Below are 72089 nucleotides of genomic sequence, written 5' to 3'. Positions count from 1 at the left end.
CAGCCATAGACTACGGTCATTTGTGTGTGAGTTGTGTTTGTATGATAGTGTGTATGTATGTTGTCTAATTCTGATGAAGGCCTTTTTGGCTGAAAGCTTACTTGTTTGACAGTCTTTTTGTTGCGCCTATTGGTGACTTAGTGTTTTGTTCTTCACATGCAAACTAAATAAATGAAAAGAAAATAAGAAAAAACTACTTAAATTCAGGTTTTTGTCTATGCTCTCATTGTTGGTCAGGCTAATTCCTTTATTGTCCATCATAATTATCACCCACCACTTCTAATTGTGAAGTGAGTGATTATCCACCTATAATTTCACTGGTGCCACTTTTCATGTATGTTCACAAATAATTCCTCCATCTTGATTTTTAAAATATTTGTGGGAACACCAACACAAATAATGTCTCTGACCAGAGAACACGTGTAGCTGAATGCAATATCTGGGCAGTCTCCAGAGGTGTTAGTTTGGTTTAGAACCTTGTACTGTGTGGATGTTTTGTATGTCAGCTTATGAACAATGAAACAGTTGTGTCATATTAATGTGTCATCTCCAATATTGGTATCATCCCTGCATATAATAGGGAAAGTTTCCACATTGGTGACCTGCAACAACGTTTCCTTCCATATCGAGATAATAAACAGTAACAGTGCAGCCATCATGCACGGGTTGTGTGCCATCACCAGCTCCTAGAGCCCATGCCCCAAGGATTATGGGGAGTGATACGTATCATCAGTACAAAACAATGCTCAGATACAAACTAAATATTACTATGTGTGCTGCTTCTCAGAATGATGCATGTTCCGGCACCCCACAATAATGGCTGCCACTGAACGATCTACTGTTGGATTTTTTACAAGATTTAGCATCAAGTGCATCAGTTCATAATTCAGTAGGACTGGTCAGACTAAATATGAAAAGTAACATGACTCCTGTGCCAAACATGTCAGCAAAGTCATGAATGCTATTAGAAAATATGAGCACCGTGTATGATGGAGTGCAGCAGGTCATTGCAGTACTCAGACATGGTTACTGATCTGCAACCACACTGCAAATGCTCAATGATACTTTGTCAGTTACACTTTTGGAATGACAACATCAGTGCAACCACAGCTCAGTCATATTTCAGCACAGTGCTGAGCCTCCTTCTCATCTCAACGATTTTTTATGTGTGGGCCTTTAGAAAAAGAAGGGACAACAGTAGGCAGTGTCAGGTGTCTCCTTCCTCCTGTCTCAAGACAGACTCCTGTGGATTCTCAGTCAGGTAACAGCAGCACTAATAGAATGAAAAAGCAAGAGGAAGGCATCTCTTTCTCTCATCAAAATATAAGGGGCCTCTTAAACAAAACAGATCAACCTCTTATTAACACTAATGACAAGGACAGTATAAATAATGCTCAGATTTTGTGCTTAACTGAGCACCATGTTAATGATAAATGCGTCTTGGCATCTATAGTAAGTGATAGTTTAGTAACATACTACTGTAGGGAAAGTAAAGACAAAGATGGAGTAGCAATTTATGTTAAGGATAGTGTAGCATACAAAGCTATAGATATTAAGAAATATTGTGTCGAACAGCAATTTGAGGCATGTGCAACATAAATAACAACTAAATTCTACACAAAAATAGTGTTGGCTGTCTACAGGGCTCCGTCAGGTGACATAAAAGCTTTTCTACATTTAATAGAACTCCTTCTGTCAGGGTTACTTTCAAAAGCAAAGGATATTGTAGTTTTAAGTGATTTTAAAAGAAGCTTTATGACAGAAAATAAGAATAAAATTGATTTTGAGATTGTGATGACCTGATATCAGTAATAAACTTCCCAACAAGAGTTACATCCGAGTCCCCAAATGATAGACAACATTTTTTTAGATGTAAGTAGACATCAGAATCATAGTGTCAGGCAGGTAATAAGTGGGCTCTCAGATCATGATGGGCAAATTCTCACTCTTTATGATGTTAATCTATTCAAAAAACAATTTCCTCAATGGAAATTCATAAGAGTAATGAATGAAGAGGCAAAGGAAGCTTTCAACCATAGGTTGCAGCAAATGGATTGGTCTTTAGTTTATAGCCATGATAATGTTGATACTAAATTTAACTGTTTTATAAATGAATTCTGTGCTCTTTTTGAAGAAATATTTCCCAAGAAATGGGTCAGAAACAGTGCTTCACATTCTGTAAGTAAGCCTTGGATTACAAAAGGTATAAAACAGTCATGTAAAACCAAAAGGGAAACTTATGCTGCAATAAGATTATGTAAAGGTGTAGAAAAATGGGAACACTATAGACTATACTGTAAAATTTTAAAGAAACTAATGGAGAAATCAAAGCCCTTTATTATGAGAAGAAAATTGATAATTCTAATAATAAAAGAAAAACAATTTGGATCATTGCAAAAAAAGAAACAGGAAGAGATACAACAAGCAAAGAAGATGTAAATAACATCAGATATGAAGGTACCCTAGTAGATAACCCCAAAAGTGTGGCTGAGATTTTTAATAAACACTTCTTATGAGTAACTCAACAGATTGGTTCCAAGCCCAATGTTGGTGAAGTGTAACTCTTTGTCAAGCAGTATATTCTAACACAATTCCAGAAATGCACCTTAATCGTGTCACTGTAGAAGAAATTCAAAAAATCATCATGTATCTAAAAAGTAAGAGCTCTGCAGGGGTAGATAATATATCTAGTAATTTATTGAAATTTTCTTATGTGTGGATAAGGGACATTTTCTGTCATATTTTCAATGCTTCCCTTCAGAAAGGTGTTGTTCCCAGTAGACATTAAGTATGCCATTGTGAAGCCCCTGTACAAAAGGGGTGATAAAACTGAACCAACTAACTATCAACCTATCTCTTTGCTGACAGCTTTCTCCAAAATTCTAGAAAAGCTAATATACACAAGATTTACTGATCATCTCATGAAGAATGGAGTTCTTAGCCAGAGCCAATTTGGCTTTCAAAAGGGCCATTCAACAGAAGACGCAGTCTATGCACTTGCAAATGAAGTCCTAGAAACACTTAATGAAAAAATGATAGTGCTTGGTGTCTTCTGTGATTTATTCAAAGTGTTTGACTGTGTTGATCACCAGATCCTCTAGCAAAAAGCAAAATTAGTAGGAATGAATGGTGTTGCAGACAATTGGCTACAGTCGTACCTCCAAGGCAGAAAACAAAAAGTTGTCTTGAATAGTTCAGGTGGAGTATGTGACGTTTCCTCACATTCTGAATGGAGTTCCATTACATGTGGAGTGCCTCAGGGCACAATTCTTGGGCCACTATTATTCCTGATTTTTGTAAATGATCTACAATCATGTACAAGCCTGCCATGTAAATTTACATTATTTGCTGATGATACCACAAGTTTTATGAGCAGTAGAACAGATAGTAATCTTGAGGAACTCATTAATCACATACGCTCGGATGTGGTTAATTGGTACAAGGTGAATGGTTTCTCATTAAATTCCAGTAAGACCAGCTTTATTCAGTTCTGTACAGAGACAGAAAGAGAGAGAGAGAGATAAGTGTGACATGTGGTAGTCAGCCAATAGAAAGAATGGAAACAACAAAATTTCTTGGAGTGCACATTGACATGAAAATGAACTGGTCTTCACATATTATAGATCTCTGTAAGAAGCTTAGCTCTGCTACATATGCTTTACAGGTTGTCACTACATGTGTTGAACCTAGCAATGGAAAAGTGGCATACTATGGCTATTTTCACTCACTCGTTGAATACGGCATTATTTTTTGGGGCAACCAGCCATTAGGAAGGAAAGTGTTCACTGCACAGAAGTGGGTATTAAGAATTATATGTGGATTGAGCCCAAGAGACTTGTGTAGAAATAGCTTTCGGAAACTTAAAATATACACAACTACATGCCAATATATTTTTTCTCTCATGTGTTTTATTTGTAAAAATATAGTGATATTTCAACCAAACAGTAATTATCATGAGCATAACACATGGAGGAAGAATGACATACACAGCGAGCATAGAAATTTGAGCTTGGCGCAAAAGGGTGTCCACTAAACTGGAACAAAACTCTTCAATGCTCTTCCTCCTGAAATAAAGACAGAGATTCATAAAAAGAGTAAGTTTAGGAAAGCACTAAAAATATTACTGCTAGAAAAAGCTTTTTACAGTCTAGATGAATTTTTAACTAAATAAACTGTAAAATTTTAATATTATATAATACAAGTTGACATAATGCCACTAAGAATGTTAGTTAACTTGTGCTCTGTATCTATGTGTGTTCTGTATCTGTTTTCTGTAGTACTTTAATGGTTCTAAGAAAATATGTATTTTATTTTTTCTGTATTGCTGCTCAAAGAATTTACTTTATAAATTTTTATATAATTATGTACTCAAATGTCTGTATATGCTATAAGATTATCATATTGTATTTGTAAAAAACTGACTTGTTCCACGTCCTCGTGAACCCAACAGAGTTGGACCTATGGAACACGAAATAAAATGAAATCAAATTAATCAAATCAAATCACATAGACTCAGCACACAACCCAAGCTGCTACCATTCCAGGTAAAACAATAGGCACTTTGGCTTGCAGTAGTAAAATGTATGTTTACTTCATTAGGAATTTTGAATGAAAACTGTCGATTTGTGACATTAATTTTCCACTTAGCAGAGAAAGCTGACATTATCAACGATGTCATAATCCTGCTGCTTGAGTGAAACAAGTATAAAGTGGCAAAATTTGCCTTGCTCCAGTGCTTGTCATACACCCCAGAACGGGAGAAAACAGGCAAAATGTCACCCCAGATGTGATTGTGGCTATGGTACTACTAGACATGAATACCATGCCAGATGCTGCATTATGGAATCTGTGGATTATTGAGCTTCCACCGCTGCTACAACTCCCCATGACTGCTCATGGGGCAGAGCCTCTAGAGAAGAAGACATACCTTATTTCACTGTGCTACAGCATAGACAGTGCATCAATGCTGCGTACAATAACATGCCACACAGTGCTAGATCTTAGTTGAATGCCCTCCCCCCCCCCCCCCCCCCCCCACACACACACATGCACACATGTATCACTCTCCTAGCAGCAATGTGTGCCAAGCACTGCCACCACCCCATGCCCAGTTTGGTGACACCACACCTAACTGCCGGCCTCCCTGCAGCTACCCAAACTCCAAACAAAGGCTGCAGTTGGCACACCAGCTGGTGCCAACATATCAAGCTGCCAACACCCACAATGAAAGGACAAACATACTCTGTGTCACTTCCACTGTTGCGTGAAAGGCTCTATGAGTTTAACTGGAGCAAGCTTAAATACTTCCTTTTCAATTCAGGGCCAGACATTGGTATGGTACTGAAGGCCACAAATGCAATATCATCTGGAACAAAATCCTTATAATTCCATGCCACAAATGACTTACTTATCACTGTACACAGAATCACTAACTGTAACTTGGGTACCAGTGCTCTTCACCTCAATGCCTTCCTGCCCATCGGAAACTATCTTATGCGCCACTGGGCATTAGCATGATGATGATGCATGCTCTAACACACTAGAGGAGTGTGTTACAATGATGGAGAAGCTAATGATGACACACAAGCTTTATGTGAACACCGGCAAAGCATCAGGTACACTCCACGCTGAGCACTTAGTGCTACATCAATGCATACAGGATGTGTCTGCTGCACTTGCACACATGCACGAGCATTGTCAGATCCTTTCACTCAAGCATCACACAGCAACACTGGCACTACCTCTGCCACACCCACAATGGTAGTTCACATCTCACTAGCACTAACACCCACAGCTACACAGTCAATGACCCCATGCACACCACATTGAGCACAAGCCAGTACATGTTACGTGAACGCATGGTGTCTGTTCTTTCAGACATATCTGAAATAACAGTCACCACACACTCATATAATTGAGTTGCCTCAATGAGCTATGAATCCATCACCTTCATTGTAAATGCATAATTACATTCAACTTCCTGTGGGAAAATCAAAGCAGGCATGGAGGATGTGGACAGGGACTGCGGATAGGTGGCACTAGGTGAGAATGTGGGTCAGCTGAGGGGCATACAGAGATAGACCGTGCAGCTGTGATAAACACTTTGTGTATATGGTGCAGTACTTAATGCAGCTCCCTAGTAAGGGAGGTCCTTCGTTCAAATCCTGGTCTGGCACACATTTTCACTCAGTGTTGCTGACTCTGCATAAAATACCAATGCAGTTGACATCAAGAGTTCCTTCCTTTTCCTTTCCTTTCCTTTCTCCCATCTCCACCTTCAGTGTACATAACAGAGCAGTAGGGCACACTCTGCCTCATCTCTCAGTGCACTGAATGACTGTACCATACCCCCACCCAACCAGGCATGAGTGAAAGTTAAACAATGTCCCATCCTTCATGGTATGATGCACTGAATTCCCAAGTCTGACAGTCTGCCACAAAACACACTGGATGGCACCATCACACTTATGAGCTACAAAATCAGTGGTTGTTGAAATATTACAGTCAGGGACAGTCCACCCTTTGAACAGCCTGTGGGATTCCTCAATAAAACTTGTACCCAAAAATTATGGTTCCATAAGACTCTGCAGTGATTACATAGCTCTCAATGCTCGAATGATAAATGATAGTTATCTAATTCCAAATATTCCAGACTTAACACAATCTCCAGCACCATTGGTTACAGGAATGCTTACCTCCAAATACCTATGAGCACTGACAATATTATGAAAAGGAAAGTTGATACTCACCATAGAGCAGAGATGTTGAATTGCAGATAGGCACAACAAAAAGACTGTCACAGTATAATCTTTCGGCCAACAAGGCCTTTGCTGAAGAAAGATGACACACACACACACACACACACACACACACACACACACACACACACACACACACATGCACAAATGCAACTCACACAGACATGAGTGCAGCCTCTGGCAGCTGAAGCCACAATGCGAGCGACAGCAGCAGTGCATGATGGGAGTGGCAACTGGGTGAGGCCCCATTGTGGCTGGTTACTGTGCCCCCACTGAGAGAATCCTTGCTCTCATAGACCAACACTTTCAGCCATTACTTGGAACCTAACCTCCTATCTAAAAGTTACCAAACATCTCCTCCACCGACCCTCAACAGTTCCTGTCCCTTGACCACATGGTGCCCTACTGTCACTATTCACGCCACCCCCCTTTACACTAACATCCCTAATGACCAGGGCTTTACTGTGGTTGAACACTACCTTTCCCAGTGTCCGATGGATTCCAAACCAACAACCTCCTTCCTAGTCACCAAGACCAACTATATCGTCATGCACAATTACTTCTCTTTTGAAGGCATTACCTACAACCAAATCTGGGGTGCAGCTATGGTCACCCATATGACACCATCCTATGTCAACCTATTAATGGGCCATCTAAAGGAATCCTTCCTAAGCACCCAGAAACCTAAACCTCTCATCTCGTTCAGTTTCATTGATACCATCTTTGTGATCTGGATTGAGGGTGAGGGCACCCTACCCACATTATGACAAGCTAGCACAAGAGTAGACCCATGATGTGGCCATTATGGACTTACTTAATAATGATTCCATCAACCTCCACATAAAATCCTGGTGAAACCCTGTTGTTAATGTCCAAATACTATGTGATGTGTCTCAGAACAATAGTCAAGGAAAACCTACATGAATCACTAGCAGAAATATTGTACAAAAAATCACTCTCACTTCTGGCAGAGTTCATTGTACTCACTCTGTCCCTAGATCCAGCAGAGTTCCCAGCAGTGATCCAGTCGGTGAAGAGCCATATCAACCATATGAGGATGTCACCAACTTTCGAACTGCGAATTCATATGCTACAGAATGGTATTTTCACTCTGCAGTGGAGTGTGCGCTGATATGAAACTTCCTGGCAGATTAAAACTGTGTGCTGGACCGAGACTCGAACTCGAGACCTTTGCCTTTCGCGGGAAAGTGCTCTACCAACTGAGCTACCCAAGCACGACTCACGCCCCGTTCTCACAGCTTTACTTCTGCCAGTAACTCGTCTCCTACTTTCCAAACTTTACAGAGGCTCTCCTGCGAACCTTGCAGAACTAGCACTCGTGAAAGAAAGGATATTGCGGAGACATGGCTTAGCCACAGCCTGGGGAATGTTTCCAGAATAAGATTTTCACTCTGCAGGGGAGTGTGCGCTGATATGAAACTTCCTGGCAGATTAAAACTGTGTGCTGCACACAGTTTTAATCTGCCAGGAAGTTTTGTATGCTACAGGATGACGTGATCTGGCCAGCTTTACAGCCATTGTGCAATTTGTGCACCTCAACTAGCTGGATAAACCACTGGGTCAACCATTGTATCCTTTACATAATTATTATGCTCTCCGCCACCGCTTTTCAGTTGTAATGGAGCGTTACTGTTGGCTATTGAAGAACAGGCACCCAGTGTTATGATCTCGTTGGCATTATGCTGGAAGTTCATTGACCTTCTCTATCTGGACCAGTGTGCTGTTTCTTGTATGAAATTGCTGGCCCATCACCACATGGTTAGATCAAATGTGTTCTGTCAGCCTGCTCACAGTGTGCCACCCAATAAGCGGCACCTGGGTTCTCTCTTTTCCCGTGGCACCCCCCTTCCTTCCCAACCATTGCCTGTGGGAGTGTATTCAAGCTGATTTTGCAGGTCCCCTCCTTAACTCCTTTTGGTTTGTTGTAGTTGATGCATTCTCAAAATTTTGTTATGTGGTTCATTGCCTGTCCACATCCACAGTGGCTATGGTCACAGCCCTCGCAAAGACTCTTTCCTTGGAAGGATTACCACATATGTTTGTGATGGACAACAGCCTACAATTGGGATTTAGGATTTTGAAGACTTTTGTACAAAGAGAAGCATATTTTGGCCCCTCCATTTCATCCCCAGCCAAATGGTGAGGCAGAGCGGCTGATATGTACTTTCAAAAGTCAGACAAAAAATACATAATGTAATCTTCTCCCAATTAAGCCTTCAATAGTTCTTGAACACATATAGCATCCTGCAGTTGGCAACCACAGCCCGGTGGAACTGCTTCCAGGCTACCAGCCACATATGCTGCTTCATCTGATCCAGCTGTCATCCGGCCACCCACCTCACAGCAGTTCCATCTGGGCTCTGCCACCTGGGCCTGCAGCTTTGGCCGGCACCCTAAGTGAATAACATCAGTTGTTGATCTTTTCTGAGAGCTGCAGCCTTTGTGCTGTGCGCACCTCAAATGGCTTGGTTTCATAACACTACAACAAGTCCTGCCCACACTTGACTGACCATGCGGAGACCCCACCACCCCCACAGCCACCTCCATCATCTGCACCATGGTCCACATGCCCTTTGGCTCCTGCACTGTTTTTGTTCTGGGTGCTGCTGCCATGAGGTCGAATGGTTAGTAATGGACTGCCTCCATCTCCACAGCCCATGTTGCTACTGCTGCTGTGTTTGTCTTCTCTGCGGCCTCTGTCACTGAGTGCCTGCCCAGATGTGATATGGATATGGCATATCCATCACTGGTGCTGCCTTATGGTCTCTTGCATGGGCATGGGTGCCACACCTGCCCATCCTGAGCCATTTCAGAGTGTATTCTGCTGTGACAGCATGACACCTGCTCCAGCAGTCATCCTCTTCTGATGATGACATGGACATCTCCCCTGTGAACAGTCTTCTCCAAGGGGATAGGAGTGTTGTAACCCTATACAGTGAGTGTGAATAATTAAACAGTGCATGCCTCCATGGCTGGCCTAAAGAGGCCACCTCACATCACTGCCAATGGTGCAGCAAGTGCTGCCCTCAGCCACTCTAAAATTTATGTGACTAATGTATGCTTCATTGTAAGACTGTGCCATGATGTAGTCTATGATTTCATTCATTTATTTATTTATTTACACATCAAGTTCCATAGGAACAAATTGAGGAGCAAATCTACAAGGTCATGGAACGTGTCAGTACATGAAATTACAACATAAAAGTAATAATAGGTAAAAATAAATGTTTATGAACTTGAAGAAAGTCAGTCCATAAGTTTAAGTAAACACAATCAACAATATAACAAGAATCAGCTAAATTTTTCAAGGAACTCCTCGACATAATAGGAGGAGTGACCCATGAGGAAACTCTTCAGTTTCGATTTGAAAGCGTGTGGATTACTGGTAAGATTTTTGAATTTGAGTGGTAGCTTATTGAAAATGGATGCAGCAGTATACTGCACACCATTCTGCACAAGAGTTAAGAAAGTCTGATCCAAATGCAGGTTTGATTTCTGCCAAGTATTAACTGAGTGAAAGCTGCTTATTCTTGGGAATAAGCTAATATTGTTAATTAGAAATGACAGTAAGGAATATATATATTGAGAGGCCAATGTCAAACTTCCCAGACTCATGAACAAGGGTTGACAAGAGGTTCGTGAACTTACACCACTTATTGCCCGAACTGCCTGTTTCTGAGCCAAAAATATCCTTTTAGAATGGGAAGAGCTACCCCAAAATATAATACCATATGACGTAAGCAAATGAAAATAAGCAAAGTAGACTAATTTTCATGTTGAATGATCACTCACTTCAGATCCTGTTCAAATAGTAAAAATGGGTGCATTAAGTCTTTGAACAAGATCCTAAACGTGGGCTTTCCACGACAGCTTACTATCTATTTGAACACCTAGAAATTTGAACTGTTCAGTTTTACTAATCATATGCTCATTCTGAGAAATTAAAATGTCAGGATTTGTTGAATTGTGTGTTATAAACCACAAAAACTGAGTCTTATTGTGATTTACCATTAGTTTATTTTCTACAATCTATGAACTTAGGTCATGAACTGCAGTATTTGAGACCAAGCCAATGTTGCACACAACATCGTTTGCTACCAAGCTAGTGTCATCAGCAAACCGAAATATTTTAGACTTACCAATAACACTAGAGGGCGTATCATTTATATAAATCATGAACAGGAGTGGCCCCAACACTGCTCCCTGGGTCACTCCCCACTTGACTGTACCCCACTCAGACCCCACATCACAGCCATTCTCAACATTGTGAATAATGACCTTTTGCTGTCTGTCGCTAAAGTAAGAGGTGAACCAGTTGTGAGCGACTCCCGTATTCTGTAAGGGTCCAACGTCTAGAGCAATACTTTGTGACCAACACAATCAAATGCCTTAGTTAAATAAAAAAAAAAATATGCCTCGCATTCAAAACCTTTTGTTTAACCCATCCTGTACCTCACAGAGAAAAGAGAACATAGCATTTAAATTGTTAAACAACTTCTAAATCTGAACTGTACATTTTATAGCGAATCGTGTGATATAAAATGATCAATTATCCTTACATACAAAGCCTTTTCAATAACTTTTGCAAACACTGATGGCATAGAAATAGATCTAAAATTATCTACATTACCCCTTTCTCCCTTTTTATAAAGTGGCTTTACTACTGAGTATTTTACTGACCATTCCTAAAGGAAAAATTACAAATATGGCCAAATATAGGGCTAACATGTGCAGCACAGAACTTTAATATTCTGCTAGGCACTTCATCATTACCGTGAGAGTCCTTAGTCTTCAATGATTTAATTATTGACTTAATCTCCCTCTTATCTGTATCACAGAGGAATGCTTCAGACGTCAATCTCAGAAAGGCTTTTTGCCAAGGAAGTTATATGATTCACTGTAGAAACTAAATTTTTATTTAATTCACGAGCAATGCTCAGAAAATGATTGTTAAATACTGTACATGTATCTGGTTTATCAGAAATATTTTTACTGTGAACTGACTTTATATTGTTGATCTTGTGCTGCTGACCAGACACTTCTTTCACTACTGACCATACGGTTTTAATTTTATCCTATGAATTAGCTATTCTATTTGCATACCACTTACTCTTTGCCTTCCTAGTAACATTTTTAAGCACCTTACAATACTGTTTGTAATGGGATACTGTAGTTTGATTGTGACTACTTCTAACATTTTGATATAATTCTCGCTGTGTTCTACAAGATATCCTTATCCCACTAATCGGCCACCCGGGTTGCCTATTCTACATCTACATGTACATCCATACTCCGCAAGCCACCTGATGGTGTGTGGCGGAGGGTACCCTGAGTACCTCTATCGGTTCTCCCTTCTATTCCAGTCTCGTATTGTTCGTGGAAAGAAGGATTGTCGGTATGCTTCTGTATGGGCTCTAATCTCTCTGATTTTATCCTCATGGTCTCTTCGTGAGATATACGTAGAAGGGAGCAATATACTGCTTGACTCTTCGGTGAAGGTATGTTCTCGAAACTTTAACAAAAGCCCGTACCGAGCTACTGAGCGTCTCTCCTGCAGAGTCTTCCACTGGAGTTTATCTATCATCTCCATAACACTTTTGCAATTACTAAATGATCCTGTAACGAAGCGCGCTGCTCTACGTTGGATCTTCTCTATCTCTTCTATCAACCCTATCTAGTACAGATCCCACACTGCTGCAGAGTATTCAAGCAGTGGGCGAACAAGCATACTGTAACCTACTTCCTTTGTTTTCAGATTGCATTTCCTTAGGATTCTTCCAATGAATCTCAGTCTGGCATCTGCTTTACTGACGATCAACTTTATATGATCATTCCATTTTAAATCACTCCTAATGCGTACTCCCAGATAATTTATGGAATTAACTGCTTCCAGTTGCTGACCTGCTATTTTGTAGCTAAATGATAAGGGATCTATCTTTCTATGTATTCGCAGCACGTTACACTTGTCTACATTAAGATTCAATTGCCATTCCCTGCACCATGCATCAATTCGCTGCAGATCCTCCTGCATTTCAGTACATTCTAATGGAAAGCATCTCTCAAAGAGCATGAGAAATGTGTTAAGGAAAGCATTATATTTACCATCTATGTTATCGGCACTATAAACATTGTGCCATTCTTGTTCATTGATAAGGTTTAAAAAACTCTCTATTGCTGTTGGATTAACTTTCCTACATAGTTTGTAATTAAATATGACATTTGTTGGAGTACTAAAGCCCTTTAGTGTTAAAATTTGTGCATCTCGGTCTGAAAGGCCATTCACCATTTTACTAACAGAATGCCCACTTAGTAACGAAGAATGAATAAAAATATTGTCTATGGTGGTGCTATTGTTCCCCTGCACCCTAGTTGAGAGAGGAAAAAAAAAGAAGAACAGTCTGCATCAGATCATATGAATTCATGAGATCTACCAACATCCTTTTTCTTGCACCCTCATATACAAAATTTATACTGAAGTCACCACATATATCTAATTTCTGGTACTTCCTACAAAGTGAATCAAGAACCCTCTCTAGCTTGAGCAGAAATGCTCTGAAGTCAGAGTCAGGGGGCCTATAAACAACAACAATTAGAAGTTTAGTTTCACTAAATTCAACTACCACTGCACAACATTCAAATATTTGTTCAGTGCAGTGCTGTGATACATGTATGGACTCAAATGGAATACTGTTTTTTATGTACATAGCCACTTCCCCACCCCGCAAGGAGCTCATTGAAAAACAACCAGCTGATCTGTACCCTGGTAAAGAAAGCCTCTTAATTGTCAAATTATTTGAATGGTGGTCCGATATACCAATAATTTCAGAGTCAACATAGTAAGCAGTTCACTAACTTTATCTCTAATACCTCTTATATTTTGATGAAATATGCTAATGCCTTTTCTACTTGGAAACATTACATCCTCAGAAGGTGAGCCCTTAGTTAGAGGGACTTCCTTTAAGCACGTGTACCTATCCGCTGACTTCAATCTAAAAAAGATGCAGCTTAAACACTAACTACTACAGGAATTTTTCCATGAGTGAGCCCACCACCATCCGCTACACTGTCACCTATCAGTTTTGCCAGCCTCCCCTTCCCATACCTATTGAGGTGCAGGCCATGCTTAGTGAATCTACTGCTAGACCCAACTGGCACCACTCAGATGCGACCCATGCCCTCTGCCATCAGTGCTCTCCTCAGCCCCATGTTAGTGCACCTAAAAGCCACATTAAGATGAGGCTGATCATGATGCTGAAACGGTTGCACAAAATGCACATTAGTGCCACCAGTTTGAGTAGCTCTCTTTACCAGGTCACCACCTACATCATATTACCTGTCCCTATCAAGACTGTTAACTGCTTCACCCACTATCACTACCTGATCGTCCTTCATAAAATTCCTACATAACTCCCCTATGCTGTCAGTCATTGAGCCAACCTTGCACTAGGCTTCACAATGCTGGTGACCTGGTACTCACTCCCAAACACTTCCTGCAACTGCTAGCCTACACCTCTACTGTGCAAACTACCTAGCAGCAGAACCTTCTTCTTTCTGTTAGACTTTGCAACTGACCTCGGCTTCCTAACTGCTGAGGACTGCTGCATGTTCCCTACATCTACAGCTACATGAGGCTCCTCTCCACTCATGTCTGACAGTTGGTCAAATCTATTGCATATATGCAAAGTAAAACTGTCTGAATACCTCCTCTTCTTAGCTGCCTTCTTGCCAGCTGCCAGTTCCCATTCCCCACTACCATTCACCCTCCTCAACCTACCTACTTCCTCCTTTGCACATTGTAACTGCACAGATATTATACTTCTGCTTCTCTATCAACTTATTTCTATTACAGATTCTGCATTCCCAGGAGAGGATCTCGCTAAAATGCCCACTGGCTTCCCCACTGCATTCTCTCCAAAAAAAACACTTTGAACAGATTCCACACAGTAACACACTACTCACAAACCTACAACAGGGCCCACACTTCTCACTCATGGTAAAATTTCACAGTTACTGAAAAAAACTATACATCTACATTACCGAAGTTCAGTTACACCAGTAGAACTATTCATAGAACTAACAATAGCAGTCTCGAAATTATCTGTCTACTAAGAAAGTAACTACTTGTATTAATACTACTACACCACAGCTAATACCAATACCAACAAAACTTCACAAAATTATTAGCTAAAACAAAAAATTCAAATGACCACAGGAACACTCAATGAAGTTCAAGCACTGAATGAAAATTTTACTGAAATATTTCACGAGAAACAATAAAAAAATGTCAGCTGAAAACTAATGCACAGGAAACTCTGAAAAACACAGTGAATGAATGTTTACAAAAGTTTATTAAATCGTTATTTTGCCACAAACAGCACGAAACACCACTGAAAACTATTAAATTTAATAACTGTATAACAGTACACAAATAAGTTTGTCAGCACTTAGCTTTATAACCGCTACAGCTGCAGTGCACACCGCCAAATGTAAAAACACTACTGAGGCATGAGGCTTAGACGAATGATGTAAGCACACTCGAGTCAATAACACAGGAAGAAAGACTGAGATTAATGAATATCCACTAATAAGTTACTTTTACAGCAAATATTAACACAAATAAACTTTAAAATGAGTAACTGAAGACTAAAACTCTATAAAATATTGACGAGCAATTGCAACAGCTGTCCAGCACACATGATGTCATTCAACTGGGAACTAGTTACATGTGGGGTTACAAAAACTTCCATCTTATGAATATTGATGACCTTTAATCTGTATCATTAACACCTAGTTTGTTTTATTTACAGATGAAGCAAACATTGAAATGCACAGCAAATCAGTTATAGTGTTGGAAATATTAGTTAATGGAATTTTCATGGACATTAATAAATAATTCCTAACCAATTCTTTGTCACCAAACTTCAGTACAAACATGTGTTTGTACTGACTGCTATGTCATTCAGTTTCTAAGTATTTTCCCTTATGTGAAAGCAAATTAAAAGTTGGTTGGTAGGAATTCTGACATTGTGTTTGTGCAATGTTAGAATTCATTTCATAACTGTTACTGAAAAGATGGGTACTAGCAGGTTCAGTAGATGCTACCATGAAGTGTTTCAGATCAGTCATTGCAAATAACTTCAGTAATATGAATATAACCCTCACGGCACCAGTGGATGTAATATCCACAATAAAATTTCTAAAATCAAATAATTCTAGTAGTCATGTTAAAAATATCAACAAAGTTAATTACAGAGTGTGATTCTCAGTTTAGTAACTCATTAAGATATCTGTGTAACCAGTCATTTATCAGTGGAACTTTTCCCGAGTGGCTGAAATATGCTGAAGACCTTTTTTTAAAAAACAAGATAAAGAAATACTGTAAAATTTCCATACAGTTGCACTTTTGTCAGCATTCTCAAAAATTTTAGTAAGGTAATACACAGTCAGCCTCTTAACCATCTGACAGCAAATAATATATGGTCAGAGTCACAGTTTGGTTTTCTAAAGGAGTCTGATACTGAGAAAATATCTACACACACACTGAGAATGTACTTTATTTATTAGACAGTTAATTGCAGGGTACTAGTATATATTGTAATCTGTCAAATGTATTTGACTGTGTAAATCACAATATCCTTTTAGGTAGGTTAGAATAGTATTGTGTAACAGTAAATGCTGAAAACTGGTTCAAATCTTATATCTCTAACAGGAAATAAAGTATTTTGTTAGGGAAGAAACAAGTATTAAGCTATCGGGCATCATCTAACTGGGAACTAATTACATGTGGGATTACACAAACTTCCATCTTATGAACATCAATGACCTTTAATCTGTGTCATTAACACCTAGTTTGTTTTATTTACAGATGCAACAAACATTGAAACACATAGCAAATCAGTTATAGTGTTGTAAAGATTAGTTAATGGAATTTTCATGGACATTAATAAATAGTTCCTAACCAATTCTTTGTCACTAAACTACAGAACTTGTAAGAGGTTTCCCATTAGTGTGTGCCTAAAACATGATAACAAACAGGTATAAGAAGTTGGCAGTGTTAAATTCTTGGGATTACAGAGCTTGATAATAAATTCAGCTTGGGGGAGCACATCATAGAACTGCTGAAGAACATAAACAAACATCCATTTGTAATGTGAATGTTGTCAGGTATAGTTGATATGAAAATAAAAAGGCTGGCATACTATAATTACTTTCATTCTATATCACAGGGATTACTTTTCAGGATGACTTTTAAAATTAGTCTAAAGTTTTCTGGATCCAAAACTGTGTAGTCAGAATTATGTGTAGTGTGAAGTCAAGAACATCCTACAGAGTCCTATTTAGGAAACCAGGGATATTAACTACTGCTTTTCAGTATATTTACTCCTTGATGAGGTTTGTCATTAAAATATATATCTCTTTCTCAAACCAATGGCTCAGTTCATGGAATAAATACTATAAATAAGAATAATCTTCACAATGATTTAAAGTCACTTACGTTGGTCTGTGGCAGTTCGATACGTCAATCCATGTGATCTCTCTTTATGATGATCTTTGAACTGACTTGGTGTCTAGTTTTGTTCTGTGTTGGTATGGTTGGTGATCACGAAGTGAATAAAGTATACCGTTGTGATAAACTGGTGTTAAATGTTATTATTTTGCCGCAATATCAATACTCACCTATTGCTAGCAGATGACACACATAAAATCTTCAGACGTCGACAACTCACCGAACCGCAGAGTTCTTCACTGACAGTTGGCAATACTGCACACATCCCAGCACGTACTTTCACGCGAGACCGCACAAGGTCACTCCAGTCACCAACCTCAGTCAAAGTGCTACCTGATAGCCGTAGCAGTAAACCGCCACCCCCTCCATGCCTCCTCACCCATGTCCTCCTCCACTTAAACCAATTTCGGCGCTGCAACTACAGATGTCACACACAGTCTGCAGCCACACCCCTTATATATGCTGTGTTCGTACCATGCCCATCATGGAGATGTGGCTCAGAAGTGCCACCCACTGTGTGCCCTGCACCCAAACTTCTGTCGTGAGATGAGTTAAGTGCATCATCTCACAGGTATTTGACAGTGCACCTGCAGCAACACAAATCTTCAAACAACTACCTCCGAGCAGACTGTACGTATGTGACCTCATCAGCGACACGTTCTTCCTGGTTTACACCGATGCAGATACCAGCGTCATACCTCCAGTGTTGTCAGTTCACCACCAACACTTCCGCCATGACCTGCAACCAGCAAACAATTTGTCTGTCACCGTCTATGGCTCCACACACCTTTGCCTCAAACTTAAACTGAAATTTTGTTTTGAATGGACATTCAATGTGGCTGACATTGATGAGCCAGTGTTGGGTACTGATTTTCTACGACACTATGGCCTCTTTCCAGATTTATCATTGGGAACGCTGCCCCATCACTCTTCTGACACAAGCATCGAGGGCTCCTTCATCACAGCACCCACACATTCACGAGCAACAATGGCTGCCCCTTTGCGCCTGTCATCTGAACTCACACGCCTCACTTCAGACCTGGTGGATTCACTGTGCAAGCGACTCAACCAACGACATGACATTGCAGCTCTACATGCAGCCATCACATCGCTGCAGGCACTGATCAACAACACTTCCGTGGACCTGGCATGTGCATGAACGACCATTGCAGCACTTTCGGTAGCTACCACCACTACAATGCCAGACACTGCTCCAGTCTTGCTCTCTACGGACATTGTACGATGCGAACTGTCTTCTTTCTCCCACGGTGGCAGTCCGCCTCCTCTGTGTTGGCATACTACACTCACTCTACAGCTGTCAAACCAATGAGCTACGCAGCCACTACCATCGATGCCATCGCGCATGCTCTTCTCAAGCCCAGACACCCCGTGCCACCTCACCCACTGCCAACGCAGATGCCCCTCTAGCTGTGCTGACACCACACACAGCAGCTGGCTCAGACTCCACACCTGCAGCTGCTGACGCAGTACCTAATGGCAGAGAATCTCCACCACCTATTGTACAGGTCAGTTCTCAGTTTCACAGTGCTGTGTGTGATGTCATTCCCTGCCGTGGAATGCCTTCTGCTTGTGTAGGCCCACTGAGGTTCTCCTTTAAAGTTATTATGAATGGTACATGTCATAGGCTACATACTATGGAAGGACCCACTGTCCACACAAAGCCACTCCGTCAATCGGGTATGAAACTTCGCACTGCAAAGGAATGCATTCAGGAACTTTTATGACTAGTAATTGTACGTCCTTCTGATAGTAACTGGTCATCACCTATTCATCTTGTCCTGTAAAAGGACTCTACCTTCGGACTTTGTGGATACTACTGTAGACTCAATACCCACACCATTTTAGACAATTACCCCATCCTCCACATTCAAGATTATGTGTTGCTACTACATGGCACTCAGCAATTTAGTGTCATTGATTATCATAAGGCATATCATCAGATTCCGATGCACAAAGATGACATTCCTAAGACAGCTGTTATAAACCCCTTTGGCTTGAATATTGCTACAGTCCTTACAGACTTAAAAATATAGCTCAGACGTGGCAATTCTCAAGTACTCCATGTGCTCTCAGATAATGGCGTGGAGATAAACAAAGACAAGCACCAGCTAGAAGTTATACTCCTGGGCCACATAGTGAACTGTGAAGGCATACGCCCCACATCCAAACATGTCAGTCACATTATGATCTTATCACCATCTATCACTTTTTGTGACCTATGTTGCTTCTTGGGCATGATAAATTTTTTCAGGTGCCACATCCATCATGCTGCCTCCCTGCAGTCATGTCTAACTGATGCTTTGCAAGAGAAACATACTTCAGGTGATTACAAGGTTATGCGGACCAGAACATGACTTGCACATTCAGTGACATAAGAACAGCCCTAGCTAATGCAGTGACACTAGTCCATCACAGGGCCAATGTACCTATCTCAATCACTATAGACGCTAGTGACACTGCGATCAGTGCTGCGTTGCAGCAACACATTCTCAAAGACTCTCAACCACTACATTTCTTTTCAAAAAACTATCCTCCCTCTCAACATAAATGATCAGCATTTGACAGGGCTCCACAGGCCATTTATGATGCCATACGCTATTTCTGAGAGGATATTGAGGCACGTGGCGTCACCGTTTACATGGATCATCATCCCCTGGTTGACGCACTGAATAACCCTGCTATGATCTCTCTCCAAATCACTTCAGGCATGTGGATTTCATCAGCTAATATACAATGGACATACGTTTTATCAGAGGCACAGATAAAATTGTAGCAGTCTACATGTCACACATTGAGACTATTACAAGTCTGTTTGATCCCACAGAGCTTCCACAGCTACAAACTACTGACTACAGTCAGTAGCTACTAACAACTCCACCTCTCTCCAGATTCAACCATGCCCTTTCCCTGGCATCACACAACTGCCTCTTTGTGATACTTTGACTAACATACCACGACCACCCGTACCCCATCCCCTTTGACAGGACATTTTCTCTTCACTGCTTGGTCTAGCTCATCCGAGCATCAGAGTGATGGTACACCTAATAACTGAACATTTTATTTGGCCACACATCAAGGAAGACTGACAGGAGTAGGCACAAGCCTGCATATCTTGCCTACATGCCAAAGTTGGTCGACATGCACATCCCCCTGGCGGACACTTTGAAATACTGAAGGGATGCTTCAAACACGTTCATATGGACCTTGTTGGCCTCCTACCCCCTTCTAACTGCCACTGTTACATTTTGTCAATCATTGACCATGTGACACGGTAGGTAGAGGCGGTTTCTCTAAACAATATCTCGGCGGATACTGTGGCTCCAGCATTCATTACCTGCTGGCTCTCCAGTTTCAGCTGCCCTGCATCCATCACCACAGATCAGGGCAGGAAATTTGGGTCTCTACTCTTCAAATGATTGTGTGTCCTATGTGGTACCAAGCATTTCCATACAACAGTCTACCATCCACAGAGTAATGAGTTAGTGGAGTGTTGGCACTGCGCACTAAAGGCAGCATTAAAGTGCCATTCTGATTTTTGGTCAGATGCACTTTCATGGGTACTGCTACACATTTGCATGGCATATAAATATGATTTAAAGGGCTCTCCGACAGAGATCCTTTATAAGAAACCCTTGGTGCTCTCAGCAGAATTTGTCAAGGACGCTACTTCTCTTCATGAAGAGAGACTACCCTCCTTAGTCGAGCAAGTTCAGTCATATCTTGTGTATGTGGATACGACAGCCACGAGGACATACTCACCCACCAGTCTTTTTATACAAGGAACTTGCAGACTGCAACTTTATTATGTTGCAAGATGACACCGTTCATCCAGCTCTTACTGCACCCTATTCAGAACCTCAGCAGGTTCCCAACCATGCTGCAAACACTATGACCATCCTGATAAATGGTATACCACAGACGGTGTCTCTACATAAGAGTTTAGCTGCAGTCCTCAATGAATATGTCTCAAACGATGAGGCCTCAGAGCTTCCTCCAACTGCCAACACAACAAATGAACCAGTTTCCAGTGAGTGTTCAGCAGGCACTTCCCTCCCACCCTCCTTTACATCTTGTGAAGCCAGTGTTAGTGATCGTGTCTCCCTCAGTAACAGTGATGTGTGTGACAAACTTCCTGTACCCTTCTTCTCACTGCCAACACCATGCTCAACTATGACCACATTTACTGTTGACATTTCCAGTGGATGACATCTCAGTGCAATGTCACAACGACTATTTGTTTGTTTTTTGTGCACCTTCTCACATATGTAAACATAAGGATGTTAACCTCATGCTCATCCGAGCTATTTTCTTACCTGAAGATTATGTCAACGGCTCCCTTCAAGCTTTTATTGATGAGGATGGCATACTGTCAATTGTCATTATATGTGACCGTCCACAGCCCCTTCCTTCTCCTCCTATTGAGATTCTGCTCTCCTGCAAAGGTTGTCCCCTACATCAACCAACGTGGTTGATATTTTGTGTTGTGTCTTCCCTGATGGCCTCCCCAATAATTCCTTTCTCCTTTTGCTCCTGCACCGCGCTCTGCACATCCTGAAGGGGGGGGGGAGGGGGGGGGGGGGTTCTGTAGTGGTTCAATATGTTCATCCGTGTGTTCTCCCTTTATGATGATCTTTGAACTCACTTGATGTCCATTTTTGCTCTGTGTTGTAATGTTTTGTGATCAAAAAGTGAATAAAGTATATAATTACAATAAAGTGGTATTAAATGTTATTATTTTGCCTTAATATCATCACTCACCACAGTCCAAAAACATGTTCATTATTGAGCAACACACATTTTCAATAAGTTACCAGCAGCTGTAAATATGTTATATACAAGTAAAATTCAGTTTAAGAAGAGCCTGAAGGATTTATGAGTATTAGCACAATATTACTTCTGTACAAATTCATTGCAGTAATGCGATCATTGTAAATAAATGCAGATACTCTTCTCTGGTTTGGCATAAGATCATATTGTGCAAATCCCAGCATATTTCATCAGCATGGCTTTTCAATATCTTCAAGTTACAATAGCTATTGGTGTCACTGCTACATGGGTCAACTGATGATAGGTGGTCAGACCAAGAGCTGGCAAGACATGTGTTTGCAGCTGGAGGAAAGCAGTGCTCTCGGTGACCCTGTTGATCACTCCTATGGTTAAAAGCTGAATTAAGTGTTAGCAGTGCCCCACATCAGGTCATGAATTGGAAGTTCTTGTGTTTTCTGTTTTGATTTAATGGCAGCCATTGCTGGATTCCAGGTGGTGCTTAATTGAAAACTTGTATCTCTGTTGATAAGTCTGTCCACCATAGGGATACGTATGACCTTAAAAACACAGTCCCAGAAAGATGATGCTGAGGATTAAACTTCAGTCTTCTCATAAAATATGTGATGCTCCATGTTCAGGCAATGCTCCGTTACTGCTGATTTATCAGGTTAGCCCAGGTGTGTATGATAATTGTGTTCAGCGCAATGTTTTTGCAAGGTTTGGCATGTCTGCCCAATATAAGATTTCCCCCAGTGGCATGGGATCTTTTATACACCATATTTCCTAATGCCAAGACTGTCTCTGTTCAAGCACAGCAAATTCTTCAATTTTGCTGTTCAAAGCAGAGATGTAAATGAAGATGTGGAGGCAACCACTGCAATCGTATTCCTGCCACATTTTGGTAGCATGTCTTCAAGAATAGAAAGGATCCCGAAGATACATGATGTCAAATGTGTTCTTTGACCACCAGCAAAATTGAGGAATTTGTAGTGCTTGGTCAAAGATGAGCTTGGTCTTAGAAAACAGGGTGTATAAAAGATCCCATGCCAGTGTGGGAAATGTTATATTGGGCAGACATGCTGAACCATACAAGAATGTTGTGTTAAACACAATAGTCATAAGTGCCTTGGCTAACCTGATAAATCAGCAGCAGCAAAGTATTGCCTGGACATGGGGCATCACATGTTTTAAGAGAAGACTGAAGTTTTATCCTCAGCATCATCTTTCTGGGGCTGTGTTTTTAAGCAGGCAGTGGATTATCTTATCAACAGCGATGCAGTTTTTCAATTAAGCGCTGCTGAGAATCCAGCACTAGCTGCCATTATATCAGAACAGATGTTACAAGAACTTCCAATTCATGACCCGATGCAGTGCACTCCTGAGATCTAATTCAGCTCTTAACTACAGGAGTGTCCTGCAGCACAGTCATTGCCCACAGCGCACAGGTGAAAAGCCTTTCTGTGGCTCCTGGCAGAGGACACTATGGGTGCTACTTTCCTCCAACTGTGAGCATCTTCCTGCACATGCGTACTGCCTGATCCAGGCCTGACAAATTTTGATGCCACCACATGCCTATCTTCAGTCACACTGTGTAAGAATGACAACAGCAGCTATCATGACCTGAAAATGTCGAACAGTTGTATCGACAAATTATGGTGGGATTTGTGAAATTATTTGATGGCAAAGATGAGAAGAGTATTTGCAACAGATCCATTGGGAAAGCCTGAACAGTCATATTGTAAATAAGTGTTGTAAAATAAATTTTCTGTTTGATGATTATCAAAGGCATCTGAATGCATTGTACATTTACACTGAGGTGACAGAAGTCAAGCAATAGGGATATGCACACATACAGATGGCAGTAGTATCGTATACAGAAGGTACAAAAGGGCAGTGCATTGGCGGAGCTGTCATTTGGAGTCAGATGATTCACATGAAAAGGTTTGGAATGGGATTATGACTACATGACAAGAATTTACAGACTTTGAACATAGAATGGTTACTGGAGCTAGATGCATGGGACATTCCATTTCAGAAATTGTTTGTGAATTCAATATTCCAAGGTAAAAAGTGCCATGAGTGTGCTGAAAATACCAAATTTCAGTCATTACCTCTCACCATGGACAGCACAGTAGACAATGGCCTTCACTTAATGACAAGAGCAACAGTGTCCGTGTAGAGTTGTCAGTGCTAACAGACTAGCAACACTGCATGAAATAACAGCACAAATAAATATGGGATGTGTGACGAACATATCTGTTAGGACAGTGCAACAAAAATGTGGCATTAATGGGCTATGGCAGCAGACTACCAACCCGAGTGCTTTTGCTAACAGTATGTCACCTGCAGTGATCCTCCTTGGCTCGTGACCATATCGGTTGGATACTAGATGACTGGAAGACCATGGCTTGCTCAGATGAGGCCTGATTTCAGTTGGTAAGACCTGATGGTAGTGTTTGAGTGTCACACATACAATACAAAGCCATGGACCCAGGTTGTCAACAAGGCACTGTGCAAGCTGGTGCTGGTTCTATAATGATGTGGGGTTTGTTTACATAGAATGGACTGATTGTTGAGTGTAAATCATCATGTTTGGCTTCTTGTAAACCATTTGATACATTCATGGACTTAATGTTGCCAAATAATGATGGAATTGTTATGGATGACAATGTGCCATGTCACCGAGCCATAATTCTTTATGACTTGTTTGGAGAACATTCCGGACAATTCAAGTGAAAGATTTGGCCAACCAGATTGCCCGATATGAAGGCCATTGAACATTTACGGGACATAATTGAGAGGTCAGTTCATGCACAAAATCCTGCATGGGCAACACTTATGGCTCAATATTTCTGCAAGGGACTTCCAACAACTTATTGAGTCCATGCTGCTTTCACGGCCACTAGAGGCTACACAGCCTGCTAATATGACAGCAGTTCTGTGCGCAGCCTCTGGCTGCACCCCATGTTAGAACTAATTACTTTATAGACTGGAGTGCAAGGCTGTGCTTGGGCACTTGAGTATCATTCGTTGTATTGCACTTTGCCTTATATATGTGTAAACAGTTCAAGAAATAAATTACAATCTTCTTGAGGGTGGAACATGTGCCATGTTGAGTCGCTGCTCTACATTGGGCAAAAGTAGATCTGACATGATATTGGGACGTATTCCATGACTTTTGTGGCTTCATTATATGGGTTTTGTGCCAAGTTTTTTTTACCTTTTACATGAATATGTTGTATAAGATTTTTTTACTTATTGCACAGACATGACAACCATATCACGTGGGATCTGTGGAAGGTATCTTAGCAAATTTGTTTTTCTTTGTAGATATTTATTGTATAATCTTGTTTTTCTAACATGTTCATCATCCCAGAGGATCCCCTGATTATGCATCTATTGGAAGCAAAAGTGCATCAAATATAACCTGATCTTACTGTGATGATGATCTTCCTTATTTCAGGTGGGGATGTGAGATGAATTTTTAATGCACTAAATTACCTTTGTATTGCATCTTCAGTGTTGTACTATTCTGTTTCCTCTTATGAGCTATGTGCACCAATTTTCTCAACCATTTTTAAGGAGTAATTATTAAAAATAATGATATTCTCTCACTATGAAACTTTTCTTTGACTATGACGGTACCAAATCTTCATCCATCAAAAATTAGATTTCAGCCAGAAGAGGGAACTGCTAACTTTGCTGTGATAAACTGCACTAGTACATTATCATGCTTGGTGACACTATTGAACTGCTTTGTTTGAAATGTAGCATTTCTGAGAGAACTGGTATTTCATCTGTGAGTATAAATCACACATTACTTGTATTTGTAAATCTTCCAGATGTGATTTTATCATTTAAGCACAATGTCAGCTCTGTATGTTAGTCTGCATTTTCACACATGCTGTGAGTGAAGTACACATTCATCCCTTCATGACAGAGTGGAGCTACCACCTTCATCTACTTCATGTTGTATTGGTAAGATGGTATGTCTCATTCCACTCACACTTCTGTGACGGCAACAAAGAAAAAGTGCACAAATGGCAAAAATTATTTTCTTCTTACAGAATAATTTTAAGAAAACATTTGTATTCATTACTGCATAATTTTTTGCTGTTTTGTATCCAAATCCAAATATTTATTTTATTTACAAAAAGCTCACATATTTTAATGAGAAAATGCAACAATATTTATGAAAAGTGTAAAAACTGTACAAAATGTATTGTTTTGATGGCATATCAAACAACAGGAAATATTTTCATTGTTTCTTTCATATGGAATACAGACAAGTACACACACTGCAACATTAAATACATCACATCAATTACACAAAACACTTCATTGTAAACAGAATGAAGTACAGTATTTACACAAAAATCATTCATTCCAAATGGTAAAAAATAATGTGAAACTTATGAAGAACATAAAATATCAGGGCCCTAACATTCCAGATTGTAAAATTTATTTTTATACAACAGAAATACTTTTGTTTAACAGTTTTCACTTCCCACTTTCAGTTATTGAGACAATTTATAGTCAACATATCAATTTATTTTTCGTTCTTGTTCACTTGATTGACAGAAAGTAATAATTGATATTGCTTCTTCTTTAAGAATATTTTCCTCACTTTCTCCTAATACTATCCAGAAGGAATATATGGAGTCACTAAAGTATTCATTCCATTTCAAAGGCCTGTAACATCAAAATTTTAATGATATTTGAAGAATCTGCCCTCAATTCAGAAGAGGGAACTGTTAGTTTTAGTTTGATCAGTAAGCGACCACAGTATAGCTTACAGAACTGGAGTGATGCAGCATCATTCTAGATGCTGAGTCAACAGCACGAAGTAATTTGTTTTCTTTGTTTCATAAACAGTATGAAACTGATAGTTCTGTTAAGACTGGTTACCCTGTGACTACCAGAAATGATCCAAAGGTGGGTGACATTGTTTGAAACTAGTAGTTTTGAGATAATAAAAATAGCAGTCAGTGGTGGATAGATGCAAAATATGTATGTCCAATTTTGAAAATTTCACATTATTCCCATACGTATTAGGATTACAATGAGCAAACTTCATAATCCCTCATAATCTACAAATACAACAAGAGCAGATAGCTGAAAATGATTATACGCATCACTTTGGATGAAAATATAGAAGATTATGAAAAGCTGCCATATGATGTTGTTATTTAATGAGACAATGTTCATTTGTTTCAACAATAAATAAATAAAATGAAGGGGCATCTTGTTAAAATTTGAGTACAATTGTTACTTGTTGTCACGGAACATTTGAATTTTTCCCTACAGTTAATGCAAACAGAACAGTCATAGGTGGAGGCGGGGGGGGGGGGGGGGGGGGGGGGGGGGGGAGGGGGAGAGACTAAGGGTCTATAGACCATCTTCCTATACCTCCCAACTTGGAAACATTTACAGCACTGACAGATGGCATTAAGGGAATTATTGGAGCAACAGATTCCCTCACAGCTTAGCTAGATGTAATGAGTCTCAAGATTTCACATTTCATAATTGGCTGCTTCATCCTCTTTGTATCATGGTATGCCATTTTCTTTTAGGGGGGCAGGGATGTCACAAGAATCTCAATGCATGGGTCTCTCCCATGAAACATGTTGTATAAACTGAAGGAAAAGATTACAACAATCCTGCAATGCCACATGTGCTGCATAAGATGTAGAAATAATTCAGCTATTGGCTTGACACTTAATTGAAATTTTTTCCAATTATTCTGGATATTGAGAGAAAAGAAATTAAATTTTCTTACAGTAAAGTGGATGAAGACTTTAGAGACACATTGTATTCAAATTCTGTCTCTACAATTATTGGCAACCTACACAGTATTCCTTTCCTTCATATGGGATTCACTTTAGTGTGAAACTATATTAGCAACCTGCAGTTACACAGTTCTCGTGTAAACAGAATTTAATGACTTAAGCTGACATTATAAATAACATCTTCATTTTTTTAGTATGTTCACTATCAGTTTCTGATTTCTCCCCAATATCCATCATACTATTCAAAATTGCTTTAAAAGCTAAGTACCACACACAAAATTTATTTCTTTATTAAAAATACCCATTTCCAACACTACCTCAATAACAAATAGATCAAATAAATTTTAGGCACTTCAAAAATGTATGTCCCTGCTTCCAAAGCATACACATACACAATCACAGTAAAAAGTTGATGTTCAGTAACAGTCAGTTACTAAGTTTTAAATAACTAATATCTCAGTAACAATAAAATGGCTGTAGTTGTTCAGTTAGGTCATATTATACCTTTGCAAGGTTTTTAACTGAAACACCTGAGAAACAGCCAAAGGTACAGTTCACGTCATTTGCATTGTCTTCTGTAAATGATGAACAACACAATACGAGAAATATTTGGGAATTTGTAGTTACAAAATACATTCATTTCAGTTATTTTGTGATCTGCAGTCACATAACACAACACTTAGGTCTGTAGGTAATTATTGTGACAGAAATCTTTCACAGCCATTTGTATGAGAACTATGTACTCACTGGAAACATAGTTAATTGCTTCATGTATTTGTATCAGCAATCTTACTGATTAATAGTGGTAATTGTGTTTATTCCTGTGCTGCCTCTTCCTCTGTTGTTTCCTCCTTATTATACATACATGCAAGTCTGCTAAATTTTGCTCCTAATGCATAGAGATGGCTGTAATCTTGCTCCTTGTCATCTGAACCTATGAAAGAAATAATGACAATACATTTAACTTCATTACAAAGAGCTGCAAGCCCCCCCCCCACCCCGTGTGTGTGTGTGTGTGTGTGTGTGTGTGTGTGTGTGTGTGTGTGTGTGTGTGTGTGTGTAAAAGCAATACTTTAATTCATTTTATACACATACAGCAAAACTGCTCACACAGCTTCAGAACTAAGGGAAAATACCAAACAAATTTTCACTCTGCAGTTGGGTGTGTGATAATTTGAAACTTTCTGGCAGATTAAATTGTTGCTAGCCTGGGACTCGAACATGTACTTTACTTATACACAACAGATTTATTTAAAAGTGCTAAGATGATGAATCCCAAAGGCTTACTAAGATACAAATTTGAATTTAAATAAAGATAGACAAATGTTGCCATTAATGCCACAAGTATGAAGTATAGAATATTTTGAAATATGGTTTATCTCTAAAATAAAGGAAAGGGATAAGGGAGAAAGGTATGTTCACTGATAAAATCTTCTCAGGTTGACAGCGCAGTCAATGCATCATTACCCAGTAATGTTTCAGCAAATTTCTTACTTGCCATCTTCAGGTGAAGTGTCAGGTTCATGTATTGTATGGATATTAATAGCTGCTGGACCACAGGCTCCACATCCTTGGTGCGAATGGAATTGGTGTGGTGACATGTAGGGGGAGGGGGTGGGGGGTGGGGCGGAAGGGGGGGGGGGAGGAGGGAGAGATCCGTGAGCGTGGGTCCCTGTGTCTCATCTTGGTGTGGCTTTTTTATTCCATCTGCTGCCACTGTCCTGCCTCCATTGGTGCGCTCTCATCATATTCTTGCTAATGGTGTGTCCCACGTGATGCAGAGCTGGAAGCAACTGTCCTGGTTGACCAGGTTATCATTGACTTATATCTCCACTGTCTCTTTGATAATGGAGACCCAGAAACCTTTTGCTCTACACAGTATCTTGGTTTGTTCAAACTGAAATGTGTGTTCTTCACTGAGGCTGTGCTCCACTACTGCAGATTTTTCCTTTCTGAGGTGAATGCTTCTCACATGTACAGAGATGTGTTGTGTGATGCAATGCTGTGTCTGTCTGATATATTGTTTTCCACATTCACAGGAAATGCTGTAGACACCAGGTGTTCTTAGACTCAAGTTATCCTTCATTGAGCCCAACATATTTCTGATTTCTGCTGGAGGATGGAAGATGGTTTTTATCTTGTTCTTCTCCAGTATCCTGGCAGCCTTTGCCATGGGCGGCCCAGCATACAGAAGGATGCCAAGCCCTTGTAGTCCTCTTATTCCTGAAGGTCCTCCTTCTTCTTCTTCTTGCTCATCTTGAGAGGGCATCTAATCTCCATTTCAGTGCAACCACTCTTCTGGAAAGTTTTCTTCAGGTACTGCATCTTAGTAGGTAGATTGTCCTTGTTGCGTAAGTCATGAGCTCTGCAGACAAGGGTAGTGATCACAGATTTCCGTTGTGCTGGATGATGGCTGCTGTTGATGTTGAGGTACACATCTGTGTATGTTTTCTTTTGGTAGAGTGAGTGTCCTCGTGTGATGCACATTTTCTTCTTTGTTAGGATATTGAGGAAGGGTAGGCACCCATTTCCTTCTAATTCCATTGTGAACTTCATATTCTCATAAATGCTGTTCCGATGGTTGAGAAATTCCATTCGGGTGTCCTTGAAGTGCTGCCAGACCAAGGAAGTATTGTCCACATACAGATAAAGGACTTTGGGTTTAAGGCATGCTGTTTCCAAGGTGATATCCTTGAAGTATTGCATGTACAGATTGGTGATACGTAGTGCCAGTGGGGATCCCATAGTGACACCATCCACCTGTTTGTAAAACTTTCCCCCACACTGGAAATACGTGATTCTGATTGCATGGTGGGATAATTCCACTGTGTCTTTGATGAAATGATTCTCAAGTAGCTTCAAGGAGCCCTCTAACAGTACCCTCTTGAAGAGGGATGTGATGTCAAAGCTGACCATCATATCATTTCTGTCAAGATGCTACTCCTTGAGTGTCTCAACAAACTCTGTGGAATTCTTGATGTGGTGGGGACATTTACCCATGAGATACTAGAGTAACTGAGCCAGGTGGCTGGCCAGGTAGGAGAATCTATCATGTCTACTATGGCGTGTAGTGGTACCTCCCTCTTGTGTATTTTGAGGAGCCTGTATAAACATGGTGGAACTGGAGCTCTGAAGTGAAGCCTATTTACCAGCTCCTGGCTCTGACCTGAGTTGTCGAGAAGACCAATGGTTTTTCTAGTCACAGCTGTTGTAGGGTCCTCCTCCATTTCCTTGCAGGCCTGGTCCTGCAGCACCGAATTAATCTTGTCCCAATAGTCAGTCGCTCTTAGCAGCACCGTCATGTTCCCTTTGTCTGCTGGTGGAACGACAGTACCCTTATCTTCTCCGAGGTTGCGTAACACCCTCCATTCTGATGCCAAGATGTTGGTTTTAGGCATTTTCTCTTTGTCTAGGATTCTGCAGCTTTCCTTTCTCACCTCTTCAGTGGCTTCAGAAGGCAGCCCACACATGGCCTGCTCAACACTTCTGATGATCTCTAGTTTTCGTAATGTGCTCAGAACTGGTGCAAAGTTTAATCCTTTGGCCAGCATGGATGTTGTTGCCTCATCCAGTTCATTGCCCATCAGGTTGACGACGGTCCTAGAATCCTCAAAGTCAGTCCTTTACATTTGTGCCACTGGTAGTCACTGGAATTTGTTTTGTTGTTTTGTGGTGGCCTTCCACTCGCAAAGTTCACTGGATGTGAAGGTATTGCCATCTACCCACTTCCATGTGAAAGGCAAGACTGTCGAGACCAGTTTCAGGTGGCATGTGAGTAAGGCACACCCAATTTTTTTGAGTTCAGACCTTGTGATGCATATGTGCTCCCTCAGCAGTACTGATCTGGCATGTTGCAGGATGTGTTTTGTTCTTGCCTTATGGATAGGATGTCACAGGTGTGTGAACTGTCGCAGTAGATTTGTCCTGACGATGTTGCAAGATGCGAGTCTGCTGAGTGAACTTGCCTTCTTGACCTGAAGTTTTTGCAGCAACTTGATGATGAAATGAACATCCTCCCCATAGAGATGCATTATATGGGAATGCAGGCTTTCTCGGCAAATCACAATGATAAAATCTTCTCGGGTCAACAGTTGAGTTAATGTGTCATTCTCCGGCAACATTTAGCAAGTTTCTTACTTGCCATCTTCAGATCATCCAGATCTTTATGATCGCTGGACCACAAGACTTCACTGTATCCTTGGTGCCAGTCAAACCAATCAGGTAAGAGTGGAAATGACGTGGTGGCACATGGAGGGGGGGAGGCGGGAGGAGGGGCGAGGGGGCGAGGGGGGGAGGGGGGGAGGGATAGGGAGCCGTGTGTGCCGGACCCAGCACCTTGTGTCGGAGTGGCCTGTTTATTCCATCCGCCGCCACCGTCCTGCCACCATTGGGTGTGCTCCCATCACATCCTTGCTAATATGATAAGAGCACACTGGCGGAGGCAGCACAGTGGCAGTAGACGGAATAAAGAGGCAGCACCGAGATGAGACATTGAGGCATGGTGCCTGTGGCTCCCCCCACCACACACTGCTGTGCCCATTCTGCTTCCACCTGATGGCCCAATGGGCACTGAGGATGCAGAGAAACCCATGGTCCAACAGCTATAAAGATCCGAACGACACTTCGCCTGAAAATGGCAAGTAAGAAACTTGCTGAAACATTGCCGGAAAATGATGTATTGACTCGGCTGTCAGCCTGAGAAGATTTTATCACTGAGATTCACTGAGAATGCCTGCATTCTCATATAATGCTTCTCTACAACGAAACAAGTTCCAATAACTACCAGGGGCACAAAGGCAGAAGGATTTGAGGACCATTGCCAACCTCATGACAATGAACTGAATGAGGTGACAACATCTGTGCTACCAAAAGGATTAAACTATGCACCAGTTCCAAGAACACTACCAAACTAGAGATCATCAGCAGTGTTGAGCAGGCCATAAGCAGGCTGCCATCTGAAGCTGCTGACGAGATGAGAAGGAAGACCTGCAGAATCGTAGACAAAAAGAGAATGCCTAAAACCAAAATCTCAGCGGTGGAACACTGGGCAATATACGTAGCCTCAGAGAAGATGAGGATACTGTCATTCTACCAGCAGACAAGGGAGTGTGATGGTGCTGCTGAGAGCGGCTGACTACAGGGACAAGATTAATTTGCTGCTGCAGGACCAGGCCTACAAACAAGTGGAGAAGGACCTTACAGCAGCTGTGACTAAAAAGACCATTGGTCTTATCAACAACTTAGGTCTGGACCAGGACCTGGTAAAAAGGCTTTAAAAGCTCTGGTTCCACCACGGGTATATGGGCTCCCCAAGAGACCCAACAGGGAGGCACCACTATTCCCATAGTAGACATGATAAATTCTTCTACCTGTGGTATAGCCAAACACCTGGCACAACTACTCAAGCCTCTCAAGGGTAAATGTCCCCACCACATCAAGAATTCCACAGAGTTTGTTAAGACACTTAAAGAGTGGGATCTCAACAGAAATGATATTATCAACTCTGACGTCACATCCTCTTCATGAGGATACCGCTAGAGGGCTTCTTGAAGCAACTTGAGAATCATTTCAATGAAGACGCAGTGGAGTTATTGTGTCATGCACTCACAACCACATATTTCCAGTGTGGGGGTGAGTTTTACAAACAGGTGGATGGAGTAGCTATGGGATCCTCATTGGCACCATGTATCGCCAATCTGTACATGTAATACTTCGAGGATATCACCTTGGAAACAGGATTCCGTAAACCCAAGGTCCTTTATCAGTACGTGAACAATACTTTCACAGTCTGGCAGCACTGCAAGGACACCTGAATGGAATTTCTCAACCATCTGAACAGCATATACGAGAATACCAAGTTCACAATGGAATTAGAAGGAAATGGGTGCATATCTTTCCTCGATATTCTAACAAAGAAGAAAATGTGTGGCACACTGGTACAGTTGGTCTACCAAAAGAAAAAACACACAGACCTGTACCTCAACATCAACAGCTGCCATCATTCAGCACAGTGGAAATCTGTGATCACTACCCTTGTCTGCAGAACTCATGACTTATGCAACAAGGACAGTCTACCTACTGAGATGCAGCACCCGAAGAAATCCTTCCAGAAGAATGGCTACAATGAAATGGAGGTTAGATGCCCTCTCAAGATGAGGAAGAAGAAGAAGAAGGACCTTCAGGAAGAAGAGTACTACAAGAGCCTGGCATTCTTCCTGTATGAGGGCTGCCCATGGCAAAGGCTGCCTGGATACTGGAGAAGAGCAAGATAAAAATCATCTTCCATCCTCCAGCAAAAATAAAAAATATGCTGGGCTCAATGAATTATAACTTGGGTCTCAGAACACCAGGTGTCTACAGTGTTCACTGTGAATGTGGAAAACAATATATTGGACAGACACAGCATTGCATCACACAACACGTCTCTGAAGATGTGAGAAGCGTTTGCATCGGACAAAAGGAAAAATCCGCGGTAGCAGAGCACAGCCTCAGTGAAGAACACACATTTCATTTTGAACAAACCAAGGTATTGTGTAGAGAAATAGGTTTCTGGGACTCCATTATCAAAGAGGAAGTGGAGATGTAAGTCAATGATAACCTGGTCAACCAGGACAGTGGCTTCCAACTCTGCATCACGAGGGATAAGTGGCTTCCAACTCTGCATCACGAGGGACACAACATTAGCAAGAATATGATGAGAGCGCACCAATGGAGGCAGGACAGTGGCAGTGGATGGAATAAACAAACAGCACTGGATGAGTTGCCAGGACCTGGCACCCATGGCTCTTCCCCCACCACATGCTGATATGCTGATTCCGCTCCCGTTCAATTGGTCTGACTGGCACCAAGGACGAGAGGAGCCCATTGTCCAGCAGCTATAAAAGCCTTAAGGCTTAAACCCCAATTCATAATTATCATCTTCTTATGCCACTAAGAATCTAATGAAGGTTAAAAACATGATTCCACCTAGGTTGTAAACTTTTGTCAAAATTATAAACTTATTGCTTTGGGTTTTAAGCCATTGTCAAAGGATACTTGCATATAAATGTGTGTCAATGAATTCTCTGCACTTTCCACATTTTCAATTTGCCACATGTATGTCAATGTAAATGTTAGCATATTGACATAAATGGAAATATGCAGTGAGAGACAATTTCCAGTTTGACAATCTAAAACTTTATCAACCATATGCATTATGAAAAACTTGAGATATTAATTATGAAAAGGACAGGTTCAGGTAGATGTCAACACAATTACAGATCTATTTCACGGTACTCTGCAGCAACTTCAAAGATTTCGAGGAATCTTTTCTAGCTTCTATGCTGTCCATACTCAATTCTAGAGAGTGCTATGTCATACATGTATAGTTACATGGGCTCTTTCATCTCAGTGATTAGCTCTTCTGAAAGCCATTTCACCTGGAAGAATTAAAATGTTTGATAGTCTTTCTCCATCCACAAAAAGCACTCATTGCTAATCCTTTGGGATAATTTGCTGCTCATAGATATGGCACTAGCCTCATTTCTTTTTCTAGTTTAGCTCAATTTTTAATTACATAGATTGAGCCTCAATGTCAATAAAAGTTGAAAAGTACATAAAAATTGATAACTGTGTGTTTGATGGGGACTCAAACACACCTTGCCTTTTGCCTCTTACTGACTGAGCTAGCTAGCCATTACTCATGACACACCCTCACAACTTTACTTGCACCATTACCTTTCTCCCACCCTCTAAACTTCACAGAAACTCTCCTGCCTACCTTGGTAATCCAACAAACCTTCAACCAAGGAAGTTTAAAAATAGTGCACACTCTGCTGCACAGTGAAAGGTTCATTCCATTCAAAACATTATATTACAGTAATAAAATATGTGTCATTTAAGCACCACAATCATATTTTTATAAGAGTAAAGCAGCAGGTACATAGAGTTCAAGTTTGCACAAACCATTCAAGTGTGCCAACTTACCAACAGTTCTATCTTGATCCTTTGTTTCAAAGTGTTGTAATCCAATTGACACTGGATGGTGAAGTCAGGTTGGTTGCAGTGAAACCAACAATGCCAAGCACAGGCAGAGCATTGGCATGGGAATAAGAGGTGTCAGTAGCCACTGATGGGAATTTACAAGACAGATTACAGACAGCAACACTCAGTGCCACTCTGGGCTTGACCACTTGGTTTCCAGCCACGGTGTGGCCTCAATATGTGCACGCTGGCCAGGGTCACAAAACAACAACAACACAACTTGAAGGCCACTCAACAGCTATGCAAACTTCATACTATTTAACATACCGTGCTGTAGCATCAACAACAACCCTTCCCACTGTCAGTCGTATTGTCTTCCAAATCAAATCCAAGCCCAAGGACTCATTAAAATCTACTATCAAGTCCTCACAAACACACTTAGCATGTGTGCCCATATCAATGGGATGGGAGTCATTATTGCCACACAGGACATTGCATATGTTAGCGAGCACCTGGAAATAAGACTTGGGCTGAGATGTACACAACAAAATCACTCAGGAACAAGGTGCCTGAGTTCCTGCAAGAATCACTAAATGATATAGCTTAAAAATTAAATCAAAAGTCATAAATTATCAAGTGGAAACAGATTCTCCAGTATCCTTAGATAAGCAGGTTACTGTTATACAGCTGATGTCAACAACATCTTCTACATCTACATCTACATACATACTCCGCAATCCACCATTCTGTGTGTGGCAGAGGGTACCCCATACCACAATTAGCATCTTCTCTCCCTGTTGCATTCCCAAACAGAACGAGGGAAAATGACTGCCTATATGCCTCTGTACGAGCCCTAATCTCTCTTATCTTACCTTTGTGGTCTTTCCACGAAATGTAAGTTGATGGCAGTAAAATTGTACTGCAGTCAGCCTCAAATGCTGGTTCTCTAAATTTCCTCCGTAGTGATTCATGAAAAGAACGCCTCCTTTCCTCTAGAGACTCCCACCCGAGTTCCTGAAGCAGTTCCGTAACACTCGCGTGATGATCAAACCTACCAGTAACAAAAATAGCAGCTCACCTCTGAATTGATTCTATGTCCTTCCTCAATCCAACCTGATAGGGATCCCAAATGCTCAAGCAGTACTCAAGAATAGGTCGTATTAGTGTTTTATAAGTGGTCTCCTTTACAGATGAACCACATCGTCCCAAAATTGTACCAATGAACCGAAGATGACTATCCGCCTTCCACACAACTGCCATTACATGCTTGTCCCCCTTCATATCGCTCTGCAATGTTAAGCCCAAATATTTAATCGACGTGACTGTGTCAAGCGCTACACTACTAATGGAGTATTCAAACATTACGGGATTCTTTTTCCTATTCATCTGCATTAATTTACATTTATCTATATTTAGAGTTAGCTGCCATTCTTTACACCAATCACAAATCCTGTCCAAGTCATCTTGTATCCTCCTACAGTCACTCAACGATGACACCTTCCTGTACACCACAGCATCATCAGCAAACAGCCACACATTGCTATCCACCCTATCCAAAAGATCATTTATGTAGATAGAAAACAACAGCGGACCTACCACATGTCCCTGGGGCACTACAGATGATACCCTCACCTCCGATGAACACTCACCATCGAGGACAATGTACTGGGTTCTATTACTTAAGAAGTCTTCTCTGCTACAGAGCAAAGTTTTGAATTATAATGATCAATGAGTCCTTAATATGTGCAGCCTACAATGAGGTCAAACACAGAAAAGTCACTGTGAGTTTGAACTTGTTGGTAGAGGTTTCTGAAATAATGATGATATCTTTGTCAACTACAAATGGCATGACACATGCTATTCCAATCTCAATGAAAGAAGACTCATTCAAAAAGGCTGCACTGCAAGCCAAGCTCTCTCCAGGGCTTGCTGTCTTCCTATGCACTGCGCTAAGGATGCTGCCAGAGGACGTCATTTTCATTTCAGCTAATGCAAATGTAATCTTCTGCAGGTCTCATTAAGATGCCACACCCTGAGCTCTGCCCCAGATTTCAGGAGACTCACAGTGAGAATAGAAGGGCATAGCGAGATGCACTAATATTGTAAAAGCTAGCAATTATTTGTATATTGTAAAAGCTAGCAATTGTTTGTTTATTGAATCAGAGACGGTGTGGAACAGAGAAATGCATGACCAAAATATTTGTATTTAATTCTTTATCCCATATATAGTGTAAATAAATATGATGTTTTATTCATTCACTAACATTTGTAGTGTTCTACAACACCTTATGCAGTTATGGACACAACCGTTTCACCTTTAGCAGAGAACATTTTTGGCCTCAGTGCATTTATAACTTCTGTATTTTCAGTTCAAGACAATGTAAATCCGGTATTTGACGTTATTCTCCCTTCTGGGCATTGTAATAATTACGCCTTGAATTTGAAGAATTATTTACTCGTGGGTTTGGTACAGAAAATAAGAAGTAGCTGATGCTTTTACATCATCTGCATTGATATGACTAGAGGAAGAAACAGAAATGGGAATGGACATTGTAATACATATGAAACAACAGCACTCAGCATCACTTGCCTCTTTCCCACTGTTTTACACACCACAAAGTGTTGTTCTACCTTTTTATGCAAAGTTATAATTTAAAATCAATGTTTAGCCATACTATAATCAGTAAATGAACAAGAAATTCTCTTACCAGACACAATGGAAGAGAGAGAAGAAGTTACACTATTGCCTCCTTCGTCAGTGTAACTGCGCAGATCGTCAAATGATAGACAGCCAACTTCTTCATCTGCTTGCTTCATGTATTTTTGCACTAAAGCATCAACATCTTTACTTGTTTGTACAGGCAATGCTGAAACACAAAAGAAATTAAGATTTGATCCTAGAGTTCCTATTTTGGTAAGATGAATGTGAAACTGGGAAAAGAAAGGAAGGAATATTACAGCATACAAGTCATTAGACACTGAGAATTAATTCCATTGCACAAAGAAGGGATTAATAATTGGCCATTCTGTTGGCAAAAGAATTATCCCAACATTTATTTAAAGAGATTTATGAAACAGCTAATAGCATGGGTAATGAATATATCTTCAGCACCTTAACCACTGTGTAATTTATTTTTGTCTTACTCTGGAGTTAATTTACAATGATAATATGGTTTTGTGGCTTAGTCGGTAACTTTTAGATTGCAAATCCATAGAGATAGATATGATCTTCAGTTAGACCAATAAGTTTCTTCCTTACTGTTACTTCCATCTCTGACAGTGGTTTCTGTGGATGAAACATCCCCAGCTGCACCATAATGTGGCTGTAGTGAATCCCACTATATACATTCCTTGGTACAATGTTGTAGACTGTACAAGATTTCCACAGTTCTGTGCCACATCTTGTATATCCTTTGTTTTTGATTATATAGTTTTCCCTCATTTTGTCTTGTAAACACTGAATGTATTGCAGACCACATACTTCTGTGTAATTAATTTATATGTGGCACTAAATCTTTTCACTAGTTAACCACATATAATTGGCGACCCCAAACATGATGCAAACAAGAAGGTCAATGCCTTCATGGAAAAATATTTCCAGTTGTTGTCAGAACCATGATTGTATGCCGGTGTGTACCTCCTTGCCTGAAGCAAATGGATGGCTGTGAACATCCATCTTCAGGGCTCTACAAATATGGAAATTGCACGGGGAGAAATCAGGACTATATGGAGATTGTGTAATGGCTTTCCAGCAAAACTTCTGCAATGTACTCAAAATAATCTTGGCAATATTATAATCTATAAATACAAAGTAATATTTATATTAAATTATTACTTTTCATACAGCTTTTTAACAAACACTGTTAAATGCTATGCAGCTAACAGAAATTTTCAATCTGAATCTAGGTATTCAGATAATTTGTAGAAATAGTGGCTGATAAGGTATGCTCTTAATTTCCTTCTGATTTGGTAGGGATTCCCAATTTCTTGCTGTACATCAAATGGAATCTTGTTGGATATGTTACTACCAGAGTATGTAACTATATTCTAAACTCTGGACAAGTAGGCAAAGTCTACATGAAAGTTATTTTTGTGAATTGTATTGTAACTGTGTGTATTGCAGTCCAGTTTAAACTGATTTTTACCATCAGCAAAAAGAAACATTTAGGAGTAAATGTATTGGGAACTTTACACAATATTCTCCCTGTGAGAACTCTAACTCTCTTGGTTTATTAGCTGTATGTAATATGATATTTTGACAACATATCTTGACATTGCCTTCAGGTAACACCTGTAGAATTATCATCTTGTTACACTGCACCTTATTTATACTTTTATCACTCCACACCTCTTCCCTCCTTACCTGGTCACACACGGCATTTTAAGGAGTGGTGGTTAGTTGCGATCTCCGAGTGTGTGAACTCTCATCCCTCAGGGCTTCTGTTGCACCCATCAGGTGTGGAAGTTGCTCTTGGCCACCACTGTGACTTCAGTTGACTGAGAACTGGAACCCACATTTTACTTAGAGTGAAACCACGGTCTCTATTGATCAGGCCATCACTCATTTTTATAGCCCCCTATAGAACACAGTCCTCAAAAACATCATTTTTCAGCCAACTGAAGTCACAACATCACCCGACTGCAACTTCCACATCAGACAAAGGTGGCAGAAGCAAAGAGGTATATAAGATCACAACCAGCATTCGATGATGGTGTACCCCCACCACTCCACATGACATGGCTTATGACGGAGTAGTGAGGGAAGGAGGGAGAGTATCAAGGAAGTGCAGTGTAGTAAATACATTCATTCTACAGGGAAAACCTGAAGGTTATGGCAAGGTATGCTATCAGAATATCTTGTTATGTAAATGACTGCACCTGGCTGGACACCCATACTTGCAAGCAATATTCTGTCTGCTCATTTCTACTAAACAAACATTTTATTTACTATGGGTCACTGCCCCAGAAGAGAATTCTATAAGACAACAGTGAATGAAAAGAAGCTACATAACCAACAATCTTGTCTTTAGGTCAACTCAATGGCAAATGTGTCTAAGGGCATAACATGCTGAACTGAGTTGCTTGATTAGTTCATCCATGATGACGATGATGTTTGGTTTGTGGGGTGATCAACTGTGTGGTCATCAGTGCCCGTACAAAGTCCCAAGTTTTTGTGCAGTCCAGTTTTTTACTCAGTCCAATCTAGCCACTGTCGCAAATGATGATGATAATGAATGATAAGGACAACACAAACACCCAGTCCCCAGGGAGAGAAAATCCTCAACCCGACTGGGAATTGAACCTGGGACCCTGTGATCCAGAAGCAGCAACACTAGCCACTAGACTATGAGCTGCGGATGTTTATCCACGAGTTGACCCCATTTTAACTCATTATCCAGCACAACCATGAGGAATTCTGCACATTGTACTTCATTCACTAATGTTTACTTATGGCGCTAAAAGGTCATTATTGCTTACTAATGAACTCCCAATTGCTAAATATGTATAGGAATTGGATATGTCCTAGTCTCCTTCTCCTTCCACTGTCTATCAATCTCTTTTTCCCTCATCTCTTTGTCCATCTCCTTTTCCCCCTCTCTCACAATTACATATAAGGAGAAAGAATATGTATGAGAGAAATAGTTTGTCAAATGCTCTGTGATTGTAGTTAAAACTGACTGCGGGAAAGAAAATGTAGCATACTATGTCTGTCCACATTAGAGTATCATGTAACAATTTGAAGTAAATTGGTCAACAACTTTTTGAGATTTTTTCTGATAATATTTACCCTTTACATAGTAGATATTTATTTATACACCATATACATTAACAAAATATGTAGCGTATGTCTGAACATTTATTAGAGTATAACGTGAAAGTCTGAAGTAAATCACATAAGAACTTCACAAGATTGGTAAAAATGACGTGCGTTCGTATAGTAGTACAGATAAGAAATTGCTTAATATGAGTCCTTGTGAGCTTTAGACTAAAACTGCTCACTGTGAACCACTTGGCGGGCTATTCAGCTGTCAACTGGGACAGGTAGGTTTGATTCTGGACCCTTGATTAGTATGCTCTGTCATCAGCAAACATTACAGTTTTTAACTTTTTTTTAATGTCATAGGAAGATAATTTATGTAGGTCATAAACAAGAGTGGGTTCAGTACTGATCTCTGTGGCACTCCATGTGTTATGTTCCCCCATTCTGACTTCAAGCCACAGATACAGTCTGTCAATCCACACAGGGGGCAGGCCATCAATATCACAATACTTTAGTTTGCTAAGTAGGCTTTTGCGATCCACACAACTGAATGCTTTGACCAGGTCAAAGAATTATCAGCAGCATATTTTTCTTGTTTAGCTCTGACAGAAACTATTTTTTGAAGTCTTATATTGCTTCATATGTGGAGAATACTTTACAAAAACCAAACTGAGAGGCATTTAACAAGTTCGGCTCAGTTAAAAGGGTTCCTGTTCTGCCATAGGTCACTTTCTCAAATACTTTTGAATAATCTGAAAGGAGAGATGTATAACTGTTATTTATAAGAGGTAGTTTGTTTGTCTCCAGTTTCATATCTGAGTGTTACTACAGCATATACAAGACTGTCTTCAGGTAAGCCCCAAACCAATGACTGATTAAAAGATAGCTGAAAGGAAATCCCATCAAGTCATGCAAAGTTTTTAATTTTCTGCTGGAAACTTGATCATAGCTAGCAGAGCTATTACTTTTTACAAAGGTGCTACTACTTAAGTTGCAAACAAGTGCCTCAGCAAAAATTCAACCCACTAGCAACTCTTCTTCACCCAACTTCATTTAAACTTGAGTTAAATTCTTAAAGATCTCTAAATATGCATAGATGTTTCTGATAATGTAAAATCCACTTAAGGCAAATAAGATATAACCTTATATTTATTCTTTACTCTCCTTTGCTAAGTATACATCTGACACTCACTTATACATTCCAGATTTTTGCTGTACTGCAGGTACCAATACAATAGAGGAAAATATGTTTAGAGCGCAGATAAACATCTCATTCATGAAGAGGTACCGTGTGACAGTCTGGATAATTGACTGATCTGGCCTTGTATTGTATTGTATTGTATTGTATTTATTGGTCCAGTAAATCTTACATGTACAGTACAGCACATCAGATATTGGACAGGTCAAAGTATATCTTATAATTAAAACACTTTAGAAACTAGAAAATTATGTTCACAAAATTTTACAGCACTTCATATACTGGGCAAGTCAATGTGTAAGTTATAATTAAACCACATTAGAAACTTGAAGTTTACAACTGAATACATGTATAAGCCAATATTAACGATTAAAGTATTTGCATGATCCTCACTTAAGCTCTAAGGATTTTTGAGGAACTCTTCTACACTATGAACTGACATGTACACTAGAGAATTACATTCACAGAATTTTGCTTCATATACTGGGCAAGTCGCTATACAACTTATACTTGAACCCCATTATAAACTTGAGAATTACATCTGAATGTATTTATAGGCCAATATTAATGGTTACAGTATTTGCATAATCATCACTTAGACTCTCGAGGATTTTGGAGGAACTCTTCCACACTATAAAAGCAATGTGTCAACAGATATTCTTTTAATGCTGCTTTAAAATTTTTTACATCTGTCATTACTTTAATTTCTCTTGGCAATTTATTGTAGATAATTTTTCCATGGTGTAATGTTCCTTTTTGGCACAAACTGGTTTTTGTATGGAGTACATGAAAGTCAGTTTTCTGTCTTGTATTATGATGATGAACATTTTCATTTTTGGGGAGGATACTAGGATTTGTTATTGTATAATAACCAACATGGCCTTACAATGCTGATAATTCTGATGGCTGAGAACAAAGAGAAACTACAGCTCTTACATTTTTGAGAGGATCAGCTCTATTGTGTGGTTGAATGTTGATTGCAACATTTTGGGAAAATATTCTGGAGATAAAACTGTCCTGTTCGGATCTCAGGACAAGGTCTACTCAGGAGGGCTTTGTCATCATGAAAAAACTGCCATTGTTCAAGTTGGCGTGTGGATGTTACGCCCCTTAATGGGCAGGTAGCCTAGAGAATTTTAAAAGGGAAATGGACAGGTTGAAATTAGATACAGTGGGAATTAGTGAAGTGTGGTGGCAGGAAGAACAGTACTTCTGGTCAGGTGAGTAGTGGGCTATAAATACAAAATCAATTAGGAGTAATGCAAGAGTAGGTCTAATAATGAATAAGAAAATAAGAATGTGGGTAAGCTTCTATGAAGAGGTTAGTGAATGCATTATCATAGCCAAGATAGACATAAAGACAACACCCACAACAACAGCACAAATTTATATGACAATTAGTTCTGCAGATGATGAAAAAAATTGAAAGAATACATGATTAGACAAAAGAAATTACTCAGATAGTTAGGGAAATAGCAGGAAAATGAGAAGAAGAAAAATTAAGTCAAAGAAGATGGACTGTGGTAAAGGAATGACAGAGAAAAATACTTGGCAGAATTTTGCACAGAGTATAATTTAATTATCGCAAAAATCATGAAAGAAGGTAGAATATGTGAAAGATTTTTATTTAGCGTATGGCTAATACAGACATATCATGAAATTACATATATATATATGTACATATTGGCACACAAGAAACTTAAGTTTGTTTTTACAACTGAATATCCAGTCCTTCAATCCAGCGCACTGCATCTGGAGTTGCTAGCAGGAAGTCCTCTTTGGCGCCATGATAGGCTCGAATCCTGCATTCACTGACGATGTGGTGAACAGTCTGGTATGGAGCCCCGCAGTCACAAGCTGGATCAGGCAGCTTGTTCCACTTATAGAGAGCATCCCTGCATCGCCCATGGCTGGTACGGATTCTGTTGAGAGTAGACCACGTCTTGCGTGGTAAGTCGAATCGACTTGGAAGTTTAGCACCTGAGAAGATGTTATGCAGGTGCACATCTGTCACTGCTTCCCACCGACCTTTCCATTCTTCAAGAGGTTTGAAATTCATAGCCACAATGTCAGCAGCATCGCACAGAGTTGGATGACGTGATTTCAGTCTCTTGCGATTTAAAAGTGGCAGGTCGCTATGCACGGGTAGGTTAGAATTCCTGGAGATCTTGTGGAATTCTCTCATAAGGGCAGTACATCTGCGTAGATCAGGAGGCATTATGCCAGTTAACAGTGGAAGCCAATAAACTGGAGTAGATCTGATTGTGCCAGATATTATGCGCATTGTCGTATTCAGCTGGGTATCAACAAGCCTTGTATGATGACTATTCATCCAAACAGGTGCACAATACTCAGCACTTGAGTATACCAAGCCCAGAGCTGAAGTTCGCAGGGTGGTTGCTGAAGATCCCCAGGTAGTTCCGCATAGCTTATGGAGGATGTTGTTTCGAGTCCTCAGCTTTTGAGCTAAGTTAAGAAGGTGTTGTTTGAAGCATAGTGTATGATCCAGGGTGACACCAAGATATTTTGGGTTCCAGTTGTGATGAAGAATTCTGCCTCTGAAACTTACCTCCAGTTTTACGTTCGCCAACTGGTTATTTAGATGGAAGCAACACACTTCTGGTTTACTCACACTGGGTTGGAGTCTCCAGATTTTAAAGTAATTGTCTAATGCAGACAGGTCATTGGCTAAAATCTCTTCTGTTGTCTTCATTTCCTGGTGTTTGACGGCTAGAGCCAGATCATCGACATAGCAGTATTTTCTGGACGAAGTGTAAGGTAGATCAGATAGATATAGGTTGAACAGTAAGGGTGAGAGAACTGATCCTTGAGGCAATCCGTTGTTCAGCTTCCTCTCCTTACTTATGCTGCTTCCAGTGATTACCTGGAACTTCCGATCACTTAGCATGCTGTTAATCAGTCGAGCCATTGTTCTGCAGGGTATGATGCGGAGAAATTTGTAGATAAGGCCTTCCCTCCACACAGTGTCGAAGGCGGCAGTTAGATCAACAAATGCCACAGATGTTTTCTGCTTCATTTGGAGGTAGCGTTGCTCACGTCCATAGGTTTAACCTTAAAATACCCTACACGTGCCTCCTGGGTGGTGCTAATTGAGCAACAGTGATTACAGGCAGCCAGACTATCCATAGGATCTCCTGGCAATGACGTATCAACTAAATAGCAGAAACAGTTCTTTTCAGAGCTCATTAACAAGAAACATTGGACCAACTATCAGACTCCTTCCACTGAATATGTGAAAGAGACCTGGGGTGACAGGAAGGTATCAAACAGATTACATAATGGTAAGAAAGAGATTTTTGAAACCAAATTCTAAACTGAAAAACATTCACAGAGGCAGATGTGGACTCTGATTTTAATTTATTGATTGTGAACTGAAGATTAAATCAGAAGTGACTGCAAAAAGGTAGGAAATTAAGCAGAAGGGACCTGGACAAATTAAAAGGACTAGAGGTAGCTGAGAGTTTCAGAAGGAGCATTAGGCAATGATTTACTGAAACATGCAGAAGAAGTACAATAGAAGATGAATGAGTAGCTTTGAAACATGAAATAGTGTAGGCAGCAGAAAACCAAAAAGGTAAAACAACAAAACTCCGTAGAGATCCTTGGATAATTCTAAGATATATAACTGATAAAAGCAGAAAACCCACAGCAGATGACGCTGTCAAAGGGAAATGAAGATGTCTAATTAACATGACTTATAGGAAATACAAAGTGGCAAAGCAAGAACGGCTGGACAAGACATGTGAGGATACAGAATTATGTACAGCTAGGGGAAAGACAGATGCCGCCTGTGGGAAAATTAAAGAGACCTCTGGAGAAAAGAGAAGCAACTATTTCAATATGAAGAGCTCAGGTGGCAAACCAGTATCAAGCAAAGAAGGGAAGACTGAAAGTGGAAGGAATATACAGAAGGGCTATACAGTGGAAACGAACTTAGGCAATATTATAGGAAACAGCAGAAGAAATAGATGAAGATGAGCTAGGAGATACAATACTGTGAGAATAATTCAACAGAACACTGGAAGACTCAAGTCAAAACAAGGCTGCTGCAGAAGATGATTTTCCCTCAGAATTATTGAAGATCTTAAGGGAGCCTGCCACACATTCTATGTGGTGTGTAAGATTTATGAGACAGGAGAAATACCCACAGATTTCAAGATGAACGTAATAATCCCAATTTCAAAGAAGGCAGCTGCTGACAGGTGTGAATATTACTGAACAATCAACTTAATAAATTATACTTGCAACATACTGATGTGAATTATTTACAGAAGCATGGAAAAACTGGCACAGCCATCTCACTGAATATCAGTTTGTATTCTTGAGGACTACAAGGACATGAGAGGCAATACTGACCCTATCACTTAACTTTGAGTTTTGCTGATAAAACTGTAATTCTGTTAGAGACAGCAAAAGACTAGGAATAGCAGCTGAATGGAGTGGGTAGTCTCTTGAGAGAAGGTTACAAGATGAACACCAACAAAAATAACATAAGGGTAATTGAATGTAGTTGAAATAAATCAGGTAATGCTGACGGTATTAGATAGGAAAATGAGACATTAAAAGTAGTAGATGAGTTTTTCTATTTGGGCAGCAACATATCTAACAAGGGTTGAAGTAGAGAGGATATAAAACATACAGAGGCTATAGTGTGCACAAGTGTAAGTGTTTGTCTTTGCCGCTGACCAGTATCTGCAGGCCGTACACACAGTACCGCCGTGGTGGAGCATATAAGGCCGCACTTGGCATATTGCTATTAGTCTTGTGACTCACTCTGAGGATGGCCGGATGATACGCAGCCGAAATATCAGTGGAGGAAATTTTATTTGCGAGGCTGCATGGACTAGCATGAAATATGTTTGAAAAAAAGGAATTTGTAAACATCTAATATATAAAAAACAATGTTTGTTCATTTGAATTTTATGCACTGCCATACCATTCATGTGATCAAAATAAAACTTTGTGAACTTATTGCTTGCACTTACATGAAGGTTATAGGCATAGGGCACTTAACTTACAGTAGGTGACACGCATGTCATACCAGCAAATGTATTTGAAAGAGTGTGGAAGTAGTGAGATTTTTTAATATGACAGAAATAAACAGATCAGCATTTTACTGTCTCTTACTCATTTTGACAATAGACCAATATACAGTGTGAATTGAGAGAGAATGTTCACAAGCTACTCAATCTCGACAAACAGTAAATGTTGATTTGATTCTTGCTGCATTTCAATTATATGTTAACTGAGATTACAGTTTGCATCCCAGAGTAAATATTGGCAAATTGGATAAGGTGTGTGGGCACTGGAGTTTACTTAAGTTCAACAATGAAACAACAGTAATGTGCTGCACGAATAGCAAAGTTAAACTGCTGACAATGCATCCACCACCTGATCCATTGTGATCATTGCCTTTGGGTGACTCACCTGATTTGAAATACTTTACGCAGAACATTCACAAATATAATTCAGAATATCAAATGACATCTTTTGGAGCCAGTGAAGGTACCTACCTACCTACTTTCAAAACTCAAAGACAAATATTTCACCGTGTTGGTTCACTTCTACTTGTTTCTGACACTGAGCATAAACTTCTGCAAATCTACTTTATGGGTGACTATGATGCACATGTTGACCAACACTGTGATGCAATTCCAGATACCAAATGTTGCATTATATCCTATTTGCAAAATTGTTTCCACCAATGCATCACAATGACAAAATTATTCAAAACTTTGATTGACAAATTACCAGCGAATAATTATGCAATTCAAATATGAGCTGACAAAACTCCATTTGGTCAGCATGTTGGACACTGTAACACACCTACCATCAATGAAGTTGTGACTGTCACAGTTGGTGAAGAATGTGATACACATGACATAATTCTTCAGTGACGGAATAATACAATTCAACATCTTGCTGACAAACAGTGATCATATAATGCACTGCAGTATCCAATAACTTTTATCTTTCAGTTTATCAAATGAAAATATTATTTTCTTTTTAACTTTCAAACATTTATAAGCGAAATTTTCATTTTTCTTCTCTTTTTCTTTTATTCTTACAGGTGAACAACTCAATAAAACAGCATCAGCAATGAATTATTAGCCATACCACATAATCATATCTCAGAGTGGAACAAATCATATTCTGCAGTGCCATCAACTATTTCATCAATACGTGTGAGACACATCACCAGCATCAGCAATGAATTATTAGCCATACCACATAATCATATCTCAGAGTGGAACAAATCATATTCTGCAGTGCCATCAACTATTTCATCAATACGTGTGAGACACATGCTAAAGCTGAATCCAAACATTTGTTATATATTCACTTAAATCAAACACCATTGCTTTCAGAAGAATACATTCATTTACAAGATGCAATTGCAAATGATGGAAATGTTTCCACATTGGCAAAATTGTCATACTTCCAGCAACATTCAATGGCAGCGCATGGTGTATACAAGAATATGCACAAGATGCCATGACATGTGTGACTCTGACTTTTTCATCACATTTACATGCAATCCAGCACAGGACAAGATAAAAGAGCTTCTACAGCCTGATCAGCATCCATCCAAATGACGCTCTTTGACAGCATAAATATTCAAGCAAAAACTCACTGCTGGATGTATGTGACTGAAAAGCAAAAGAGAGGACTTCCATGTGCTCATATTCTCATGCAACTTGTATTGATGATATCATTTGTGCAGATATTCCTAATCCCCAAGACGATCCACTGATGTTCAATATTGTGATGAAAAAGATGGTGCATTGGAACCTGTGGAGCTATGATCTACAATCTCCTTACATGGCAGATAAGAAATGGAAGAAAAAGTATCCCACAGACTCAGTTCATGAAACATATGCACTGGTGATGACAGATATCCACAATGCAGGTGCTGAAAAACAGAAGATGGAGGTCATTCAACAACAATCAGAATGAGAAATGCTGAGTTTGAAACCAACAACAGATGGACTGTGCCATATTCTCCTTGATTAATGAAAACAATTAAAGCTCACATCAATGTCAAATATTGTCATTCCATCAGATCGATCAAATATGTATCCAAACACATCAACAAAGACAGCGATATGGCAGTGGTCAGTATTCATAGACCTGATGTGTGCAATGATGACGTGAGTCAATTTCAAACAGGTCAGTATATCAGCAGTAACAAGACTGCTTGGTGTATTTTGAGTTTCCCAATTCACAGTTGCTAGCCCAATGATGCTCATTTCAATGTTCATCTTGAAAATGGACAAAGAGTCTATTTCACAACAAACATTGCATGAAATATTGTTGCTGAACCAGTGCACACAACATTTACAGAATTTTTTGCACTGTGTGAAGAAGATGTATTTGCCAAGACATTATTGTATGCAGAAGTTCCATAGTACTATACATGATATGCTACATCAGAGCTATCAAAAACTGTATTTACACAGTATATCCAAATAATTCCGAGTGTTACTGTCTTGGAATGCTGTTGATTAATGTCAAAAGTCATAGAGTGCCAGATGTACAGAGAAGCTTGCCATAAGGCCTTCATCAACAATAGATAGACTCACACACACACACACACACACACACACACACACACACACACACACACACGACAGCAGTCTCAGGCAACTGAAACCACACTGAGCAGTAGCAGCAGTAGATGATGGGAGTGGCGACTGGGTGGGAGTAAGGAGGAGGCTGGAGTGGGGAGGGGGTGGCACACAGCGAAGTGCTGCATGTTAGACTGAGAGGAGCAGGGGTGAGGTGGGGAGGGAGGAGGGGGGGAGGAGAAAAGTAGCAGAAAAGGAGAGAAATAAAGAGACTGGGTGTAGTAGTGGAATGACAGCTGTGCAGTGCTGGAATGGGACCAGGGAAGGGGCTGGATGGGTGAGGATAGTGACTAATGAAGGTTGAGGCCAGGAGAGTTATGGGAACGTAAGATGTATTGCAGGGAAAGTTCCCACCTGTGCAATTCAGAAAAGCTAGTGTTGTTGGGAAGGATCCATATGGCATAGGCTGCGAAGCAGTCATTGAAATGAAGGATATCATGTTTGGCAGCGTGTTCAGCAACAGGGTGGTTCACTTGTTTCTTGGCCACAGTTTGTCGGTGGCCATTCATGTGTACAGACAGCTTGTTGGTTGTCTTGTCTACATAGAATGCAGTACAGTGGTTGGAGCTTAGCTTGTAGACCACATGACTGGTATCACAGGTAGTCCTGCATTTGATGGGATAGTTGATGTTAGTGACTGGACTGGATTAGTTGGTGGTGGGAGGATGTATGGGATAGGTCTTGCATCTAGGTCTATTACAGGGGTATGAGCCATGAGGTAATGGACTGGGAGCATGGGTTGTGTAGGGATGGACGAGTATATTGTGTAGGTTTGGTGGACAGTGGAATACCACAGTGGGAGGGGGCTGGGGGTGGGGGGAGGATAGTGGGCAGGACATTTCTCATTTCAGGGCACAATGAGAGGTATTTGAAACCCTGGCAGAGAATGTAATTCAGATGCTCCAGTTCTGGGTGGTACTGAGTTACAAGAGGAATGCTTCTCTGTGGCTGAACAATGAGACTTTGGGAGGTGGTGGGAAACTGGAAAGATAAGGTATGGGAAATTTGTGTTTGTACAAGGTTGGGAGGATAATTACGGTCAGTGAAGACTTCAGTGAGACCCTCCGTATATTTTGAGAGGGACTGCTCGTCACTACAGGTGTGATGACCATGGGTGGCTAGCCCATATGGAAAGAACTTCTTGGTATGGAACAGGTGGCAGCTGTCGAATGGAAGTATTGCTGGTGGTTAACAGGTTTCATATGGACAGAGGTACTGATGTAGCTGTCGTTAAGGAGGAGGTCAACATGTAGGAAAGTGACTTGTTGTGTTGAGTAGGACCAAATGAAGAAAATGGGGGAGAAGTTGTTGATGTTCTGGAGGAATGTCGATAGGGTGTCCTCACCTTCGATCCAAATAGCAAAGATGTCATCACTGAATCTGAGCCAGGTGAGGAATTTAGGATTCTGGATTTTTATGAAGGATTCCTCTAGATGGCCCATGAATAGGCTGGCATAGGGTGGTGCCATGCGAGTGTTCATAGCTGTCCCTAGATTTGTTTTTAAGTAATGCCTTCAAAGGAGAGGTAATTGTGGGTGAGGATATAATTGGTCATGGCGACCAGGAAGGAGGTTGTTGGTTTGGAATCCATCAAGCATTGGGAAAGGTAATGTTCAAAAGTGGTAAGGCCATGGGCATTATGGATGTTAGCGTACAGGGAGGTGGCATCAATAGTGACGAGCAGGGCACCGTGTGGTACAGGGACAGGAACTGTGAAGAGTCGTTGGAGGAAATGGTTGGTATCTTTTATATAGGAGTGTAGATTCCGGGTAATAGGTTGAAGATGTTGGTCTGCAAGAGCAGAGATTCTCTCAGTGGGGGCACAGTAACTGGTCACAATGGGGCATCCTGGGTGGTTAGGTTTATGGACCTTATGAAGCATGTAGAAGGTAGGAGTGCAGGGAGTGGTGGGGATGAGCAGAGAGATGGACTCTGGGGAGAGGTTCTGGGATGGGGCTAAGGATTTGAGCAGTGACTAGAGATCCTGATGGATTACTGGAATGGGGTCACTGTGGCAAGGTTTGGTAGCTGGCGGAGTCCTTCTGCCAGGTAATCCTTGTGGTTCAAAACAACAGTGGTAGAGCTTCTAATAATATTGTTACATTCCATCCTGGATTTTCCATTGTTTAATGTGAAGCAACATTCACAGCTGCATGTTACAGCTGTCATCCATGACAAATTTGAACATTGTTCACCATAATTTTCACCACATGTTCATTATCTAACCCAAAACTTTTGTGGGATAAATTCAGAGAGGATGTGAGTGAAGACATTCCGCACCATGTTCATACCATTAGAAATGACAGTTACATCAATTTTTGGACATATGCTTAACCATCAACAACAAAGAACTCATTCATCTTAGCATGATTGCACCAGGATGTTCTGCACTTGACCTTCATGATCATGATTTAGTGAGAGAACAGCAATATAATGCTAATGATCTGCATGCATCTGATGAAGTAAATGAATAAATTTTGCTTGCAGGACAAAAACTGGCCTACAACACAATTACAAATACCATTTAATACCATTTCAAATGGCAGACGTTCTCTGTTCTTCTTTACTGCACCTGGTGACACTGGAAAAAAGTTGCTTGCTACTGGCTCACATTTGATCTCAAAATGGAATTACTTTGCCCCTTGCTTCATCAGGTATTACAGCTATATTAGTAGATGGTAGATGAACAGTGCATTCGGTGCTCAAATTGCCATTGGATATGCATTTCTTGGGAGCTCCAAAATGTAATATTTCAAAGGGATCTGATGTGGCTAAAGTTATGAAACTTTGCAAGGTCATTGTCTGGGACAAATCCACAATAGCTCATAAGAAACTGCACTTGATTGAGCTCTTAATGATCTACAGTCAAATGCATAACCATTCTTGTTTTATTATCTGGTGACTTTAAACAAACTCTTCCAGTGATACCTACATCAACACCAGCTCATGAGCTCAGTGCTTGCCTCAAAGCATTGCATCTTTGGAGACATGTGAAAACTCACAGTAAAGATGAATATGCATGTACATGTGTAATGTGATACCTGAGCAGCCTCATTTTCAAACAGCTATTGCACACTGGTGAAGGAAAAGTACCAGCTGATGCTATCACAACATGTATTTAATTTCCACTGAACTCTTGTGTTCTCATGCCATCCATTGAACAATTCATTCAAAAAGTTTTTTCATAAATTGTTATCAATTATAAAAATCAAAAATGCTTTTTGAACATGCTATTTTGGCAGCAAAAGACACCAGCACCAATGCAATCAATAACACCGTTCAAGAACAAATTGCAGGCAATTCTGTTCCCAAAAAATTGACTGATAGCATCATGAATGCAGATTGTAGATGAAGTTGTCAACTATCCAATTGAATTTTTAAATTTGTTGGATCTTCTTGGTGTGCCACTGCACAAATTGACACTCAAAGTCAGCATGTCAATTATTCTCTTCTGGAACATAAATCCACCCCAATCCTGTAAAGGAACAAGACTCTGTTCTTGATGGAAAGTCAAGTGGAGAAGATGTGTTCAATCCACACATTCACATCCTTCCCACTGAGATGCCATCTAATTTCAAACGACTGCAGTTCCCCATTTGACTTGAATTCTATGACCATCAACAAGGCACAAGGTCAGTCACTTCAAGTGTGTGGACTGAATCCAGAAAATCCATGTTTCTCATATGGCCAGTTGTATGTTGCATGCTAATGTATCAGAAAGCAAGAAATTTAATTATTTTTGCTGAAGACAGGAAAACAAAAAATATTGTCTACCCTAAAACACTTCAATAATAAAGTCAACAAAATAAAATGAATATGATCTATAATTCTCCATCATATATAATTTAATTTCAATAAATGTAGTCATTATTGACAGAAAAACAAATATCATTCCCAATCAAACAAGACAGTTCTTCCCAGTTTCAAACAATGTTTCCACAATTGTCTCTTCTATGGCAGCAACGTGCTGGGTACCTACTAGTCTAATAGCAACTTAAATGTTGGGAAGTATATTCTGGTGTTTGTATGGAGTGTAGCCTCGTACAGAAGTGAATAGTGGATGATAAGCAATTCAGACAAGAAGAGAATACAAACTTCTGAAATGTGGTGCTGCAGAAGATTGCTGGAGATTAGATGGGCAGATCGAGTAACTAATGGGGCGGTATTGAATCACGTATGGAAAAAAGAAGGGTTCGTTGATTAATTAAGGACTCATCAGTTTGCTAATGGAGGTAAGTGTGGCATAAAAATTGTAGAGGGAGACCAAGGGATGAATAGAGTAAACAAATTTGAATGGATATAGATTGCAGTAGACATCTGGACATCTGGAGATGAAGAGGTTGCAACAGGATTGACTAGCACGGAGAGCTGCCATCAAACCAGTCTTTAGGTTGAAGATGACAATGACAGCAACAAGTGGCCTGATGAATTTTGTAATTTCCTTAGGGGTTGTATTTCTGAAACTAATGACTGCCGGTAATGGATGCAGTGTGTGCATAAGTAATCTAATGCAACTGTATTTGGTTGTTTATTATTAGATGCACTGGTTTACTCCCACTGTGAGGAAGAAATCATTGAATTTGGTGGCCAGTGACTGGAAAGAGTCATCACATTTGCCAGGGCTATTTTCTGATTGATTGATTGATTTATTGAGCACCCGTTTTACCATGTACAATGATATGGGATTTGTCATATGTTACATACAGAAAAAATATGAATAACAACATATTATGTAAAAAAATATCAGTGAACAATCTGAATTAAATATATGGGCAAAAACAATTATAGCTTACATGATATAAATTTGTAACAATATAGGACACAAATAAGTCACATATATTCTGTGTATAATGGACAGCAACAAGAAACAATGATTATAACACTCTATATTGACAAATTAATTAATTTTTGTGTGTACATAAAAGAGTCTATCCCACGACACAAGTTTGTATATGAGTGACTTATAAGATAGGTGAAGGCATGCTATATTTCTGAAGAATTCATGTATTCACTAACACTGTAAAAGCTATTACTAATTAACATTCTTTTGATTTCACTTTTAAAACTGCTCAGCTTCTGAATCTTTTTAATTTTTAATGGAAGAGCACTATAGAGAATTTTCAGGTGGTATATTGCATTCTTGTTGTACTGGGCTTTCTTATGCACTTCTCTGTGAAAGTCATTACTCTGTCTTGTTGTATAGTCATGGAACTCACTGTTTAAAGAAGAAAACTGGGGGTGACACTTCAGAAAGCATATACTTTTATAGATGTAAATGGATGGAAGAGTCATGATTTTATATTCCTTGAAAAATTCCCTTCATGGATCTCTAGGTGCAGCTCCTTTTATGATCCTTATCGCTCATTTTTGAATAATGAAAGAGGGTTTTGCCTGACTTGAATTGCCCCAAAATATGACACCATATCGTAAAAGACTATGCATAAATGCATAATATGTACACAGTACTGTTTGATCACTGCAACAATTTTTGAGCATTCTAAATACATAGCAACATTTACTTAATTTTTAATTGAGCACATCTATATGCTTGTCCCACTTTAGATGCTCATCTAACCAAATTCCGAAGAATTTTGTATTTGGCGTTTGTAGTATATTCTGTTGGCCTAGCTTCACAGTTATATTGGGCTTCACATTATTTGAAACATGTCTGTAATTCATCCATAATGTTTTTTTCTGATTCACAAATAAACTGTTGTCCCTGAACCATTCAACTGTTGTTGTTGTTTCAATTTTCCTGTTAAGGTCAGTCTCATTCTGAGCTTTAATAAAGAGACTTGTATCATCAGCAAAAAGTACACAATCAGCTTGTGTCAAATAGTTTGGCAAGTCATTTATAAAGATCAAGAACAACAGGGGTCCCAACACCGAACCTTGGAGCACCCCATAACTAACTTCCTTATAACCAGAAAAGTATGACTTTCCATCATGAACTATTTCTACTTTCTGGCATCTGCCAGATAAGTATGACTTAAACCATGCATGAGCAGTACCACGGACTCCATAGCAACTAAGTTTTTCGAGCAGTAGTTTACGATCAATAACGTCAAAGGCCTTTGATAAATCTAAAAAGACCCCACAATTTACTTCGTTATTATCAATGGAATTTAGGACAAGTGTTAGAAAGTTGTATATAGCTGTTTCAGTTGATCTGTTCTTTCAAAAGCCATTTTGTTCATTGACCAATACTCCACTCATTTTTACGAAAGTAGACAGTCTTCCATACATTACTCTTTCTATAAGTTTTGAAAAACAAGATAACATTGATAAAGGCCTGTAGTTTTTTACATCATAACGATCCCCATTTTTGTATAATGGTTTTATAATCGATTGTTTCAGCTTTCTAGGGAAAGTGCCAGTACTGAAAGATGCATTAATTATATCTACAAGAAGAGGAGTAATATATCTGCTGTGTTTAATGATTTTGTCTGGAATGCCATCGGGGCCACAGGATAATTTATTTTTTAGTTTGCTCATGGCATTCTCTACCTCATGTACTGTTACAGGATACAAAAACATAGTTTTGGGATTCAATGTGATGTTATGACTGATGTCTGTACTACTTTGGGTTCGTATGAGGTTTTGAACTACACTTGTAAAATGACAGTTGAATATATTGGCAATATGTAATGGATCATTTATAGTTTTGTCCTCAGTTTTAATAACAATGTTGTTTCTTACTTTGCTTCTTCCTAAGTTGCTATTGATCACTTTCCAAACTGATTTCATTTTCTTGTTGCCATTATTTCTACTGATATATGAATCATTATTTAACTTTTTTGCTGCAGTAATTACTTTCTTGTATAATTTCCTATAACACTTAACACATTGTTTCAAAGCAGGCTTTTGCCTTGCTGATTTACTTAAGATTCTGAGTTGCTCTCCAGATTTTCTTATGCCCTGTGTTATCCATGTGTTAATTTTACCTTTTACTTTCATTTTCTTAAGGGGAAAAGCAGTTTCAAAGTTATGTTTGTAATCAGCTGGAAATGACTCAAACTTCATGTGTATACTATCATGTTTATCTAGATCCAAACTTGTATTTTTCAACAAGCAATTAAAAATCCTAATGTTGTCCTCGTTAATACATCTCCTGTGGATGTGTTTCTCACTTGGCCTAGAGTTTTTACAGAGTACATTATTTATACTAAGTTTTAGTGCTTTATGATCAGAGAATCCAGTGTCAATCACTTCTACAACATTGTCTAATTTAAGTCAAGAAATATTTGGTCTATTATTGTTTCAGAGTTCTTTCCATGTCTAGTGTATTCAAAGATAGTTGGTGCTAAATTATGCGAGCAAAAGACATTGGTCAGTTTTGTAACATTTAAACAGTTGATTTTAAAGTTGACATTGAAATCTCCAAGTACAATAATGCTTTCTGCAGGGTCAATTACTTTTGCATTACTGGTTTTGTTTGTTTCTCATTTAATAATGTTCCAAATAATTTTTAAATTACTTTTGGAAAGTTTTATTAATTGAACATAGTGCATGAGTGTTGCTCTTTTAATAACAGAGTGTAGTATTCAGCAATAATGATGGTAATGGTGTTTCAAATCTTGCCAACTGCATGTTATCTGACTTACATAGAGCTCTCTCTACCTAGCATAAGATGATTTACTTCCACTATCCTTGATTCTGTTCATTTTGCTCTTATTTGTTTTACGGTAAAACAAGACTCAAAGTGATGTAAGAGATAAATTTTCAATATACACTGTCTGCTTTATAGATTTCTTTTCACCGTTCTTCCTGTTGTTTCTCTCTAAACCTGGTGATCAAGCCATTGCTTGTGAGCCTATGAGGCAATACTATTTTTCTATAAGTTGTTAAGTAAATTTTATTGTTAACATTTGACCATAATGTTCAAGTAAGTCAAAAAGCTGTTCAACACAATTATTCATTAAGTGGCTGGGACATAATTCAATTTTTTGCATACATAGCCAGACCTCCTTTCATTTTATTGGCTCTATAGTAGCATGATATTAGCTTGTACCCATCAAGATGAATCTGTTCAATTTCAGTGATTTCCATGTGATATTCTGATATGCACAATAAGTCTGCTGAAATTTGATCTACTTTTTATTTTCCTGAATTGATAAGAGAAGTTCACCTTTTTTTTATTTATAAGGCATCTGATATTTTGATGGAAGACTTTACATGCATTTTCTTTAATATCCTTGGCTTTGTCTAAGCTGCAGTGCTTTGTTGTACTAATAGCTGTATCAACTGTAAGAATATGTATTCTGCAGCTCTGTCTTCTGGAGGAATTTACTAGAAAAAAAGGCCTTGTGAGCACACTGGAAATCACTGGAATGGAATGAATACTTTTATGGTCACACTGGATGCTTCTGGCAATTAGCCATGTAAGTAACCTTTTACCAGAAGCATTCAGATGCTGAGAATGACATATATGACATGATTGAGTGAGGGGCACTGCATCATTCACACCCATGTGTGAACATCCCTCTCCTGTGAGTGATTTCCCAAGATCTACATCAACACATTCCTTAGAACACTTTATCCAGGACTTATCATATCACCCAAAGAATAATACCATATTCCCACCAGAGTGAAGAGCATTCCCTGCAATTAGCCCGGTGCCATTCTCAGTTTGTATAATCGTGGTTACATTGCAAACTGTTACCTGCTCTCCCTATTGTTATTACATTCTTTTTCCAAGATTCTCCCCAAAGTGCCTAGCTCACAGATGACACCACTGAGCCCTGCACTTTGTTAAAAAAAATTAATTACTTCCCAACAAATTGTAAACCCATTGTAACATTCCTAGGAGCCTACACAGGCTGAACACTACTGAGCAGTAAGACATTTTTGGTCATCTACGAATTTTTCTTCCCACGCTTCACTTGTACATTATGCCCTATACTGTCAAACTGCATCAAAACTTCTTGGGATGTACGGATGCTTTTGTGGAGAGACTGAAACATAGATAGGCACAACAAAAAGATTCTCAGAAAGTGAGCTTCCAGCCAATCTGGCTTCAGCAGCCAGAGACTGTGTTCATACGTGTGTGAGTTGAGGGAGTATGTGTGTGCAGGTTCTCATTTTTGTGGAAGGCCTTGTTGGCTGAAAGCTCACTTTCTGACAGGCTTTTTGTTGGCCTATCTGTAACTCACCTTCTCTGCTGTATGGTAAGTAGCAGCTACCCTTTTCATAATATTGTTGAAATTATTTATGGAATATTGCATTCAGTCAATCAGTAATCTGAAGTGTTGTGTGGTGAAGATTTTGTAATGGGTGCAAATGTTTACTGCCATAGAAATGAGGTTAGGTTAGACCACAACCACTACACAATCAGCATAAATCGTAATAACTTTCTACTACATAGTATGCAACTAATAGCTTTGGGAAATACTGCAATTACACAAAACTAATATCTACATAAAGTTACTAATATTCTTGTAAAACTAGATGATATAACTTAACTTTGACATACAATAGGGTTGAGATACATTATCCCACTATAGTACATATTATCTTTTCACTGAAGAGCCAAAGAAACTGGTACACCTGCCTGATATCATGCAGGGCCCCTGTGAGCAAGCAGAAGTGCCACAACATGATGTGGCATGGACTAGACTAATGTCTGAAGTAGTGCTGTAGGGAACTGACACCATGAATCCTGCAGGGCTCTGAATAAATCCATAAGAGTATGAGAGGTGGAGATCTCTTCTGAACAGTGTGTTGCAAGGCATCCCAGATATGCTCAGTAATGTTGATGTCTGGGGAGTTTGGTGGCCAGCGGAAGTGTTTAAATTCAAGAGTGTTCCTGGAGCCACTCTGTAGCAATTCTGGATTTGTGTGGCATTGCATTGTTCAGCTGGAATTGCCCAAGTCCTTTGGAATGCACAATGGACATGAATGGATGAAGTTGATCAGACAGGATGTTTATGTACATGCCAACCGTCAGAGTCATATCTAGATGTATCAGGGGTCCCATATCACTCTACAACTTCATATGCTCCACACCATCACAGAGCCTCCACCAGCTTGAACAGACCCTGCTGACATGCATGGACCATGGATTCATGAGGTTGTCTCCATACCCGTACTTGTCCATTCGCTTGATACAATTTGAAATGAGACTTGTCTGAATGGGGCAACATGTTTCCAGTTATCAACAGTCCAATTTCAGTGTTGACGGGTATGGGCGAGGCATAAAGCTTTTTGTCGTTTAGTCATCGAGGGTACACGAGTGGGTCTGCGGCTCTGAAAGCCCATATCAATGATGTTTCCTTGAATGGTTCACACACTGACACTTGTTGACGGCCCAGCATTGGTCACTGCAGCACCATATTCTGACTGCTTACATATCTCTGTATTTGAATACACATGCTGATACCAGTTTCTTTTGTGCTTCAGTGTAAATACAAGTGTGTTAAAAATAAACTATTCATTTCAGGCAAACAGCAGGTTTAATCTTCTCTACTAATAACAGTAAATGTAGTTTCTATCTATTAATACATAGTAGCTATTTTAGTTAAGGTTGGAGCACACAAACAAAGAATTTTGATATTTACGCTTCATTTCCACTGTCTCAACTACTGCCAATGTTGGTACTGGAACTTTACGGGGTTTAACATCAGATGCTGTCATGTCATCTTCACCACCTCCTTCATCATCATAAATAATGATATTTTCACGAATGTCTTCTTTTGGTCCTGGGACTTTACATTTCCTTGCTTGTTTCCATTTGCATACCACAAGAAATACCACTAAAGCTGAAAAAATATTGGTTAATTATTTGCTCGGGAGACAAAGCCTCAGTAAATTCAGTATCAGAAATCACAGTCAGATTAAGTTAAAGACAACATAAGATAGTTTCCATAACTGTTTATTAATCAAAGTAGCTTACCAAGAACACTTATGAAGGATGTTACAACTACTAGCAGAGCACCAAAGCTAAGTTTCACAGACTGTTCTTGAACCATGTGCTCACACTGTTGACCCCAAAAATCCTTGGGGCATACACACTGGTAACTGCTGTAGGGGTACTGACTGATGCATGTTCCACCATTCAGACATGACTCTTCATAACAGTCATTTTTCTCAATACAGATGCCTTCATCAGCATCAAATACTTTGTTGGAGCCACAACTGAAAAGATTGTCAGCATTACAAGTGCTTCTTATACCACAGTTAGACATGAAGCACCAATGGTACTGAAAAATATTTGCTAAAAATAATGAAACAGCTTTAGCCCAAAAAATGTGATGACTACACATCTTCATCAACTTTTACATACACCATACTTATATATGGTTCTGCTTTTCTGGGGTCTGCATTACCTACCTTTCCTTTTAATTTTCCTAACCTATCCTTCTCTACTCCCTGAGGAAGAAACTGTTTGTTCTAAAAGCTAAGGGATGTGTCACTATTACTTTTAAGTTTGCGTTGGCAGGATCACCTATGCAGGATATGGTGGACAACTTGACCAATTTTCATTGGAAGATATAAAGATATGGAAAGAATTTGAATTTGTTTTTATGAACACCATATAACAAAGATATGGAAAATCATAATGCATATTTAGGAAGATCTAATATGGATAGAGGAGGATTTGTTGCATATTAAAAATATAAGTTCAAAAAATGATATGAGAAATTCCTGAGTGGAGTGCAACTAATGGATGGAGGAAGAGTAACCACACACTGTTGTTGTTGTTGTGGTCTTCAGTCCTGAGACTGGTTTGATGCAGCTCTCCATGCTACTCTATCCTGTGCAAGCTTCTTCATCTCCCAGTACCTACTGCAGCCTACATCATTCTGATTAGTGTATTCATCTCTTGGTCTACCTCTACGATTTTTACCCTCCACGCTACCTTCCGATACTAAATTGGTGATCCCTTGATGTCTCAGAACATGTCCTACCAACCGATCCCTTCTTCTAGTCAAGTTGTGCCACAAGCTCCTCTTCTCCCCAATTCTATTCAATACCACCTCATTAGTTATGTGATCAAACTATCTAATCTTCAGCATTATTTTGTAGCACCACATTTCGAAAGCTTCTATTCTCTTCTTGTCTAAACTATTTTTCGTCTATGTTTCACATCCATACATAGCTACACTCAATACAAATACTTTAAGAAATGACTTCCTGACATTTAAATCTGTACTCGATGTTAACAAATTTTTCTTCTTCAGAAACGCTTTTCTTGCCATTGCCAGTCTACACTTTATATCCTCTCTACTTTGACCATCATCAGTTATTTCGCTCCCCAAATAGCAAAACTCCTTTACTGCTTTAAGTGTCTCATTTCCTAATCTAATTCCCTCAGCATCACCCGACTTAATGCAACTACATTCCATTATCCTCGTTTTCCTTTTGTTGATGTTCATCTTATACCCTCCTTTCAAGACACTGTCCAATCCGTTCAACTGATCTTCCAAGTCCTTTGCTGTCTCTGACAGAATTACAATGTCATCGGCGAACCTCAAGTTTTTATTTCTTCTCCATTGATTTTAATACCTACTCCAAACTTTTCTTTTGTTTCCTTTATTGCTCGCTCAATATACAGATTGAATAACATCGGGGATAGGCTACAACCCTGTCTCACTCCTTTCCCAACCACTGCTTCCCTTTCATACCCCTCGATCTTATAACTGCCATCTGGTTTCTGTACAAATTGTAAATAGCCTTTCGCTCTCTGTATTTTACCCCTGCCACCTTCAGAATCTGAAAGAGAGTATTCCAGTCAACATTGTCAAAAGCTTTCTCTAAGTCTACAAATGCTCGAAACATAGGTTTGACTTTCCTTAATCTTTCTTATAAGATAAGTTGTAGGGTCAGTATTGCCTCACGTGTTCCAACATTTCTACGGAATCCAAACTGATCTTCCCCGAGGTTGGCTTCTATCAGTTTTTCCATTCGTTTGTAAAGAATTCGCGTTAGTATATTGCAGCTGTGGCTTATTAAACGGATAGTTCGGTAATTTTCACATCTGTCAACACCTCCTTTCTTTGCGATTGGGATTATTATATTCTTCTTGAAGTCTGAGGGTATTTCGCCTGTCTCATACATCTTGCTCACCAGATGGTAGAGTTTTGTCAGGAATGGCTCTCCCAAGGCTGTCAGTAGTTCCAATGGAATGTTGTCTACTCTGGGGGCCTTGTTTCGACTCAGGTCTTTCAGTGCTCTGTCAAACTCTTTGCGCAATGTCATATCTCCCATTTCATCTTCATCTACATCCTCTTCCATTTCCATAATATTGTCCTCAAGTACATCACCCTTGTATAGGCCCTCTATATACTCCTTCCACCTACCTGCTTTCACTTCTTTGCTTAGAACTGGGTTTTCATCAGAGCTCTTGATATTCATGCAAGTGGTTCTCCTTTCTCCAAAGATCTTTAATTTTCCTGTAGGCAGTATCTATCTTACCCCTAGTGAGATAAGCCTCTACATCCTTACATTTGTCCTCTAGCCGTCCCTGCTTAGCCATTTTGCACTTCCAGTCGATATCATTTTTGAGACGTTTGTATTCCTTTTTGCCTGCTTCATTTACTGCATTTTTATATTTTCTACTTTCATCAATTAAAATCAATATTTCTTCTGTTACCCAAGGGTTTCTACTAGCCCTCGTCTTTTTACCTATTTGATCCTCTGCTGCCTTCACTATTTCATCCCTCAAAGCTACCCATTCTTCTTCTACTGTATTTGTTTCCCCCATTCTTGTCAATTGTTCCATTATACTCTCCCTGAAACTCTGCACAACCTCTGGTTTAGTCAGTTTCTTCAGGTCCCATCTCCTTAAATTCCCACCTTTTTGCAGTTTCTTCAGTTTTAATCTACAGTTCATAACCAATAGATTGTGGTCAGAGTCCACATCTGCCCCTGGAAATGTCTTACAATTTAAAACCTGGTTCCTAAATCTCTGTCTTACCATTATACAATCTATCTGATACCTTTTAGTATCTCCAGGGTTCTTCCATGTATACAACCTTCTGTTATGATTCTTAAACCAAGTGTTAGCTATGATTAAGTTATGGTCTGCACAGAATTCTACCAGGCGGCTTCCTCTTTCATTTCTTCCCCTCAATCCGTGTTCACCTACTATGTTTCCTTCTCTCCCTTTTCTTACTGACAAATTCCAGTCACCCATGACTAATCAATTTTCGTCTCCCTTCACTACCTGAATAGTTTCTTTTATCTCATCATACATTTCATCAATTTCTTTGTCATCTGCAGAGCTAGTTGGTATATAAACTTGTACTACTGTAGTAGGTGTGGGATTTGTGTCTATCTTGGCCACAATAATGCGTTCACTATGCTGTTTGTAGTAGCTTACCCGTACACCTATTTTTTATTCATTATTAAACCCACTCCTGAATTACCCCTATTTGATTTTGTATTTATAACCCTGTATTCAGTGACCAGAAGTCTTGTTCCTCCTGCCACCGAACTTCACTAATTCCCACTCTATCTAACTTTAACCTATCCATTTCCCTTTTTAAATTTTCTCACCTACCTGCCCGATTAAGTGATCTGCCATTCCACGCTCCGATCCGTAGAACGCCAGTTTTCTTTCTCCTGATAACGACGCCTTCCTGAGTAGTCCCCACCCGGAGATCCGAATGGGGGACTATTTTACCTCTGGAATATTTTACCCAAGAGGACGCCATCATCATTTAATCATACAGTAAAGCTGCATGCCCTCAGGAAAAATTACGGCTGTAGTTTCCCCTTGCTTTCAGCCGTTCACAGTACCAGAACAGCAAGGCCATTTTGCTTAATGTTACAAGGCCAGATCAGTCAATCATCCAGACTGTTGCCCCTGCAACTACTGAAAAGGCTGCTGCCCCTCTTCAGGAACCACACGTTTGTCTGGCCCCTCAACAGATACCCCTCCGTTGTGGTTGCACCTACGGTACAGCTATCTGTATCATTGAGGCACGCAAGCCTCCCCACCAACGGCAAGGTCCATGGTTCATGGGGGGGACCACACACTGTACAGTTTAAGTATTAAATGGTTAAAACTAATGTAAACAAGACTGAAAATATTGCTGAGCTTTCAGACAATGCCCTCCATAAGAGCTAACAAAAAGCATATAGCCACGTGCATATGCACATTGCTACATTGTCCCAGCTGACTACAGTCTCAGTGCAGCAACAAACTCAGATGCAGCATGGGGACAGTGTAGTTAGCCAGGACAATGAAGCCATGTATGTCTTTGTGTGTTTTTAGAAAGACATTGTCCAAATTGTAATTTGCATATGCTAATATTCATTGCTGGATGGTGGCCATATGTGCAGGAGATTGTATGTCTGGCAAGTCAGTGAGGAAGTGGAAAGTCCATTTTTGTCAAGGCCAGGAGTGTTTTAGTGATGACCCGAGACCAAGCCAGGCAAACTCTGTGATCATGGCTGAATTCATCAACAAGGTGAATGATCTCATGAGAAGTGATCAACATTTCACAATGCGAATGTTGGCAGTGATGGTGTGGGCCATTGTTGGAACAGTGTGGACAACTGTACATGTTGGGTGACTAGAAGGTGTGCATGCAGTGGTTTCTGAAGTTGTTCAGTGAACCACAAAAGGAACTTTGTGTGGGTCTAGCACTGAAACACCTTTTTCAGTGTCATAAAGACCCTGCTTTCCTAGAGTGGCTCATCACTGGTGACATGAGCTGATGCCATCACTTAGTGCCAGAAACAAAGCAGGACGCCCTGCATAAAAAATTTCATAGCTGTACCCTCAGCAGACAAGGTGATGCTCACTGTTTTTTTCAATGTCTGGGTACCAAGACTTATTGAATTCCACAAACATGGCAAAACCATTCACAGTGACATGTACTGTGAGACACTTTGTAGCCCAATGAAGGCCCATCAAGAGCAAATGATCTGAGCAGCTATTGGAGGGAGTGATTTTGCTCCCTGATAACATTCATCCATATGTCTCCAAGGTCATACAAAGTGTAATGGCCAAGTTCAAGTGGGAGAAGCTTGAGCATATGACCTACAGCCTGGGCATGTTGCCCTGCAACTCCCATGTATTTGGTCCAGAAAACAAGGCATTTCAAAGGGAAGCACTTCAATTCAGACAAAAAAGTGGACACAGTGAAGGATTGGCTCCTGCCATAGCCACGGGAGTTCTGGGAACATGGAATTCTTGGTCTCATGAAACAGTGGGATAGTTGTACTTCGGACTCAGGTGATTACCTTTAAATAAAAACTTCAGTTATATCTACTATGTTGTTTTGTACCTTTTCTTTTGAACAATCCTCATAAGATAGTACCTTGAGGAAACAGCAGAGTAAGACAGAAATCTTTCAGACTGCACAAACAATTACATCAATGTTAGAAGTAGATAAAAGAATGTCATACAGTCAACTACTTAGAGAAAATCAATTTCTAGAACTTTTTTGTATGTACATATTAGAAAATTTAATAATTACAAAAGCAAAAAATGAACAATAGTGATCCTTGTATCTCCTGTAGCAAATCTGTGCATAGCTGCTATAAAAGACAAACAAATGATGCACATGATCAGCAGAAAACTACATCAATATTCCAAAATGGTTTGTGCCATGTTAGTGTCACATTATATAATGCACTTCTGAGATACTTTATGTAAAAATAACAGAGAACTATAAATTAAAATCATCATTAAATGATAACTAGATTTAACACCACTTCTTTCTACATGGGAGTACCTGGAAAAAAATTGTACCATCCTTTGATGCTACACTACTGGCCATTAAAATTGCTACACTATGAAGATGGCGTGCTACAGACACGAAATTTAACCGACAGGAAGAAGATGCTGTGATATGCAAATGATTAACTTTTCAGAGCATTTACACAAGGTTGGCGCCAGTGGCGACACCTACAACGTGCTGACATGAGGAAAGTTTCCAACCGATTTCTCATACACAAACAGCAGTTGACCAGCTTTGCCTGGTGAAACGTTGTTGTGATGCTTCGTGTAAGGAGGAGAAATGAGTTCCATCACATTTCCGACTTTGATAAAGGTCGGATTGTAGCCTATAGTGATTGCAGTTTATCGTATCGCGACATTGCTGCTCATGTTGGTCAAGATCCAATGACTGTTAGCAGAATATGGAATCAGTGGGTTCAGGAGGGTAATACGGAACGCTGTGCTGGATCCCAATGGCCGAGTATCACTAGCAGTTGAGATGACAGGCATCTTATCTGCATGGCTGCAACTGATCGTGCAGCCACGTCTCGATCCTTGTGTCAACAGATGGGGACATTTGCAAGACAACAACCATCTCCACGAACAGTTCGACAACATTTGCAGTAGCATGGACTATCAGCTCGGAAACCATGGCCGCGGTTGCCCTTGACGCTGCATCACAGACAGGAACGCCTGCGATGGTGTACTCAATGATGAACATGGGTGCACAAATGGCAAAAAGTCATTTTTTTGGATGAATCCAGGTTCTGTTTACAGCATCATGATGGCCACATCCGTATTTGGTGACAGCATGGTGAACGCACAATGGAAGCGTGTATTCGTCCTCGCCATACTGGTGTATCACCCGGCGTGATGGTATGGAGTGCCATTGGTTACACGTCTCAGTCACCTCTTGTTCGCATTGACGGCACATTTCAGATGGGTTACCACTCGTGGCTCTACCCTTCATTCGATCCCTGCGAAACCCTATACATTTCAGCAGGATAATGCACGACCACATGTTGCAGGTCCTGTATGGGCCTTTCTGGATACAGAAAATGTTTGACTGCTGCCCTGGTCAGCACATTCTCCAGATCTCTCACCAACTGAAAACGTCTGGTCAATGGTAGCCAAGCAACTGGCTCGTCACAATACACCAGTCACTACTCTTGATGAACAGTGGTATTGTGTTGAAGCTGCATGGGCAGCTGTACCTGTACACGCCATCCAAGCTGTGTTTGACTCAATGCCCAGGTGTATCAAGGCCATTATTACGGCCAGAGGTGGTTGTTCTGGGTACTGATTTCTCAGGATCTATGCAGCCAAATTGCGTGAAAATGTAATCACATGTCAGTTCTAGTATGATATATTTGTACAATGAATACCCGTCTATCATCTGCATTTCTTCTTGGTGTAGCAATTTTAATGACCAGTAGTGTATATTTGTAATAGGTCCTCAGTAACGCAATATCATTTCTAGCAATGGAAACTCCAGCATGGAATAATGACAGTATTATGAAAAGGATAGACTGCTACTCACTGTACAGCAGAGATGCTGAGTCACAGACAGGCACAACAAAAAGACTACTACATATGTAAGATTTTTGCCAGAAAGCCTCCTTGCAAAAATAGAAAACATACACACACACATTTACACAGATGCAGCTCACACACACAAGACCACTTGGGAATTTTTTCACACATACATCTATGTTACATACATATTTTTACATGTTTTATCCTCCACCAGAGATCCTTGCTCCTTCCATCTGTGCCAAAACAGGTAAGTTTCCTTGTCATAAGCCAGAACCTAGTCCCACATACTGTTCCTTCATTGTTGCTTGGCTCATGGAATTCCCCCAAATGATTGAATTACCCATCTCTGGCAGCAGTCCCTACTTCCACAATGACGTCCATCTGTTCAGATTCTGCCAGTCCTTAATGCTCACCAACATAATCGTCCCACAAAACCATGTGAAACAGGCCCAAACATCCTTAAAGTACCTCCTCTCCACTGATAAAATTCTCCTACTGTCACATTCCAGATTTGAGGATCCCATCTCACACATAGAGACTCTTGACCTCCAGGAAATAGAGCAGCATGCACAATGCCACCTCATAAAACTCTTCAACCTGTTCACTTCCTACTCCTGCCTTGGAATGCGACTCTCTACTACCTATGACAACCTCTAAACCTGTTCACAACCATTCATAGCTTACAAACTCTGCCTTGCATACCTACTGCATTTACCCCGCCCTCAAAAATTTTCTCCTACCACCACACAGAAACCAGAACCTAAACAGACCCAAAATACAGTCATGAACCTTTCCTCCAAAAGCCTTAGCCTCACAGAATAATCAGTCCTTTCCAAAGACCTTACCATTTTCCCCACTCCCAAATTCAGTCATGCTGGAGTTGTTAAAGACCTTCTCTCCTTCTCCTGGTGCTACAGTGGAAACACTTTTTTGCCACCAACCCTACCAATTAGACTCAACTTTAAGGCCAATGTCGGGCCCTGCCTGACTCAGTTCACTCCTCCTTCAAACCGTGATCCAAATCAACCCCTGTTAACTTTCCAGAATTTCTTAACCTCAAACCTTGTCTCACCATCATACCCCAAATCCCTCAACATGCAAGCTAGCCTTAATCTATAGAAAGAACTGAAATCCACCACCTAAAATCTGATCCTGACCTTATTATCCTACCAGCTGACAAAGACTCCACCACTGTTGTTTTGAACTGCAAGGTTTACCTGGTGAAGTACTTCACCAGCTGTCAGATTTGTCAATGTACAAACTCTGCCACAGGGACCCCATTCCAGAAATCCAACAGGATCTCCAGTCTCTCCTCACATCTTTAGTCCCATCCAGATCCTCACTCTCCTCACACCTAGCACTCCCTGCACTCCTACCTTCTACATGCTTCCTAACATACACAAATCCAACCACCCAGAACATACCATTGTGGCCAGTTAGTGTGCCCCCACTCAGAGAATCTCTGCTCTTGTAGACCAACACCTTCAGCCTGTCACCTGCAACTGATCCTCCTATATAAGATATACCAACCATTTCTTCCACCGACTCTCCACAGTTCCTTTACCACATGATGGTGCCCTGCTTGGCACTATAGAAGCCACCTCTCTTTAAACTAACATCCCTAAGGCCCATGGCCTAGCCCCTATTGAACAGTGCCTTTCCCAATGTCCTATGGATTCCAAACCAACAACCTCCTTCCTGGTCACCATGACTAACTACATCCTCACCCACAATTACTTCTCCTGTGAAAGCATCGCCTACAAACAAATCCTGGGTATGCCAATGGGCACCCATAAGGCACCATCCTATGCCACCCTATTCATGGGCCATCTAGAGGAATCCTTCCTAACCACCCAGAATCCCAGACCCCTCACCGGGTTCGGATTCATCGATGACATCTTTGTGATCTGGATTGAGGGTGAGGACACCCTATCCACATTCCTCGAGAACCTCAATACCTTCTTCTCCATTAGCTTCTTCTTGTCTTCCTTAACCCAACAAGCCAACTTCCTCAGTGTTGAACTCAACCTCAAAGATCGCCATGTCAGTACCTCCGTCCATATCAAACCTACCAACTACTAGTCATACCTTCACTTGACCTATGTCACCAACTCCATACAATGAAGCCCCTTCCACACAGCAAGCCACCCATGGCTGTTGCATCTGTAGTGATGAGCAGTTCCTCTCAAAATATACCAAGAGCCACACTGAATCATTCATAGGCCGTAATTTCCCTCCTAAACTTGTACAGAAGCAGATCTCCTGTGACTTATCTCTCCAGTCACTCACCACTTCCCAAAGTCCCATCTTCTCGTCACAGAGGAGCATTTCCCTCACGACTCAGTACCACCCAGGACTGGAGCAATTGAATCACATTCTCCACCAGGGTTTTGACTACCTCTCATAATTCACTGAAATTAGGAACGTTCTGTCCACTATCCTCCCCTCCCCCCCCCCCCCTCCCCCTCCCAACACCAGCTTTTCTGAATTGTGCAGATGGGAACCTCCCTGCAATATATACTATGTTCTCATAATCCTCCTGGCCTCAACATTTGTTAGTCATTGTCTTTCAGCCATCTATCCCATTTACTGTTCTGACTCCACAGCTTTCTACTTCTCAAACACACTCACAGTCTTCACCTCCTCATTCCCCCCTTTCACACCCATATCATCTAACCTCCTGACTGTCCTAGCTGCCCTACCCTTTCTCCACCTAGTCCCAGTATGCTCCCACAAACAGCATTTTACCATCCCCCACCATAACCCTCCTTCCCCCTCCACTCACCACCCTCGACTCCTCCTTACCCCCACCACCCAGATTGGTTCTCCTTTCTCCTACCATGCACAGCTGCTTGCAGTCTGGCCCCAGCAGCCAGAGACAAAGTCACATGTGTGTGAGTTGCTTTTTTGTGAGTGAGTGTATGTATGTTGTCTATTTGGAAGAAGGCCTTCTGGCTGTAAGCTTGTGTAATAGTCTTTTTGTTGTGCTAGTCTGTGACTCACCATCTCTACTGCATGGTGAGTAGCAATCAATCCTTTTTACTATGTCATTTCTAGATGAGAAATAATTGTATTTTACTGTAAGAAAAGTTTGTGGCACTTAAGGACCATCCAGTGTCTATTGTACACAGTGTGACACTAGATTTACCAGACTATTAAATAAATAATAATTTTAGTAAAAATAGCAGTTAACATTTACTTGCACTCATGTTTGTTCCATATGTCATGACATGTGAGAGGTTCTTGGCAAACAACTTCATCACAGGATATGTTAGATAAGCAATTTCTTTCCACATTTTGAGCTAGAACAGCTTGTGCCCACTGAGTACCATTCACTGATGGTGGAAGAGGAAGATTTTTGCCATCAAAACGTATATCGTCAATGCACCCTGAACACACAAACAGATCAACAGTTAAAAATGTATTAAATGCACATGTATGGTACAAAATC

The 72089-nt window shown here is 40.2% G+C and overlaps 1 protein-coding gene across 1 annotated transcript; it reads right to left on the bottom strand.

Moving 5' to 3' along the window:
• Nucleotides 1–28650: 28650 nt before the first annotated feature.
• LOC126416677 (neural-cadherin-like) lies at nt 28651–61425 on the bottom strand. Its single transcript, XM_050084485.1, has 4 exons — nt 61325–61425; nt 60990–61190; nt 38534–38692; nt 28651–28797 (listed from the first exon to the last, which is right to left on the bottom strand). The coding sequence occupies exons 1-4, from the start codon at nt 61398–61400 to the stop codon at nt 28679–28681; spliced, it is 555 nt and encodes a 184-aa protein (XP_049940442.1). The 5' UTR covers nt 61401–61425; the 3' UTR covers nt 28651–28678.
• Nucleotides 61426–72089: the final 10664 nt, after the last annotated feature.

This window comes from Schistocerca serialis, chromosome 8, assembly GCF_023864345.2.
Source record: "Schistocerca serialis cubense isolate TAMUIC-IGC-003099 chromosome 8, iqSchSeri2.2, whole genome shotgun sequence".
Taxonomy (NCBI): domain Eukaryota; kingdom Metazoa; phylum Arthropoda; class Insecta; order Orthoptera; family Acrididae; genus Schistocerca; species Schistocerca serialis.
This window is presented reverse-complemented; position numbering and strand designations above follow the sequence as displayed.

Bases quoted from the DNA above. Each gene is read 5' to 3' on its own strand.
- LOC126416677 (XM_050084485.1), bottom strand. From the start codon at position 61,400: ATGGTTCAAGAACAGTCTGTGAAACTTAGCTTTGGTGCTCTGCTAGTA. The intron at 38,693-60,989 runs GTAAATATCAAA...TTTGTGTTTCAG, and splicing joins TGAGACAGTGGAAATGAAGC to CATTGCCTGTACAAACAAGT. The intron at 28,798-38,533 runs GTAAGAGAATTT...TTTCTTTCATAG, and splicing joins TCTCTCTTCCATTGTGTCTG to GTTCAGATGACAAGGAGCAA.